This window comes from Apostichopus japonicus, chromosome 3 (genome assembly GCF_037975245.1).
Source record: "Apostichopus japonicus isolate 1M-3 chromosome 3, ASM3797524v1, whole genome shotgun sequence".
Classification (NCBI taxonomy): Eukaryota; Metazoa; Echinodermata; class Holothuroidea; order Aspidochirotida; family Stichopodidae; genus Apostichopus; species Apostichopus japonicus.
Window position 1 is genome coordinate 9,934,108 of NC_092563.1, and position 71,837 is coordinate 10,005,944.

Here is a 71,837-nt window from a genome sequence, read left to right on the forward strand (position 1 = left end):
TACACAGTACATATCAGTGTGCTGCAAATCGCTGAGGTCCCCCAGATGAGCTGTTTTCGAGGTTATGAAATGAAAAATTTTCATGTCTTAGAATGGTTTATCTACATTACTACAACACCATCCATGCACAACTTTCCGTAAATACGGCTTCAAACGCCAGAAATTCGCTGTCAAAGTATTCCCCAGAGACCTCTCGAGCTGCCACTCGTAAAAAAAAGCAAAGCTGCCCACCGCAGTTCATCTGACGTCATCAAAGGAACCATTTCAGCCAAAGCCGACTCCCCGCTATTTACCGATACGGCGTTACACAGTTTACTACATGTAACCACAACACTCTTCTCATCAATTGAAAATGTCTCTCCCGAATCTTCCGATTCAGAGGAAATCTCTCAGGACATTCGTAAGCTTTGACGAAAATTATTTTCTTGAGGAAGAAGAGGAGGAAATAGTTTTCGAGGGTGATGAAGATAATATCGGTGTTTTTCCCTATCAATTGAGCCCCTTGCAGAAGAATTGTAAAACGATCAGGTGGCCGAGACGCGTCGCTGCCGATCAAAGTCCCCGAGCAGAACGGTTGGACGACCCTGAACCGAAACTGGTCGGTTGAGCATAAACAAAACCACCGTTATTAAGACCATCATATGATTTAAATTATCTCGAATGTCGATGATCCTGCTACTTAACCTCGTAGCGAAGCTTCTAGAATTTTGTGTCTTACAGTGCAAGGAAAATGTGACATTCTGTACATTGCAACCCTATAGTACTAGTAGTGGTAACATGGGTCTAGACCTAACTAATAGACGTTGTATAACAGGCTAGCCAGTGTAATTGTATCATCCAACTGTTACGTAAAATCACAACACAACGCCAGTTTTACCAGAAAAGAAAACTTGCAGATCTAGTATTGATTGTTCTTAAACCAACTGGCTTTAAAATTTGTGCGAAATATTAGGTAACCATAAAAAAAATCGTCATTTGCTGTATCAAGGAGGCCTAGGCTATGGTCATAACAAGTAATTTGGCAACAGTATAGGCCTACAGGCACTCGTAACGTTGTGTATGTGTAGTGTTTTGAGCGAGTCGTGTTCAAATTCTTCGATTTTGTCATCTTTTGGAAAAGCTTGCAGTAGAAATCCGTCTTAACTTGTGGTGGAGCAACCTGATACCACATATCGGCTCGGCATTTTTAACATTTACGAGATAAATTTACGTAAAAACAAACTCCAAACACCAAATCTCAATTACTACGGAGCACTGCAACAGTGTAATGGTGTGTGTTCTCAGACGTTTAAGAATGTAAACATAGCGTCTCGGAAGTGAGCTGAGTTCCTCGACTGACGTCACGCCGCGTTACCGTAAATACAACAATTTTTAGAAAGTTTTTATTACCCTCGAATTTTTGATCGTTTATTCCTCGAGAATGCAAGCTTCGTTTGACACAAATTGGGTATCATTAGAAAGCTACGAGTGTACAGAATACGATGATAAAGAATTTTTTTTTCATTTCATAACCTCTTTAAGGTAAGTTAAAACTACAATACGGGACAAATGATGTCTCATGGACTAACAAATTCAGAAAAGTGTCATTATAAAATGGTCCCGTTTTTGACTGTATCATCTAACTTTCTAAATCTAAGTATGGTCGGCATAGGGTAGTTTTAAGTTACTGTAGTTAGCCTAGGTCAGGCCTAACACATATGGCAAAGACTAAGCTATGTACTCTGCTAGTCCAATCAAAACAACAGTACCTACTGTACTGTTTAGTTTGTAGTCAACTAGAACTTGAAGCTAATACTAGTACTACTATCTCAGCCTATACTATGCCACTCTACTATACTAGTATAGGCTATAGCAGCAGTACCAATTCCACAAAGTGAGCCCTACTTATGCAAAAAGTTGTGCCTACTTAGCAGAATAGGAGAAACTTGTTACTGAGTTAGGTTAAAAAAGTTACTATTAACTCATTGTATCAAAGTGGTGTATGCCACTTCAATTTCCACCCTGAATCATGATTTTGTCGCCAAAAAGGTAAGAAATGTTGGTATAGTAACTGCCATATAATCTTACTGATTTCATGTAGAAAAGTCTAAGCATACCAATAGACAGGCTTTTGAATACCTCTTGTGTTTACTAGCATTACAAAACAGCAATGTTCATCAATTAATACAGAATAAATATAAAAAAATAGTATAATGACCTGCTACGGTGTGACAAGCCAAAACATGTCAGTAATTAATTACCTTGGCAATACAGTCTTAACAAAAACAACTAACTTAGTAGAAGCCAAGGAATATAGTCAAGAATATATCTTTCTTCACAGTTTTCAGTGTGATTAAATGGTTTTCAATTGCAGATTTGTTTCATAAAAGTAAGAGGGCCTGACGTTTCGATCCTAGCAGGATATTCTTCAGAGGCTGAATTCAACCTCTGAAGAAGATCCTGCTACTGTAGGATCGAAACATCAGGCCCTCTTATTTTTACACATTCTCTTACACAGGCTCTTTAGTGGATAAACAGTTTACTAACAAGTTTGTCTTATTTAGATTTGTTTCATAAGTATTCAAGCAAAAGGAGCTAATATATGTGTATGATATCTACATTAATTCATGATAATGGTCATATTTGTCACAATAGCATTTTACAGCAGTACTAGTTAAAATTGATATTGTACAGGGTGATTGCAGCACCATTATTTTCTGTTGTCACCACAAGCAGACAATAGATACTTTGTTAGCTCAGTGGTTATCGCTGGTGCCTTTCAATCATAAGGTCCCGAGTTCAAGTCACTCCAAGATTAATGTATGTTGTCCAGTTACAGAGAAAAAATATGAATCTAAGAGACTGACTTCGGTCAGCTTGGGGATTAGATAAGCCAATGATGGCTTCTTCGCGAGTTCCTGCTTGCAGGAGGATCTAAAATACATACATACAATTATTTGATTCTAGGCAATAGTCTGCAACAGTTGATGGAAGTGTTGAGGAGTTATTCAAATTCACTGCTACTTGCCAACTAACCTTCTATTGAGGAAAGAAACACTAGGAGTTAACTTTGGGTCATCGATTGTAATATTTTCAGAAATACTCGGAAGTTGTGAAAACTGGTCAACGAAACTCCCACAGCAACAAAAGCTAAAAAAAAAGGAAAGGAAGAGAGTAATTAGTAATAACAACTCCAATTAACATCCGTTATGGTAGTCGTCAGTATATGAATGTGGTTTCTGGTGATTGTCTTTGTGGATCGTTGCTTGAAAACCTTAACTGTGCTTGAAAATATTGTGTTTGGTGTATGTCTAGCACAAACACTACGAAATAGACTGGCTTTGTTGTTGAACCCCCACTCCCAAAAATATGCAACCCCCAAATGGTTTGTTGACAACGAAAGTGTATTTGTTCTTTTGACTGAAATGTGAAGTAGAAAATTGATTTTTTTTTATATTTTAATATTGAGAACATATAGTGTACAGTAGCTATTGCTCAAATAATGCAAGTTTAGTTCCCTTTAGCTCTACAAACACTTGAATGGGGTGGGGGAGGAGGGGGGGGGGACTTTCATATATGTATTCTTAGAACAAAATTTATGTAGGTTGTAGTGTATAAAGACAGCATACATTCATAATCTAGTTTTTCTCTTTAGAACCCCATGCGTAGACCAAAAAAGGACAACTTTTCACACATTGTATGGTAAATAGCATTTCTGTATACTATCAAATAAAATAAAATTGAAGATTAACCAAAGCTTCTCTGAAAGTTTTTTCTTGGACTCTTAAGACTTGTGTGATTTGAATAATTTGAAGCCCTTAAAATTATCTTTCACTTCTTGTAATCATGAAGTCCTAATTTCCAATAATTAGCAGATTAAGCATTTCTTTCCCATCCAGACCTTTATTTTTTGTGTCTCCAGACTCCTGGTAACTCTTCTGGATTAAATGTTTTTTGTTTTTTTTAATAAATAATCTCATCCAGGCCTTCAATTCTCATCTAGATCACTTGTGACAAAGTCCCTTACCTTATCACTATCAGTGTAAACAATTAGCTAGGAATGTTTGTAATATTTAGCTACAAGTAGCTGCTCAGGAAAGGAGGTGGTGTGTACAACATGTGTATGTAGATATATACTGGGACTACTTGATAAGGGACTTTGTAAGTAAATTGTAACTTTTGGTAATTGTGTTTAATTTTTCATTGACTTCATGCAGTAGCCACTAGGTTATTCGGGTTAGGCCATTCCCACATGTCAGGGAGTTATATATGGTACTGTATTTCATTCCATTATTATCATTTGTTCATGTTACAGTTTGCACTAAATTAGTGGTCGTTCCTCTTTGGAGCTAATACACTATTTAATTTGCTTCTATTAATTAGGTGATATGCATTGTTCTGGTAAGTGCTCTACCTTTGAAGTTCACATTTAAGTGAAGACCCTATCCTTACGAAGCAAAGTTAGAACAAACGAACAAAGAGGGGTCAGTTTAGCTAAACTGTTGTGAGTGTGCTTTATACTGTATTAAAGCAAAATGTTGTGTCTCAGTGTGCTAACTGTATGAAAGCAAAATGTTTCCTTCTTCCTTCCAGTTTCCAGAATATGAAAATTGCTGCTCAGAAATATCATGCATCTCTAAATGGTGAGGCCCTAACACAGCAGACAATATACAGTAATTTGCCTCAAAGCATTTTATGAAATACAAGAAGTTGGCCGGGGACCAATCAGGATGAGTTTGAGACATACCAAGAAGACTACCAGGAGTATGTACGATGACCACACAGAGGTACATCCCACAGATGACAGAAGCGGATTCTTCGCACGAGGGAGGGACTTTGAGAGCAGATACGTAAATCATTCATATACTGAACAGGAGAAGGAGGTGCTTGCATCTTATGAGAGTGTCGACTATCTTCCACCTCATAGCCATGTCTACAGAAATTGGTTGAGACAGCAACCAGCAAGGTATGCTAAAAATTCATAAAGATGGGGTGTGAGATTAGTTCAAGGTTTGATTTCTAATTAAACTAATAAAGTCACATACAGATCATCAACTTCATGTATGAGTTTTAATGGTAGGCAGCTTGCGTTGATTGTCCTGTATCACACACTTAACATGTAACATAACATAACATTTAAACATAACATTTAAACAGAACATAACATGAGGATCAACAATTGTAAGAGAAGTGTGAATTTAGGTCCACTTCATTAAGAGAAAGGCTGCATTTTTATGTGTTCAAATTGAACAATATTGAACAAGTGTGTTAATCTCAAACCTGTTACCGTCTCTCCTAGTTCATGAATTCAGATGTATAAGTACGTGCAAAGTCTGGTGTCTAATATGCAGGGTTGACGATTTTTTATATATTTTTTCCCCCCCAAAAAAATGTTTTTTTTATTTTTATCAATTGGATTTTTTAAATTTTTCATATGTCTTTGATGAAAAAAAATGCAAGTGTCAAGGTAATTTAAATTTTGAGGCAGTTATGAGTCTCTAAATTATTACCATGAATGGTAGGAGCCCACAGGATGCATTATGCAATTTGGAGAAAGAAAATATCTTATGATTTTCCATATTTTTATTACACTTTTGTTTAAATACTGTATATGTAGCCCACCCACTAGATGTTCTAGAGTATACAACAAGTACATTCTTCTTGTTGAATACTATTTTCACTATCTTGTTACAAAACAGAATCAACTACTTACATAACAATAGGATGTCTGCTTGACTTCCTGTTCACTTTAAATTGAATCTTGCTCTCCATACAAAAATATTGACCTCACTGATACACATGCGCATACCTGCCACTTGGATGTATCTCATACAGTGTACATTTAGGTACAGGCTATTCTTCAGAAAATTGAACCACCATATGGTCTGGGCCACTCTAAGCTGAGAAACCGCCTTGGAACTCATAAGCTGCTCAGCTTGTGTTCTTATTTAAAGCCTTGAACATGAAGAAGGACTGTTAAACTTTAAAGTCTATTATTGACTGTACAATACACCTTCAAGTTTGCATTTCAGTGTTTACGTTTTAGTGGTAACGTTGACAATGGTTTTATACATGTCCTTTATGCCTTATTCCCTGGGGTACATCCACACACTCAAGTCTGGGTCTTACAGTATTTAAACTTTTAAAACAAACACATTTTAAGCTTTGTTTTTATTTTATAACTTTAGTTGGAAACACCCTTGGAGCCTTTAATTTACATTACAGTAACTTACAGTAGTGAAATCCCCCAAAAAATTGAATAGAAAGTTAAAAACATGAAAAAAGAAGGAAAAGTGATTTGAATCAGTGATTTAAAAAAAAAAATACTTAACTTAAATCGCGATGTAAATCACCGTGGTATTAATCAGCCAACCCTGGTAATATGACAGCATTGGATTCATCTAGAAATGATATGAAGCTACTGTAAGACATGGAGCTCTTCATCAGGTGATATCTTCCATGAATCATTCAGTTCAGATAGATATGATTGATATGATTGATAGATATTGATATTGATTGATCAGATAGATATATTTGACACCTACACAAGGAAGAATGAAACATGCCCAGTTTCAAATTGCATCGGTATGCATATATATGTTTCAATCTATGCTGCAGTATTAAATTGTCTTTCCCTTTCAGGTTGGACTGGGATCGATGGATGATGATGGGCTTCATTGGTTTTGCGATTGGTTTCATTGGTTTCCTTCTCCATCAACTGATTGATCTCATCTCAGAATTCAAATGGGAACTGGCACAGAAGCTCATAGATGTATGTATACAACACAATCTGCTATGTAATAGGTATAGTTTCATCTGACGTCACGAAGGACCAAGCACCACACAATCAGCTGTGTGAGAGGTATAGTTTCATCTGACGTCACGAAGGACCAAGCACCACACAATCAGCTGTGTGAGAGGTATAGTTTCATCTGACTTCACATGGGACCAAGCACAACACAATCAGCTGTGTAATAGGTATAGTTTCATCTGACTTCACATGGCACCAAGCACAACACAATCAGCTGTGTTATAGGTTGGTTTCATCTGACTTCACATGGGACCAAGCACAACATAATCAGCTGTGTAATAGGTATAGTTTCATCTGACTTCACATAGGACAAAGCACCACACAATAAGCTGTGTGATAGGTATAGTTTCATCTGACTTCACATGGCACCAATCACCACACAACCAGCTGTGTAAAAGGTATAGTTTCATCTGACATCAAATGGCACCAAGCACCATACAATCAGCTGTGTGAGAGGTATAGTTTCTTCTGACTTCACATGGGACCAAGCACCACACAATCAGCTGTGTGATAGGTATAGTTTCATCTGACTTCACATGGCACCAAGCAGCACACAATCAGCTGTGCAATAGGTATAGTTTCATCTGACTTCACATGGGACCAAGCACCACACAATCAGCTGTGCAATAGGTATAGTTTCATCTGACGTCAAATGGCACCAAGCACCACACAATCAGCTGTGTAATAGGTATAGTTTCTTCTGACTTCACATGGGACCAAGCACCACACAATAAGCTGTGTGATAGGTATAGTTTCATCTGACTTCACATGGCACCAAGCACAACACAATCAGTTGTGTGAGAGGTATAGTTTCATCTGACTTCACATGGGACCAAGCAGCACACAATCAGCTGTGTAATAGGTATAGTTTCATCTGACTTCACATGGGACCAAGCACAACTTAATCAGCTGTGTAAGAGGTATAGTTTCATCTGACTTCCACATGGGACCAAGCACAACAAATGCAAGCACTGTGTGTTATAGCCCAATAAAAGTCATAAACTGATTCACCAAGTTTATCATTGAAATCCTGTACATATTGGCTGATGCTCATGGTGTATATTGGTTGAAATACCTGGTTGATTGTTGGAAATGGCAAAAAGAAAGTGAGATGAAGGTGAAAAGATCTTTCATCTATTTCACCTGTTCACAGTGTGAATGCTGGTTTATAAACGTACTTGGTTTATTGGTTGCTACTCCCAGTTTATCAGCCAAAAATGTGGGTTGATCACTGGTAAACCAGGTCCATCAGTCAATAATACTTATTTTTTGCTTGATAAAATCCAGGTTCTATTGGTCAATACTCTTTGCTGATGGACTGCTAAGCAAAACTTGATTACAAAATTTATTTATTGCGCCTTTGGTTTTGCCGTAACTGTTGTGGAAAAGGGGTTGCCTTCACCTAATTATCTGACAAACTCAGAAGAGGCTATCATCCTCTGGATTTTAACTCACAAAATATTCACAGAATGCGCCTCCAAAATGTTATAGTACTATAAATATTCTATTGAAATTTTAAGTATATACGTATGTGTGTGCATTCAATAAATTGTTGATTTTCATTGGACAGGAAGACAGGATGGCAGTGGCATGGGTGTTTGTGACAGGATTTAGTCTGGCTCTAGTACTTATTGGAAGCAGTATGGTTGTGGTAAGTGTTTACAATATGTCACCAAGATGACCTTGGACTATATAGTACATACAAACCTGTAGGTTAAAGGTGACCTGTTTACACTCTCTCTCTTCAGAATGTACTTCAGATCCAGGTAGATCTACTGATATGCTCTAATGATGTAAAACCAGTGGTCACGCTTGAACCAAGGCCGTCATTGATTTGGAGAGCGTTTGCTCTTAAGCTTTGATTTTAGCCGAGGTATTCACTTAATCTTCTCTGCCAGGAGTCATGTGATCTCTGAGTGTTGTCTGGATATGGAGCTAGTTACAATAAAATAACTACTGGATATGAAGCTCTTTCTTGAGCTCAGAGCTTTGTGTTCGATTTGATATAGTGTAGACAGTTGCACCGTGTCAACGGTTATAAATGCCTCACGTGCAATTTTAATGTCAGGGTTACATACTATAACACCTATGTGCAATGGGTCACACATGAGGTATATAAATCCAGAAGTGTCCTTTGCCTAACCTCAACCGTATCCTCACAAATATTACACACTCTTTACCGTGCACCATGTTGTATGTATGTTTGTATGTATGTATGTATTTTAGATCCTCCTGCAAGCAGGAACTCGCGAAGAAGCCATCGATTTGGCTTATCAAAGCCACAAAGCTGACCGAAGTCAGTCTCTTAGATTCATATTTAACGTCCATCATTATGAATTGTCAACAACTCTGTAACTGGACAACACATTAATCTTGGAGTGATTCGAACTGGGACCTTATGATTGAAAGGCACTGGTGTTAACCACTGAGCTAACACTCCACTGTTTTCATAGTACTCTGTCTATCAGAAGTCTTGTACCATCAAAGGATGAAATTAAAGTATTATGCGCCTCTTCATCCTCCCTCATTGCAGTTTTTCCGCCCATCTGCTGCTGGATCGGGTCTTCCAGAGTTGATAGGGTATCTTAACGGTGCTTTGGTTCGACATATATTCAACATCAAGACCCTGGTTGTCAAGTTCTTTTCTTGTGCCTGTGCTGTAAGCAGTGGATTGCCAGTTGGTCCAGAGGGACCTATGATTCACATGGGGTAAGTAATACAATTCAATCTTGTTTATTGTTAGGACTGTTGAACTATCTATTTGAAGAGGTAGAATTAATTTCAAAGCCCTTAGATGGACAGAGATACATAAGGTCTACTCATACAAATCAAGATCCATAAAGAAAAAAAGGAACTAAAAAAGTTCTGTATTAATGTAATAGCTCATTGCTCTCATGCTGGAGCAAAGGAGAATGTCAATGAAATGCATGATTGATTTATCATTATAACCAGCCATGCATGTCACTTAACACTTAACTTAGGTAATAAATTACAAGAATCTTTTACATTACCAACTCAGCCCCATTCTTCAAACGGGAATATCCTTGTTTCAAAAACCAGAAACAAAATACTTGAATTCTACAATTATTAAGTGAAACATTTCCATAGTCTAGTTCGTTCCATTAATAATTAACTTGCTATGCCATAGAACTCTGTTTGCATTATAATAAGTCGACTTGGGTAGATAACCAGTTTGATTATATTCTACTTGATGATATGAAACTGATATTTCCTTAGAACATGATCAACATCAGTTTTTAATAAAGAAGAGTTATTGTGAACATTATCATGTTCAATAACCAGTTTGTAAAGTTGGTGAAGGTGACCAAGCAAAGAACTTAAAAGTTACACATCGCAGTATCTTTATATTTAAAAATTTCACTCTTATTGTTATCAATGATCGGGTGCTCAGACAAATTAGACTTATTATGAGTTTTGTATCAGTCACTAGTAATTGGGCTCATTCCATTCTCTGACTTATTATCAGGAAAGCACTAGATCAAAGTACCACAACTCTTCAACAGATATTGTAATTTAAATTCCTTTTTATGGATTGTGGGTCAATCAGCTATCAGCTATTTGTGAGATTTCATGAATTCAGTAAGAGAGAGTTAAATCAGCATTTTGCATCTCGGTGGCAATTTGACTAAATCTTATGGAGTATCTATTTATCTATATCAAAAGAGATAGCAGTTTATCAAACTCAGTGAAAGATAATGAGCGAGACATTAATTTAATTCTCAACATTTTGCCACCCAGATGCTTTCATATATATATATATCAATTGCAAAAAATGAAACTGTCAATGTGTTCCCTATATAGACATGACTGCACTAGCTCATGAATAACATTCTTGTGAAGTTTTAGTATTGCATAGTTAAGTATACAGGAAGAATTATCAAGATGAGCTGCTTAAAGGTAACTGTATGTGATTTAAATATTTGAATTCTTTACTTCCATCTCAGGTCCTTGGTTGGAGCAGGATTGAGCCAGTTTAAGTCTGTTACCTTGGGATTCTCACTTCCATTCTTTGAGAGGTTTCGGAATCCAGAGGACAGGTCAGTATATGAAATCATTAAAGGTTCATTCATGGCCATACCCTTACAATACTGTTTTATTGTATCTTCTAACAATGAATTACAATGAGGCACAGTGCATTGTTTGTTTATATTGTACTGTTCCATTTGGGAGATGTTATATGATATCTTGAGAATGGCTAATCTTGCTCTAGGGGCCAATAAAGAGAATTAAAATTCATTAAAGAATGATTTAGCATTTCTCTTCTAAAGTGAAACTGAGTAACCAGCTTGGTAGAAAAAAATTGAAATTGATTCTATGTAAGCAGCTTGCATCAGACTATTGTTAGAAAATTATGTATAACTCTTGCTATTCATTCTCAGGTAACAAACTCCAACACATCCAATTGTATGTATGAATCCTAAAAATCACGTCCATTCCCAAGTGAAACTTGCTGGGCTGTACAAGCATTGACTGTTCAATCTTGCTGGACTTTGACTGTTCAGTCTTGCTGGACTTCCAAGCATTGACTGTTCAATCTTGCTAGACTTGACAAGCTTTGACTGTTCAGTCTTGCTGGACTTTCAGGCATTGACTGGTCAGTCTTGCTGGACTTCCAAGCATTGACTGTTCAATCTTGCTGGACTTTGACTGTTCAGTCTTGCTGGACTTCCAAGCATTGACTGTTCAATCTTGCTGGACTTGACAAGCTTTGACTGTTCAGTCTTGCTGGACTTCCAGCCATCGTCTTTTCAGTCTTGCTGGACTTGACAGGCATTGACTGTTCAGTCTTGCTGGTCTTTACAAGCAGTGTAGAAGGGAATGCAAGCAGCATATTGTACTGTCTGTATTATTTTCAAACATTAGATATTTTGAATGATGCAGTATGCTAATGTTTGACATAAGGTCAGCAGTGAAGATTCTTTCTTTGCTTGCTTCAGACGTAATTTCATCTCCGCTGGTTCGGCGGCAGGAGTCGCCTCAGCATTTGGTGCTCCGGTGGGGGGCCTCCTTTTTGCCATGGAGGAAGTTTCTTCATTTTGGAGTATGAAGTTGTCATGGCAAGTCTTTTTCAGCTGTATGGTATCCACGGTGACCACTGATCTTTTCAACTCTGCCTTCAGCAGCTTTCGATACGACGGACAATTTGGTTTATTTAAGGCAGACAAGTACATATTATTTCAAGTAAGTGTCACCTGCTGACTGATATGTTCAGTACATGTGTGTGTATGTGATGGTTTGGCTTGTAAGTATTGGTATACAAATTCCCATAGAAAGAAGCTATCTAAGATGGTGAGTGGTCATATGATGTCAGCTGTTGTTAATGTACATGTTAACCGTGTTACTAAAATGATATCAAAAGACATTCTTTGTTGAACCTCATACTTGATGATCACGCTAATGTGATAGAGAGAGAAAGGAGTCTTCTTTCTTTTTTTTGTGGATATCAAATGTTAATTGAATGCAAATAGAATTGAAAATCTTACAACTTGTAAATTTATACAAAAACTCCATTTACAGTTTTGTTAAACTTCCTTTGGATTGTTTCTGCTATGTAACAACATTTGAAAGATTAGATCCTTAAAGACTTAAGTTTAGATCACAGTTGAACCTTTGAGTTGGTCAATATGAGAGATTATTGGTGGACAGGATCTGCTGTAGGAAATGTTGTAGGCAAAGACTGACCAGTAAGTGCCTGTTTACTGTATGTCTTCCACTTGTAGGTTCGCAAGGGTCTCGATGTCAACATTATCATGTTTATTCCCACCGTCATCATTGGAATGATTGGAGGCGTTCTAGGTGCTCTCTTTGTCTTTAGCAATCTTAAACTAGCTCGTGTCAGAAGAGCCCTCATTGCCAAATTTGAGAGTCCGTTGACGCAGAAACTGTTCCGTTTACTCGAACCCTGTGTCATTATTGTGAGTACCACTTCTTAGATACATTTTTAGATATGTCAGTAATTTGAGGCACTTCTCTGTTGTGTTTTTTGTGTCGATGGGCTACAACTTGATTTAAAACTTTGCCCAAACACAGAGCAAGAATAAACTGCCTTTAAGTTTGGTCAGAGTTCCACTAAGGTGCTCACACCAGTTAGTTTATTTTGAAATAAATTCTTTGTTTGATTGAAAACTAACAGTATTTGAAGTTTTCACTCACATGAGAGGTAGTACTTTGTATTATGTACTGTAACTCCTAAAACCTTACTACTGTATAAACACCATACTAAAATATAAATGGAAGAGCTTTTTAATATATATGATAAGAAACCTGTGTCAAAACTTGAAGCATTTTGTTGAATTTGTTAATTACAACTGAAGTTTGTGTCTGTAATTGCTCTATTTTGTTAACACAGATATCTGAACTGATAATCAGATCATTGTAGTATGAAGTGTTCAAAGACCTTGACTTGATTAGTTCTTCATCTTTAGGTGTTGGTGACCACTGGATCCATTTTCCTACCTGCTGCCTTTGACTGTAGCCCATACACATGTTACTATAGAGGGGAAACTGAAGCGTAAGTAATACTTAAAATTATATATTCAAAGATAATATATAAATATATATTATATATATTATATTATATATAATATTATACATTTTATTATATATATTTATATCATTACATATATTTTATGATATATATTTTATTATATATACTTTATGATATATATTTAATTATAATATTATATGATCTATTATCTATATATTATGTAATATATTATATATAATATATAGTATAATATATTCAAAGACTTCAATATTTTTTGTTACCTTCTGTTTAAATTGAAAGTATTTCATTTGATCTGTAGCTGGATACTACCTCTTTAAAGGACATTGTGTAAACACAAAATCTTAGGAAGCCTGTAACGAAACAAGGAATACATTACTAATAATTGCTTGTGAAGTCTCCCTAAACCATCTCACAATAAATAAAGAGCAAAAGAACCAAACAACAGGAGAGAAAGAAGTGTTTGATTCTGATTAGAATGTAATTATTTTTATCCATAGCTAGTTTGATAAACATTTTTTTGGTTAGATGTTCGGTTTTATAGTTAATTCCCATGACATTGTTTATATCAAATGTTTGTGTACTGCTATAGGTTCACGTAACAGTATTTATGAAATATTTCGCTATTATATAAATGTCAATTGCATTTATATATCCACGAACCAAAAGTTTTGGTTCTGTTCCTAGATATCTTTCCTCATTGTTTTGTTAGCCGTTTGCTTGAAGAAGATAGGATGTTTAATATAGATATCATTTTGGTCCCTAGAAAGTCAATTTGTATTAATTCTTGTTTTTCCTTGTTTTTTTCTTTCTTTCTCATCTTCAGGCCTGTAAACAAAGGTCTTAGCCCACAGTGTCTTGATTCCAATACAACAGCTTATACAGAAAAATCTGTAAGCTACTACACATGTCCACAGACCAATAGCGACTATAATAAAACTTTTAATCAAGGTAAATATATAGCTGAATGAATGAATTTTACAAAGTAGGAGTAAATGACATTACCATGGTAAAAGAGGAATAGACACTTCTTTAAAAAAAATATATAAAAAATCGATTTGAGGATGCCTTGAATTCAGACTGAATAGATAGCCTAGGGACATTTTATTTAAGTACAAATAGACAACAAGATGAAAGGTAACAGAAGAACATTGTCATAGTTACTTGATATCATTTATTGATCATGCCCTGTGACTAAAATATATGATACAGCATGAACCCTCTATTGGGCCAAAATTAACCACCTTGAAGCAACTGTATCTAGGATCAAGGAGAAGATATATCAAGGTGGGGATTTCAAACGGTAGCATGAAATAATTTTGTTCTCTCTGTGAGTGTCACATTATGAGTCATTGGAAAATGCATTTATAGAATTTGGGATGACCTAATGTACTGTAGTAAACTCCCCTAAACACTCTTTTGCTAATAACTTTGGTTATCCCTCTACATAAAGTTTCCTTGCTGTCTGTCCTATATATGTTGTATTCTTTGCTTTCCTTTGTCACACAGTTGCCACTCTCCTCTTTGTTACGGGGGAGGAAGCCATTCACCATCTCTTCTCCCGGGAGACTCATTGGGAGTTTACATACCTGCCTCTGTTTACTGTCCTCATCTTCTATTTCATCTTGGCCTGTTGGTCTTGTGGTCCATCCATCTCTGCTGGTCTTGTCGTGCCCATGTTGTGAGTATCCTCCCAATGTCTGTTAAGAGAATGCTGAACTACTGTCAACTCTACAGTGTGCTCACTTAATGCTCATATTGATACTGCGTACTTGCCATTGTCATACACCGGATGTTTATGTCATACTGATTCCATTTCTCCATGTGAATAGGGTTCAATTGATACATCAAGTACAATTGTTGATCCAGTTACTCCTACTGCTTGTGTGACATGTGCTGATAGGGCAATGAATTGATAAGTTAAAATCAGGCTTGATTCTATATAGATACCCTTGCCATTTTAGCTATGTGTTGTAGAAGAAGAGTTTGGTTTGAGAGCCATTACTGGTTGATGTATGCTTACCAATGGGTTACATTAATATGATTGCTGGTTGGGTAATGATTCGTTATTTTGTTGAATTGTTGAGCTATCCTCACAAGCCATTGCTGGTTGATTTATCCTAACTATTAGGGTTACATTAATATGATTGCTTGTTGGGTGATGTTTGGTTATCTAGTTGAATTGTTGAGCTATCCTCACTTATTGACTTACTTTTGAGAGCCATTGCTGGTTGATTTATGCTTACTATTGGGGTTACACTAATATGATCACTGGTTGGGTAATGTTTGGTTATTGAGTTGAATTGTTGACTTACTTTGGAGAGCCATTGCTGGTTGATTTATGCTTACCACCGGGTTACATTAATATGATTGCTTGTTGGGTGATGTTTGGTTATCTAGTTGAATTGTTGAGCTATCCTCACTTATTGACTTACTTTTAAGAGCCATTGCTGGTTGATTTATGCTTACCACTGGGGTTACATTGATATGCTTGCTGGTTGAGTGAAGTTTGGTTGTTGAGTTACTCTTGTTAATGGAATAATGCTTGACAGTTCAGTTGTGATTGGTATGTGAGTTACTGTACATGGATAGCTGTAGCTTTCTCTTACTGACTTACCTTACTCTGTTGTACAAGCATCACACCTACACAAAATTATGTGAGATAATTGCATAGTGAACTGACGCAAGTGTTACTTACTTTAATTTCAATTGACCACAAAGTAACCACTACAGTATCAACTTTGGATACACTTGTTCTATTTTGTAAGATTATTCTGACACACATTGTCTGTGAGTTAAGTTCCCAGTAGTGACCATGTGCTCTGCTCTTATCACCTTTCATCCTCTTTGTCTTATAGGTACATTGGTGCCTTATACGGTCGAATAATCGGTCTAACGATGGTATCCATGTTTGGTGTCAAAGATGTTGAACAGGATGAATATTGGGCGTGGATGGACCCTGGAGCATTTGCCCTCATCGGTGCAGCGTCCTTTTTCGGTGGAGTTTCACGGCTGACGATGTCCTTAACAGTCATTATGGTACGTAAGGTAGATTGCTGAATGGCCATGATAGCAAGTTTGTGTTTGCTCTGCAAGGTGAATTTAGGCAGTGGCCTAGATCTATCAAATATTAAAAGCTTCAGGTGTGTTACACACAAATATGCACTCCCTTTAACGTCTGCATAAGTTGAATATTTGACCAGTGCAGTGGAGTGTACTCCCTGTAAAAGATACCTCCAATACTAACCTGTGCAAAGGAATATACAGATTCATTTATTCCTCTTCGCTAATCAGTTAACATGTTGAAAGAAAGAAATTTTGAGCAAACTGATTTATTTAACTTGATTTGATGACTAGTGGTTGATGACTGTGTGGTTTCAGTAGGTACAACAACACCCATTTTAACAGTTTGCCATTGGTTAAGAATCATCTGCAGTTTCAAGCCTCCATTTTTTATAATGTTCTCCTCGTTATAAAACTTCTCCTGTCGTAAAAGAAATTGCTAATAATTTTCCTATCTTTGCTGCATCACTGGGCCAAAGCATGATAGCATTTCAATAAAGAACAAGAAAATCAAAGATGGAAACATTAGTAAAGAGGCGTAGATCGTGGCGTACAAATTCCTTCCAAGCTTTGCTCATGTTTATGTAGTAGTAGTGTATGAGATTTTACAAGTCTGCTGCCGCAGCTGTATTTTAATGCTATATGTTAATGCTTGATTTACATAAACTGATCCCATTATAATGAATCTGTGCTATTTTATGATCTGATTACTTTTGTGATGTTCACAGATGGAGATTACTAACGACGTACAGTTTCTGTTACCAATCATGGTAGCCATCATGACTGCTAAGTGGGTCGGCGATCTCTTCACTCACCCTCTGTACCATGCTCTGCTAGAAGTCAAATGTATTCCATTCTTAGACTCAGAACCAGTCATAATGCATGCCAAGAAAAAGTGAGTCCAAGTAACACCCTTGTTGTTACCTTTGTGGGAAAAGGTTGCCTTCTGAAAGGTGATCAGTATTGTTTTCAAGTAAAGTTCAGAGGTAAAACCTGGTCAACCAATGGGCAGAGTTTATGTCTTCATTTCTGCCTTCCTCAGAGCAGTTCTCCTCTGTGGACAATAGAATGTCAATTTTCACCCTACCTAATGTCACAGAATGAATTTGCATATCAGAATCCAAAAGGAAATACTTATTTGAGGTTTTCTAGCATTATGTAGCATGCTACCATTTAGCATTCAGTATTCATAAACTGTGAAGTTATTCATTACATTTGAAGTACTTCTGTTTATTGTACATATTTGTCGTAAATAACCATAATAATGATGGCTATGAGTCATCCTCCCCTCCCCCCCCCCCTGCATTTAGCCACAAAGTGTGTAGAATAAATCAAAATTAAACGATTTAACTATTTTTGGTTTCAGTATTACATGCATTGTTTGTTTCACATAATGATTAACAGAGACTACACTGTAGTCTTCTTCAGTGATTTGAAATAATTTAATAATTTACTTGTAAGACATGACAAGAGATATATTTGTCTTGTGTATTTTCTCAGTGTCAACTTGGAATTGTTTACGGCACGTCAAGCCATGGCGACTCCTCCTGTTATGGTGCACCCTCGAGAGAGTGTCCGTCGACTGTCCAATCTCCTGATACACACAAAGCACGGTGGATATCCAATGGTTCCAGGCAGTGATGCTCCAGAGAAGAAAGACAAATTCATGGGCATTATTACAAGGTACCGTACTTGATGATGCATTAATTGCTTTTGTTTCTATGATTTGTTTTAGTATCAAAGGTTGAAGGAAAGAAGTAACATCTCTGAAATTTTGATGACTAAACTTAACCTCAGTAGCTAATTTTAATTCAACATTAATGTCATTTCTGAGCAAGAAATTTGACTTAGTTGAATCTTTCGCAGTGGCTATCATCTGATGAAAGATATATCGAAATGTTTGTTTTAAAATTTCTGTCGTAGGCCTGGAAGGTTGTGATTTGTGATCACTGGCTGGCCAAAGTTTCATGGGATTTCAGTCAGGAGTCATCCACTATTTTCTTATCTGAAATGGCCCTCCAAAGTGTAAAAAAAGTAGCTGACATTGTGAAATGGATAGCCACCCGACGATGAAATGTCAGTTACAAATAACAAGGCATCAACAACTTGCATGTGATTGCTAATAGCATAAACATATTCTTAACAAATTATGATTATGATTATTATTCAATATTCAATTTGTTTATTCATTTATTTAAAGCTGATTAGCTAGTCATTGACTCTTTAACATGACTGTGGTATCACCACTGCTGGTGTCATCATTGCCTGACCTTAATCTTTTGATAAAAATATGTCTCAACAGAGATTTCACAGTCATGCTATCCACAAAACATTTTCTCTTACTTTTCTTCCTTGCCTTTGAAGAAGTGTCATGTATGTTCAAAGTCCCTACGTTGAAACATTATCTTAGTTTCTCAAGGTTTTTGTATTATCAATGGATCTGAGTTGTTATTTATCGAAAAAAATGGAAAGTTTGAAATTCTGTTACTTCAGGGATGTTTCTCAACACAATCACCTGTATCTGACTTGAAAACACACAGCACATGAGCTACAGAGAAATCACATATTTTTCTTTTCAGTTGTTCCTTTAATGAAGAAAACGAAATTTCTCTCAGAAAAATGATTGTTTGTGAGACATATAGTCATACTTTCATTTGAGTGTCAATCCAGCATTCAAAGGCGCAATTTTACTAATAATTACAAATATTTCAAAATGGAAGTATAACTTGTACATGATCATTTGCTTGATGACATCATGGGTCACTGACTATGATTCTATTGTAGTCTGTTACTAGTGAATCCCCTTTACTGTTTGGCATGGAATTGAAGGCTAACTTGAATCCAAACTCTATAGCCCACAGTTTTCATAATTGGTTTCTGCTGATTCACAGCAATGTACAGCCTATTCAAGTATGGCTCCCTGGTCCAACTTGTGACTTCTAAGAAGGTGAATTGCTCCCAAGATTTTGAGTTTTACAGTAGTCACTGTGTTATACGAAAGGGATGTTGTTTTGGTAGAGGGGTTATTATTTAGCACAATGAACTTTGCAAGGTTATTTTCTTCAGACACTTTTGGATGATTTGTTTAAACCAGCTTTGCTTATTTGTTTGCCAAAGTTTGGTTCTTGCTAGAAGCAAAGGAACCTTAAGCAGTCATGTTAGCGTGTGTGTGCGTCTGTGACACTTACTTGGCTCTGCGATTACTCAACAACAAAGTGATGGATATTACATATTTGCTGTGTAGATGTATTATAGTGAGACAGTGCACCGTATTGTTGTTGGCAGTGACCTTATGAATATTAATGAGGTTGTAGGGTCAAACGTAAAAATCTTTACATTGCAATAACTCTGCAACCTGAAGTCGGATTGTAGCCTAACTTGCTATGCAGTTGTTGGTTAATAGCTGGTACATGTAGGCCTAAATTGTTGGGACCATTTGAGCTCCAAAAAATGCCCGGACCATTTTTGGACCGGGTGGGTTCAGATTTTATTTCCACCTCAAATGAATATTTTGGGACACAATCATTGGGCCAAAAGTTGCGGGACCCAATATTTCTGGGACCATTTGGGCCCACATTTTGGGGGCTCAATTTTTGGGCAGCAAGTATATTTTTGAACCAGTTGGTATTGGCCAAATATGTTTGGGACCTTTTAGGTGCAAAATTTTATCAGGCCCAACATTATTGCTGAGGGGCCAAAATTTTAAAATTGCAACATCCCTACAACCTTAAAATCAGCTGGTACATGTTGGTCTAAATATTTCTTATAGAGTGACAGCTTTGGAACCTTCCCATTTGTGTGTAGTTGATACTATGCATTCAGTTTATCAACTGTGATATTGGGTGATGACATACAACACTTAATATTCCACATACAAAGGAACCATAGTACACGTTGGGCTCTTGTTCAAAACCTTTTGAGAAGTACTCAAATTTTCACGCCAGTTGATCAAACTAAGGTAGCCTTCTAGACGTTTTCATAAAAAAGAAATTTATTTGTAATGATTCCATTCAATTATAAACATTTCAAGGTTAAAACAGGTTTGCACACCATCAGCACACAAAATGTATATAATACCGTTCCCAAATTTTTCACATGTTCTCCCTACTTTGAAATAAACTTGGCCAATCCAGCTGGAAAAAAAAACAGCACTGTGAATGGATTTTCACCAGAGTCAGCTCAAAATGTAGTTATTAGCTTCAATATAGTTAAAATAATATAGAACTGTTAGCAAACTACTTATCCACTATAGAGCCTGTGTAATAGAATGTGTAAAAGTAAGTTAGCCTGACGTTTCGATCCTAGCAGGATCTTCTTCAAAGGCTAAATGACAAGTAACATAACAGAAGGGACAAAAAAATGCACAGAAGGGACTTCTGTGCATGTTTTTGTCAATATAGTTAGCAGTGAGAATGATGCTATTACCACATGTCAATATCACAATTAACCACATATTTTTAATATAATATATTGTAACTGGCTATCACTAGTGCAGTAATATTTGTACGAGAAGTCACTAAATTTCTCTCTCTTGCTTACTTTTCCAAAGCATTAACTTCTTGTTATTTATGAATTTAACATTAATATGGCCAAGAAGTGATTTCAGATACTTTTTTCTTATATTGCTCAGTCATAATGTTAATTTAGCCAGCAATTGGGAAATGGTCTTGTTCTAGTACTGATGCAGCATTCAAACTACTTGTAAAGCATTGAAACAGTAAATTGGCTGGTACTTGTGTATCTTTAAGTCATAACTTCAACGAGGAGTCTATTTGTTTTATATTATGCTTTATTTCATCTTAGAGTTGAGTTGGAGATACTGCTTCTAAATGAGCAACTTTTTGAAACAACAACAGAGGAACCTGATCATGAACCGGAAATTAACGCATTAGATTACCAAAAGGTAAGCCAAGTCCTGCCTTGTTGCCTCTAACACCAGACTCATCCAAGTTACAAGTGTAATGTTCAGGGTTTGGTTTACCCAGGAAGAAACTGGAAGAAACATGTTTTTTTCTGGAAGAAACTTGAGACTTGTTTTCTATAAATTGTAAGTAAAGCTGACACTGGGTAAAGAACAGTTTAACAATTAGGAAACATACATTCTTTAACAAATGAAGAACCCCACTGGGAAAATGTTAACTGGAAATTTGGTCTGTCTGTCAATGTTTTCAAATGATCTAAACACCAAGTACTTTCATCTGTATGTGAAATCACAATGGACAGTTTTACATTGTTATAGCTTCTTTGTCCTTGTCCAATTTTTGCAAGTTGTCAGTTTACACCCAGTCTTCTTATTTTACACCCTAAGAGTAAGTGATATTAAGGGTAGGCAGGCACAAAGCATCATTAGTTCAGTTCCTTAGATGGACGAAAAAATCTGTGGGAAGAAATATGATACTTATGACATCTAGACTAACATGTTTACATTGATTACAAATTTGTGAATGAAAAATGTTCTTGAATGTCGTCCAATGGTGCTCAGTTGCAGATGGACATGATTGGGATGAGTTGTTAGAATTTGTAAGACAATGGATTAACATTAACATTCAGGTCTGCACTGAGGAAGACAACAACATCAATTTGGCCTTAAAGGAGCAGTCCAGAGATTGAGCATAATTTAAGGCTGGTGATCTTGAAACCCAAAATAGCTACATAAACAATTACTTACCCTCAAATATTTTTTTTTCTTTTCATGGGCCATAACATATTAAAACTAAAGAGGAATGTGCAACCGTAACAGACTGCCTTCGGAAGTGTGAGTCATTATATAATGATAATGATATTAATTGAAATTTAACCGCACAAATGATTATTTTTCATCCTCTGTATTAAGAATTATTCCTCTTTTTCTCTCCTAGTTGCAACTGATTGAGAAAGTACAAGATGTGAACAGACTTGATGAGTTAATCGTATCTTACGCTGAGAACCCGATGTACGATAACATCTTCATCAATTTGGTGAGTAGAATTCTTCTAATAGGAGAGTCATCAAAAGTCGATTCAAAGTTCTCCCTTAACTACCCAGAAAGCGATTTTATTGTTCATCAGTAATGCTTGCTAATATGGTTTAAAACAGATTGGCAAAATTGGTCCAATAATGCATGCTTACTTTATAAACATTTTAATACAGTGCATGCCCACCCTTATAGCAGTTTACCTGGCTCTCATATTGTAAATATGAGTAAAACTAACAAATGGAAAGTGACTGGGAAATTATAAACAAACTTGAGAGAAGCAAAGAAATTGATGTTTGGCCGCAGCAGGGTGCAAACCAATGACCAGCTCAGGGTTACGATTCCTGCACTCTACCAACCAAGCTATCCAGCCCCTGAGTTGGTGGTGACCCCCATATTGGGAATCCTGGAGGTGCCAGTGATAAGTTTCATATTCTCAATGAAAATCAATTTGGTTTTCGCCCTGGCCACTCTACAGAACTTGCTTTGGTCAATGCAGTGGATAAAATTCATAGTGCTCTTGATTCGGGTGATAATTGTATTGGTGTTTTCTTAGACCTTTCCAAAGCATTCGATACCATCGATCATGGAATTCTTCTGAGGAAATTATCACATTACGGTATTAGAGGTCTAGCTCTTTCTCTCATTTCAAGTTATTTGTTTAACAGGCCACAGTATGTTTCTTTTTCTGGAATCAATTCTGATAATCGTTCAGTTAAGTGCGGAGTTCCTCATGGGTCTATATTAGGTCCACTTCTTTTTATAATTTACGTAAATGATATTTGCAACGTCTCTACAAATTGCTCGATTGTCCTTTTTGCTGATGACACTAATATTTTTTTCTCTGACAGCAATGTAGAAACTCTTAAAGTAACCATATGTAATGAATTAAATGCGTTTTATGATTGGTTTTCTGCTAACAAACTGTCTTTGAATATTGATAAAACAAATTATGTGGTATTTGGAAACTCCTCTAGAACATTAAATGCTGATTTATATATGCATGGTATTTGCCTTAAAAGAGTCGATAATATTAAATTTCTTGGTGTGTATATTGACTCTCAGCTCTCTTGGAAAGTCCATATCAATCATGTTTGTAAACAAGTTTCTAGAGGTGTAGGTATTTTATCTAAGTTAAAATATACTTTTCCAAGGAAAATTCTGAGATCTATTTACTAAGTATTATATTTCCTCATCTATCGTACTGCTCTTCAGTTTGGTCTGGTACCTTCAATACTAACCTTAATAAGCTTGTCATTCTCCAAAAACGGGCTGTGAGGCACATGACGTCTTCAGCGCCACGTGATAATACCAGTCATTTATTCTCCTCCTTGAACGTGCTCAAGTTCACTGATATCATTTCTTTAAATGTTCTTACGTTTACTTACCGTGCTATGAACAATCTGCTTCCAAATTCTTTTTCTACCTTTTATACAATTGGTCACTCTATTCACAATTATAATACTAGACAAGCTGGTCATTTGCGTGCTTCTTTTTGTCGTAATTCAAAGAGCATGCAAAGCCTCCGTTATCGTTCTATTTCTATGTGGAACAATCTTCATATTAACTTGAAATCTTATACTTCCGTGGTTTCGTTCAGAAAGCCTTTATTGATTGTATCCGTTGTAAGGGGTGGGAGTAGGTGGTGGTGGTTGGGGGGGGGGTAGTGTTATTTGTCTTGTGTTAAGGCCATCTGTTTTTTTTTGGAGGGGGGGGGTTTCTTCTTTTTTTTAGGTGTTAAGGTTTTCCATTTTCTTTGATGGGAGTACTCTATTCGATTAAGCCCACAAGGTTCCTTTCACATATTTACTTATTTGCAGTTATATTGTCTTGTTCACCTTGTATTACTATGTGTTAAAGCAATAAATTAAATCAAATTAAATCAAGCCACAGTACATTGTGTACTGTGGAAACAACTAGTTCAAGTGAATACAATTAGAAAGAGATAAGGAAAGGTACTGAAAGAGAAATTTGGCTCTTATGCATAAATTAAAGTAAAACTTAAACAATGATGGAAATTGGCAGGGAAAATAATAATGAAACTTGACACAGACCTTGGGATTACATACCTGATACCTGACCTAGCAATATCTGTTGGTAAGATGGGCATTACTATTAGTACATGTAACATCTTTAGTATGAAACAGCAGATTAAAGTATGCTTTATACAACTGTGGCCTGAGCTAGTAATATCTGTCGGTCAGATGGGCATTACTATTAGTACAGTGTTACATCTTTAGTATAAAACAGCAGATTAAAGTATGCTTTATACAACTGTGGCCTGAGCTAGTAATATCTGTTGGTCAGATGGGCATTACTATTAGTACAGTGTTTACATCTTTAGTATAAAACAGCTGATTAAAGTATGCTTTATACAACTGTGGCCTGAACTAGTAATATCTGTCGGTCAGATGGGCATTACTATTAGTACAGTGTTACATCTTTAGTATGAAACAGCTGATTAAAGTATGCTTTATACAACTGTGGCCTGAGCTAGTAATATCTGTCGGTCAGATGGGCATTACTATTAGTACAGTGTTACATCTTTAGTATAAAACAGCAGATGGGCCATTCTCTGGAAAATGAAACTGGCATGAAAAAATTAAAGTGTTCAGCAGGACCAAATGCTATACTTTTTGTTTTAGAGGGATTCCTCAAGTTTTCTGTTTCATATTTTTTTCATTAAGATTACAACCATAACATACTAATTTGCATAAATTTGCATTATTTTAAGTTGTAGCCAAAATTTGTAGTTTATAACTGTATATTTGTTTTTTCTACATGAGTATCTAGAAATAATATTTCAGTTATCAACTGTCACATGGAGGCAGTTATACATGGGTTCATTTATATCATTCCTAAAGCAGAGGTTTCTGATCTTAAATTCTTCGTTAATAATGGGTGCTAATTAGCATAACTTTGATGTCACACACGTGACCAAAATAACACAAAAGTTTTTGTAAAAAGTAACTGACGTGCCTTATGATGTCCACACTTGATATGCAACCGTTCTTGGTACAGACTGTTAGTTCTGCAAAATATCCAGTCAAATAATTATTCCTACGATTAATTAATAGCCTCTTATTAGTCGTCACACACGTGACCGATGGTCACGTGTGTGACATTTATCCATTGAAATGCAGAATGTCACACACATGACCAAAAAATGTCACACACGTGACCCTCCAAGTAATGGCAGTAAAACTGTTTTAAAGTAATTCCTATGGAATATCAACATCAGTGCTGTTCTTTGGTCATTACTAGAGTCACATTTGCACTGCAAAAATTGCATATTATGGACTGAAAATTCAGAATGTCACACACGTGACCCAACAATGTCACACACGTGACCGGATTTTTTTAGCTTATGTAGTATTATGCTAATTTTAAGAAGTGAAATATTTAGGTGAAATGTCTTGTTAGAATGGAAACACATTAAGGTAGAAACATGATAAATTAGGGTTATCCAGCCCTGTTAGAAACTGAGGAATTTGCCAATGTTTTTTTGTGCAAAAAAGCCAGTTTCATTTCACGTCACACATGTGACCGACCTTTATATGACCTCTGCCAGCACATGAATGTTCTGAATTTGGCTAAGCTATATGGTTTTGTGAAAGAGTCCCCTAGTGCATACTTAAGTACTACAATCAACCTAACTTTCTTTACCTAAAAGTAGTTACTTAGTGGTAAAGTGCAAATCTCCCCATTTTTCCGTCACACACGTGACCGAGAATGGCCCAGATTAAAGTATGCTTTATACAACTGTGGCCTGAGCTAGTAATATCTGTCGGTCAGATGGGCATTACTATTAGTACAGTGTTACATCTTTAGTATAAAACAGCAGATTAAAGTATGCTTTATACAACTGTGGCCTGAGCTAGTAATATCTGTCAGTCAGATGGGCATTACTATTAGTACAGTGTTACATCTTTAGTATAAAACAGCAGATTAAAGTATGCTTTATACAACTGTGGCCTGAGCTAGTAATATCTGTCGGTCAGATGGGCATTACTATTAGTACAGTGTTACATCTTTAGTATAAAACAGCAGATTAAAGTATGCTTTATACAACTGTGGCCTGAACTAGTAATATCTGTCGGTCAGATGGGCATCACTATTAGTACAGTGTTACATCTTTAGTATAAAACAGCAGATTAAAGTATGCTTTATACAACTGTGGCCTGAACTAGTAATATCTGTCGGTCAGATGGGCATCACTATTAGTACAGTGTTACATCTTTAGTATAAAACAGCAGATTAAAGTATGCTTTATACAACTGTGGCCTGAGCTAGTAATATCTGTCGGTCAGATGGGCATTACTATTAGTACAGTGTTACATCTTTAGTATAAAACAGCAGATTAAAGTATGCTTTATACAACTGTGGCCTGAGCTAGTAATATCTGTCGGTCAGATGGGCATTACTATTAGTACAGTGTTACATCTTTAGTATAAAACAGCAGATTAAAGTATGCTTTATACAACTGTGGCCTGAACTAGTAATATCTGTCGGTCAGATGGGCATTACTATTTGTACAGTGTTACATCTTTAGTATAAAACAGCAGATTAAAGTATGCTTTATACAACTGTGGCCTGAGCTAGTAATATCTGTCGGTCAGATGGGCATTACTATTAGTACAGTGTTACATCTTTAGTATAAAACAGCAGATTAAAGTATGCTTTATACAACTGTGGCCTGAGCTAGTAATATCTGTCGGTCAGATGGGCATTACTATTAGTACAGTGTTACATCTTTAGTATAAAACAGCAGATTAAAGTATGCTTTATACAACTGTGGCCTGAGCTAGTAATATCTGTCGGTCAGATGGGCATTACTATTAGTACAGTGTTACATCTTTAGTATAAAACAGCAGATTAAAGTATGCTTTATACAACTGTGGCCTGAACTAGTAATATCTGTCGGTCAGATGGGCATTACTATTAGTACAGTGTTACATCTTTAGTATAAAACAGCAGATTAAAGTATGCTTTATACAACTGTGGCCTGAGCTAGTAATATCTGTCGGTCAGATGGGCATTACTATTAGTACAGTGTTACATCTTTAGTATAAAACAGCAGATTAAAGTATGCTTTATACAACTGTGGCTATCCAACAAAATTTCATGTATACAGTTCATTGTTTGCCCTTGTAGCCATTTCAAAATATCACTTTCCTTTCATAGCTTTCTTACGTTTAAACTGCAACACAGACCTATGTTTGTTTGTTTTGTTTATTTTTGTCCTAGGGGCCATATGTGAACCACTCAGCTACGTCTATTCAAGAAAGCTTCTCTCTTCATCGGACATACATCATCTTCAGGACATTGGGCCTCCGGCATCTCACGGTACTCAACGGCCAGAATCAAGTGGTGGGAATTATTACCCGGAAGGACCTTATGGGCTTCCGTATGGAAGAGAAACTCGGCCCTCTCTTGGACCGGGGTGAGGGTAACGTGGATGATATCATCACACCACGATATGTTGAAATGTCACAGGTGAGCAAACTGTCACTTGAAGAATCCAATGGGGTCAGAGAAGTTGATGTCTAGTTGAAATTGTTTTGGTCGATATTATTCGAAGTATATAACACATACAGCAAGACATTGAAATAATGAATGTATAATGGACTCACATGGTAGCATTTACCTAATGAATTTTCTATTAACTTTGATGTTTTATATAAAGTTAAACTGAACATTTCTATTGAAAACTCTTCCCTTCCACTTTTTTGGGTTGTATCAGATGATTCCTGGTTACACTTTATGCAGGGTACTGTGACCTGACTGGCGCCCCCCCTCCCTCCCCCAGCACAGAAAGGGCTATATAGGGATCGCCACCAACTAAGAGCTGGTTAGCTCAATTGGTAGAGCACTCGGGTTTGTAACCCGGGTGACATTGGTTGGAATCCTGTTGTGGCCGTCAATTTCTTTATTCTATTCCCAACTATGATGTTTTATGCAGATTAACTCATTTTCTATATAACTTTTATACCACTATTTCCAAATTAATGCTCCTTCAAATGTCTTCTTTGATTTTATACCACCTTTGCATTGTGGATCAGTATTAAAGGTGTCAAGTATTTCACTGACCATCCTATATCATTTGTGAGACTGATGAGTAGTGGAAAAGAGGGTTTGGCAGAAAAACATTTCATGAAAAGTTCTTGTACAAAAATTATCTCATTTGTTTAACAGATGTGAAGAATAATGTTTAAGTAACAGCAAAAAGAACTGTTAAGAGAAACAAGAGTCCAAATATGAAGACACTTTTTATGTGTAAAGATGGTAGAATAATACTATAAATTTATTGAAAGGCATTGTACTAGAAAACATTAATAAAAATATATGAGTCACCTCATCTAAGAAATGAGACATTTGAAAAGGAACTATATAATTGCTGATTCCAAGTTTTTTTCTGCAACATCGTCAAATGTTCTGGAAATTATTAACAGGTGAGCCACGCAAAGTGGGTTGCCTCCTTACAGTAGACTACAGTACACTAAAATATACATGTTTAAAATATACATATATAAAATATACATATATAAAATATGCATGTATAAAATATACATATATAGTATGTCAAAGAATGTTTGTGAAGTAGTCTTGGAGTTAAATTTGCTGTGTTAATTTTGTAAGCATGAAATTCAATTATTTTTATTAATACTTCAATCAACAAGACATGTCCAGTATCTGTAAGCTACTGTATTTGTGACAGCAGAATATCAGGAATTTGCTTGGCGTTTTACAGAAACAATTACAGAGTGGTACAGAAAGTTTGATATCCTGTACAAGTCGTTTTGTGTTGCTCAGTGTGTGTCTCTCTTCTCGGTATTAATATTTTTTTGCAAGTATTCAAATCTTCAATTCAGGGAAACTGAATCACCAAATTAAATTTTGTCTTTCAAGTGGAGGTCAGTCATTGTATTCATTACTAATTATAAATATGTTTTCTGAATACTAGTTTATGTTAATTTAGTAAAGAAGAATTATTTTTCTCCTTGAGGTGTCGAGGGTATTCCAGTGTAGTTGCAATACTATGATGTAATGTTTTCTGAACAAAAGAAACATTAGTTTGAAAATTTAGGGTCCATATTTACCTTGTGTTCCAAACATTTTCTATTTTTGTTTTTCATTTATCTCATATATATGTATGCAACTTTGTTTATCAAGGTTTATCTTAAGTTTATGCCAACAGGGTACATTTAACTGCAATTAGGGCTAATGCAAATTGTTTTCACAAACTTAACAGTACTGGAAGTATTAAATCATTGGGATTGATTCAATCTAAATCTTAATCTTGTTATGAAGATGATTCGAATTCAGCAAGATAGAAAATAAAAATAGGGAAGAAAACAATAAAAAAATTAAATTCATCAACTTGCCATCATGACACAACAAGGAAGTGTCATGACACAATAGGAAAATGTCTATGTGTTAGCATATAGCTTACCCGCCACCCCACTCTCCCCAAATGTTTATATCATTTATTTAATTCATCTACTGATTTATGGTGCAATCTTTAATTACTTAAAATTTATGACCACCAAGTGTTTAATATGAGAATTTATATTTATTGATTGAAAATTTGTATTCTATTTTTCCAATTTTGAAATCATTTCTATTTTGTACTTTTTTGTTGTAATATTCTGCAGTTTATGTTGTAATTTATTAATGACCGAAAAACTAGGAGAAACAGTGTATTATTTCTACGTGAAAAAATAGGTAATATAAAACAATTTTAATTAATGAAATAACTAGCAACCTCATAATTTCATGTTATTCTTCGAAGCAATACTAAGCATTTTGTTTCTTAGAAATCATAAAGAAGTGAGTATTTTAGCGTTAATAGAAAACCTGTTCTTGCTTACAATGTTTCCATCTTTTACTCCCCCTGTTCATTAGCCAGTGACAGATGCCTTGTGTTAAATTTCAGGTGTCCCTATGTACAGTATTACTGCAGTAGGGAATCTTTAATATTACAGAGTCATTGTTATATTTCATGTTCTGAATAATAAGTTTCATTTTCAACATACCATTTGCTGAAGAATTAAATTCATGAAGTTTAGTCAACAGTTGAAAAATACTAAGGTTTTGAAAGTAAAAATTCTAATATAATCTGTGAGTGCTTGAATACTCCGATATTGTTGTTATGTGGCTCTTTTGAAATGAAACAAAAGTAGTGGCTCTTTTATTATCAGCTTTATACTTTCATTTGTGAAACAGTTTTAAGAAAGACAAAAACAATCGCTAAATCAGTGTTCTAATGAGAGTAATAAAGACAAAGGAAAGAACTTGTTACATAGAAAATCCTTTCAAAGGAAAATGACATTTGCAAAAGGAGTAGTTTTCGGTAGCAACAAGGATAGTTCAAGTAGCTATACAGAAACACATGGCTAGTGTGCATATAGTTTGAAGGACAGAATCATTTGTTGGAAGGGTGGGTGAGATGAGGGATGAGATATGGGCTGGTGAGATGAAGGATGAGATGGGCGGGTGAAATGAGGGGATTAGATAGGCGGGTGAGATGAGGGGATTAGATAGAAGGGTGAAATGAAGGATGAGATGGGTGGGTTAGATGAAGGATCAGATTGGTGGGTGAAATGAAGGATGAGATGGGTGGGTTGAATAAGGGGATTATATAGGTGGGTTAAATGAGGGGATTAGATGGGTGGGTGAGATGAAGGATGAGATGGGTGGGTGAGATGAAGGATGAGATGGGTGGGTGAGATGAAGTGTGCTATGGGTGGGTGAGATGGAGGATGAGATGGGTGGGTGAAATGAAGGATGTGCTGGGTGGGTGAGATGAAGGATGAGATGGGTGGGTGAGATGAAGTGTGATATGGGTGGGTGAGATGGGTGGGTGAGATGAAGGATGAGATGGGTGGGTGAGATGAAGGATGAGATGGGTGGGTGAAATGAAGGATGAGACGGGTGGGTGAGATGAAGTGTGAGATGGGTGGGTGAGATGAAGGATGAGATGGGTGGGTGAGATGAAGTGTGATATGGGTGGGTGAGATGAAGTGTGAGATGGGTGGGTGAGATGAAGGATGTGCTGGGTGGGTGAGATGAAGGATGAGATGGGTGGGTGAGATGAAGGATGAGATGGGTGGGTGAGATGAAGTGTGAGATGGGTGGGTGAGATGAAGGATGAGATGGGTGGGTGAGATGAAGTGTGCTATGGGTGGGTGAGATGAAGTGTGAGATGGGTGGGTGAGATGAAGGATGAGATGGGTGGGTGAAATGAAGGATGAGATGGGTGGGTGAAATGTGGGATGAGATGGGTGGACTTTTCAGTTGACTGTACTGCAGCCATTTGACAGCAAAGTTATACAATGAGAAAGTCATCAATATGATTTCTTTTCCTTACTATTGTACTTAAAGTAGAAAGTGCCATGTCTGCAATTACACATACAGCAATCTAGTATTAACTGTGCAATATATAGATTTGAAGTATCATGTGTCTATCCAGCCTGCAGGTAGCCAGCAGTACTGCGGAGTACTATACGGCAGTATAGTATAGAGCATTCTACAATTGTCATGTAGCATACAGTTTGCAGTACTGTTGAGTGTCATGCACGGTCTATCTGGTATATATTATAGAAAATTCTACAATTGTCATGTATTACACAGTTTGCAGTACTGTGGAGTGTCATGCACCTGCATTATAGAACATTCTAGAATTGTCATGTATCGTACAGTTTACACTACTGTGGAGTATCATGCACCTGTCTGGTATATAGTATAGAGCATTCTAGAATTGTCATGTATCGTACAGTTTACACTACTGTGGAGTATCATGCACCTGTCTGGTATATAGTATAGAGCATTTAGAATTGTCATGTATTATACAGTTTGCAGTACTGTGGAGTATCATGCACCTGTCTGGTATATAGTATATAGCATTCTAGAATTGTCATGTATCGTACAGTTTACACTACTGTGGAGTATCATGCACCTGTCTGGTATATAGTATAGAGCATTTAGAATTGTCATGTATCGAACAGTTTACACTACTGTGGAGTATCATGCACCTGTCTGGTATATAGTATATAGCATTCTAGAATTGTCATGTATCGTACAGTTTACACTACTGTGGAGTATCATGCACCTGTCTGGTATATAGTATAGAGCATTTAGAATTGTCATGTAGCATACAGTTTGCACTACTGTGGAGTATCATGCACCTGTCTGGTATATAGTATAGAGCATTCTAGAATTGTCATGTATCGTACAGTTTACACTACTGTGGAGTATCATGCACCTGTCTGGTATATAGTATAGAGCATTCTAGAATTGTCATGTATCGTACAGTTTACACTACTGTGGAGTATCATGCACCTGTCTGGTATATAGTATAGAGCATTTAGAATTGTCATGTATTATACAGTTTGCAGTACTGTGGAGTATCATGCACCTGTCTGGTATATAGTATATAGCATTCTAGAATTGTCATGTATCGTACAGTTTACACTACTGTGGAGTATCATGCACCTGTCTGGTATATAGTATAGAGCATTTAGAATTGTCATGTAGCATACAGTTTGCACTACTGTGGAGTATCTTGCACCTGTCTGGTATATAGTATAGAGCATTCTAGAATTGTCATGTATCGTACAGTTTACACTACTGTGGAGTATCATGCACCTGTCTGGTATATAGTATAGAGCATTTAGAATTGTCATGTAGCATACAGTTTGCAGTACTGTGGAGTATCATGCACCTGTCTGGTATATAGTATAGAGCATTCTAGAATTGTCATGTATCGTACAGTTTGCACTACTGTGGAGTATCATGCACCTGTCTGGTATATAGTATAGAGCATTCTAGAATTGTCATGTATCGTACAGTTTACACTACTGTGGAGTATCATGCACCTGTCTGGTATATAGTATAGAGCATTTAGAATTGTCATGTATTATACAGTTTGCAGTACTGTGGAGTATCATGCACCTGTCTGGTATATAGTATATAGCATTCTAGAATTGTCATGTATCGTACAGTTTACACTACTGTGGAGTATCATGCACCTGTCTGGTATATAGTATAGAGCATTTAGAATTGTCATGTATTATACAGTTTGCAGTACTGTGGAGTATCATGCACCTGTCTGGTATATAGTATATAGCATTCTAGAATTGTCATGTATCGTACAGTTTACACTACTGTGGAGTATCATGCACCTGTCTGGTATATAGTATATAGCATTCTAGAATTGTCATGTATCGTACAGTTTACACTACTGTGGAGTATCATGCACCTGTCTGGTATATAGTATAGAGCATTTAGAATTGTCATGTAGCATACAGTTTGCACTACTGTGGAGTATCTTGCACCTGTCTGGTATATAGTATATAGCATTCTAGAATTGTCATGTATCGAACAGTTTACACTACTGTGGAGTATCATGCACCTGTCTGGTATATAGTATATAGCATTCTAGAATTGTCATGTATCGTACAGTTTACAGTACTGAGGAGTATCATGCACCTGTCTGGTATATATTATAAAGCATTCTAGAATTGTCATGTATCGAACAGTTTACACTACTGTGGAGTATCATGCACCTGTCTGGTATATAGTATAGAGCATTTAGAATTGTCATGTATCGAACAGTTTACACTACTGTGGAGTATCATGCACCTGTCTGGTATATAGTATATAGCATTCTAGAATTGTCATGTATCGAACAGTTTACACTACTGTGGAGTATCATGCACCTGTCTGGTATATAGTATAGAGCATTCTAGAATTGTCATGTATTGTACAGTTTACACTACTGTGGAGTATCTTGCACCTGTCTGGTATATAGTATATAGCATTCTAGAATTGTCATGTATCGTACAGTTTACAGTACTGAGGAGTATCATGCACCTGTCTGGTATATAGTATATAGCATTCTAGAATTGTCATGTATCGAACAGTTTACACTACTGTGGAGTATCATGCACCTGTCTGGTATATAGTATATAGCATTCTAGAATTGTCATGTATCGTACAGTTTACAGTACTGAGGTGTATCATGCACCTGTCTGGTATATATTATAAAGCATTCTAGAATTGTCATGTATCGAACAGTTTACACTACTGTGGAGTATCATGCACCTGTCTGGTATATATTATAGAGCATTCTAGAATTGTCATGTATCGTACAGTTTACAGCACTGTGGAGTATCATGCACCTGTCTGGTATATATTATAGAACATTCTGCAATGGTCATGTTGGTTTCTGGAAAGGGTTATGAGAGTTTTATGAGGAGTTACCATCGTCAGAGAAATTCAGAGGAAAGTTAAGCAAACATTAACATAGAAAGTATTATTTATATGTATATTTAAATATTAATTATAAATTACAAATAATTGAACATATATTACAGAGAATTGAATCATTATTATGCGTCATACAGTTTGCAGTACTGTGGAGGTAGAAGTATACAATTAATTTGACTTGTGCTACTTCAGACAGGTATACAGCAAAAGTGAAACGAACATAAGGATAAAAAGAAAGATATATTTTATATATCATAATGACAAATAATTCAATAGTAAAGTTTGCATTTATATTCATATCCGATTACCAAGTATTGATGAGAATGAATAATCTTTGGTCATCAAGAAATGTTTGTTGTTTGTTATTTTTATTTTCTGATTTGTTTTTGTGTTGTGTATAAATTCAATAACTAGGATAATGATTGAGTCAGAAGAGAAGGGGTCTTGTTTCTTATATATGAAAGATTAAACATCCCTGTCTCCATTTTCCTTTTCTCTTCTCAGAATGCATCCCCTGCTGATGTGTTAATACAGTCAGAGCCCCAACTGCAGGCCTGGTAACACTAAATTCTCCTTCGAAAGCTAACCTTTCTCTAAAGCAAACTCCTTTATACTCTACCAAGGTTCCTAACAGTACTAAAAAATTCTCTATGTTTTCTACTTTTTTTTACTCTGAAATAATTAGAGAGAATAATTATTTACTGTTCACATCATGGTGGGTAATAGTTTTGAGGTTTATGAATTTTGGTTTCTCATAAAATATTTAAAAAGAAAAGAAAGAACTATGTTTCTATTGCATCTGTGAAGGAACAACTCTATTTTTGATGTAAGTTTTCTCTAGTTTATTGTCTACACTGAAGCACACATATCACCTTTCCTATTACATAACTTTTTAATATAATACCAGATAAGTTATTCCATAGAGGACTACCATGGTTTTGTTATCTTAGTAAAAATAGAACTAGTCTGAAAATTAACATGATGCTCGGTATTTCAGTTTGCCTATTTAACCCTCAGCTTTGATTTAAAATCTTTTGGTATTGCCTACATATGTGCTAGAACTCAAATCATGGTCACCAATGTTTACAACAGGTTACAGTAGTTCACTGCCATCCTCAATGAAGTTTCCATCATTGACACATGTTAGAGGCCATTTTAAACTTTCAGAATGTCTGGGGATAAGTGGAATATCTGGTCACAAAATGGAAGGCTTTTAACATCCTGGAAAGTACCTTAGCAAGTTAAAAATGGGCAGGGAGTACTGATAAAAGACTCAACATAACACAGGTGGTGCTAACATTGCCTCGCCATGTCATGCGTAGCTAGTTTATTTCAGGAAAAGTTCACATACCACTCCTCGGATACAGGGCCACAACCATGGCGGGGGGGGGGGGGTGTGTTAGCACCACAGAAACAAAATAAAGGTGTTTCATAATTGTTTCTACAATTGCAAAATATTACTGAAGAGACCCCCCTCTTGAAGACATCTTAGCCCCCTTCCCCCAGTGCAATAATGTTGGTTGTGCCCCTGCTTAAATATAAAAGGAGTTCCTTTGATGATGTTTAATTCTCTATTCTGATGCCAACTAACTACGCTGCTAAAGAAGTCTGCTATCTTTGCAGAATTCAAACGAAAAGAGAATCTATTTTAATATCTACAGTTATTCGTTAAATAAATATGTGTCACATGGTATCATTCTTTGTGAAATTATGGTAAATACATGTGTATATGGTCATTGATGAAAAGTTTCCATTCTCTTTTGGCTTTTGCAGATAATGTAATCTCTACTCCCTTTATAAGTTAACTCTAAATTTAGCTGACATAACCCACTTTCAGATGATTAGGAATGACTTTGTATCGACAACCTCCATGAAGGTTTCATTAGACAATTAGCATGAATACTCTCCATTCAACAGTGGAAGCATTGGGATCAACTAAATAGTACCGATTGACCACAGCCAAGCAAGCTCAAATATCATCTCCACCCCATCTGCCACCCCTCTTCCCTTCCCCTACCTCTTGAAAAGTGCATTTGTGACAATAAAATTTGAAATTCAAAATTTATTGAGCGAAATACTAGAGGCAAAAGGGACAACAACTACAGAAAAAATGCCACTCCTCCCGCACCCTCTTCAATTTCAAGTCTTGCTCTGACTAGTCACCAGTTTGTAGCACGGATGATCACTGGAATCAACGAATGTTTTGACACTTGCATTTTGCTGCTCATATTTAATGAAACCGTAATACGTATGATTATAATGAAGTGCCTTTCTACAGAATGGCATAACAGACACTTGTCGTTATTTCAGGTCTCGCACCACAATTAATTGTTCCGTTGACTTACACACTAAACTCGTCACTTTCAAGACCTGCTAAAGCCTAGATAGAAGTTTTCAACTGGAGTATCCTACCCACCACATGATAGCTGAGATCTTGGGCTATCATGGCACTTGCAAACTTCCGTATCATGGCTGTTTAGATTTTGAGCTAGAAGAGGAGCAAGTTTAGCATACGGAACCCCCACCCTTTCATCTGCTCGCTCGGAGTAATATCAACATTTAAACAAAGATTTTCTAAAATGGTTTATATCACCTGCGATCCTCCCTATTTTCACACCATCAGTACTTTAAATTATGCTCTTTCATATAAAGGCAGAACAAACGATGACAGTAACTGATAACATGATTAAACGAGCTTTACCTTAGGTACTTTTACCTCTTTTCTCTTACAATTATGGTTAACCTTTCGAGCGGATGAACAATAATCTAATTGTGGTGCGGTACCTTCAGGGGTACATTTACATGGGCAATTTTACCAACTACCTACTGACTGAGTACAACTACACCAAATAATATCGCAATCAATCAAACTCGAACCCATTCCTACTGTCCAGTGAAGGCTAACGGAACAAACAAATTATTCATGATTCCACTCGTGACACCAGATTTGTTTAATATTAGCATTAAACACGTCATTTAATTTAATCATTAATTTAAGTAGGAACAATTCAACTTCTTTAGCGCTTACTTCATTATTTGAAATGAAACTGAACAGTACAGCGAATTATCTATTCGTTGCTCTGCAATATCAACTCTTAATCTGGTTCACATGAGCTTAGCCTATATAATGTCCGTATGACTGCAATGTTCCTCAACTTGCTTCCTTAGGTGGAATCCGATGGTTGACCTTTGGCTATATAAAGCCCGATGTGGGTAAAAGATAAGACTGTGAATAATTTGTTAAACTATTGTGATAATCTAATATCTCGGAACTCCCTCATGTATTGTTGCGTTGTTTCTCCGAATCGGTTAACGATCGAACACCAACGGAAACATTAAAGGCAGGAACATTTAAAGGTGTGTCCCACAATGAAGGTAACTAAATAAATGCATGCATAGGTCTATGCCACCGCTCTACTTCTAGACTATATCATCAAAGCATCCGCCCTAATCCAGGGCTTCTTCCCTGCAACCTAATCTCCGCATGGTAACTAAACGACCGAGGCCATAAAGTATGAAAATATCTGGAATATATCAAAACTGAAGGCACCAGTCTTCACATTACGTATAACTATAGCGAAGGTGTCATAGTGGTAATAATCCTCCCCTTACATTATCCCTTCCTGCGCCCTCCATGTCCCTCCATTCGTCACTCCCATGGTAGTCTGTAACAGTGCTGGAGTCACATTTTGCCTCTTCGAGTTAAAATACCTTCTTGTTAATATATATTATTGAAATTTTCTACCTAAAACTAAAATGTGTAAACAACAATTGAGCCCATTATTGACACAATGGTTAAAACATTGCAGACAAGTTCAGCGCAATTATAGCTACAGTTTGTTTAGGCTTCCATGGTTCGATGAGTTGAAGGAAGTCCAAGGAAGTTTGATTGTTTCACGTTATTTTACTTTATTTCCATGCATTTAATAGATGCAATAAAATTATATGTGCCTGCACTGGACTACAGGATTGGGTAGAAACGGAAACCAATAATATACCTAACTGATTACTTTAGTTTCCGGTTGGGAATGGTTGTAAAGGACCATTCAGGCAGGAAACTTTAGACTGCAATAATATGACAAATTTGAAACAAATATACGATATAAATATATAAATATACGAATATCGTACGTTCTAAAGAAAACCGAAGGGACTCGTTTGATGAGTAGATGATGCATGGTTAAAAAACATATATGTTTATTAAACATATGTACCTAAAGTAAACCGAAGGGGTACCTAGATGTGAATATGGATAGTGAAATTTAATAAACGGTCCTAAAATATGTGACACAACTGCTGACAAATTAATTGGCGGTGCGAAGAGGGTGGGGGTTATGGGACATTCCCCAGTCATGACGTTTGCACACAACCCCACCCCCTCCCTCCCCAGTCGCCTATACGGTAACACAACAGTGACTCTTTACGTGGACCTTGACGTGATCCAATTTTCCTTCATTTGGGTACTATATTATGCTGCGACTATAATATGATTTCATAGCTGGTTATTACGTGCTTCATACTCATCATGTACCAGGCAGTTTAGATGCAAGGAAGGGAATGTGCAGAAACTCAGTCACCTACCTAGCTTTAATTGTTAAACTTTTGGATTTTACACGGCGCTGAGAGTTGAAGATACGACGAGTTCATTAACCGTCGTGCGATTCTTGACATCAAGTACAATGTCAAATCTCTGTGATGAGGGAAGACTGAGTACGTTTGTCACAGTGTTTATTTTCGACCCGTTCCGCTCTCTGCCCTGATGTTCTAGAAAATTTTACGTCGTCGAGACTTCTGCATGTGAAATAGATAATTTAATTCCATGCCGGCGTTTTTTCTGAAAGCCTGTACTATTACCCCCCCCCCCCACAATTCATGGCAAAGACATAGCAGGGAACCACATTTCCGCCCCCCCCCCAACAACAGTCATAGTTTGTCAGTGGTTCAGAATAGCTTTATAGCAAATTGCATGGTTCATCCGACAGCATTGGCAATGTGCTTTAATGGTATCCATGATAATACAAACAATGTGTTGAAGCTATGAACTACTTCTTATAGCACTGTAAAAAGCTTTACGAGGAAATTCCTGATGATGTATACTTTAATTTCGAGTTATATTATCCCAGTATCGGCTTTGAGGATATAAATCTCTGTGTTTTGACAATAGCATGTGATACACCACCAAATCATGAATGAAGGGTGTCACTGTGTAACTATGGCTAAAAGCAATTCCGCGACGACAGTACTTTCCAGTATAACGTCACACCTAATTGTCGAAGTAAGCAGCAATTCAGATACATGTTTCTAACATTGAACTTTATCGAGTATGCGTAAACATCATTTTCGAACTTGTGTTGGATCACTACTTTTGAGGGCATTCAGTTGAAACTCAAGGCATGTAGCCTATATTAAAATATTGCCAATCTATATAAACATGTCTGATTGCTCGCTGGATTGCGGTGCTCCACTTCCGCCCGCTCTCATGAATGGGCCTAGAATAATGAAACCATAGGCGTAGGAGGCGGGGGGAGTGGGGGGGGGCTGCAGTCCCCAACCCAAAATTTTTGTGAAAATTCGGGCAATATGCTGAGAATTTTTCGGCCACCTACTGAAAGAAAAAATAATTTGCAATTTGTTTTTCAATGGTTAAATTGATATTATTATTATCATTTATTATTTAACGACTTCCCCAATAATTCTAACCAATATGGAAGTGTAATAACACGGCAAATAATTGTATGTTATTGGCATGTGATTTAATAACCGATGCATGCCTATATGATATGCACATTAACATGTTGAACGATTTGAACGAATTTGATTATATTTTTCGGGCAAGTCGTAACAGTCCCCCCCCCCCCCCTCCCCAAATCAAATTCGGCTCCTACGCCTATGAATGAAACTGCCATGAAAGGATGATTTCACATCCATGTTTTCTATTGGCAATGAAATTCAACATTCTGCTATCGAAATTTGGTAAAAGTTGAAATTTGGACTAACATATTTTGTATGCAAATGTCCCTCCTGGGAAACCGTATACTTCCGTAACCATTTTGGGATGCAGTAGGCCTATATCGTAATTGTAGCCTACTGGGCCGATCACCGAGCATCACGAACCCTCTTATGTACACATCATGAGGGCGGATCTAGGTTCTTTATGAAAGATGGCTGCCTTGGTGTCTTTGTGGCCAACTTTCTTGCAGTTAGGTCGGAATGAGGGCCCCCCTCCCCCAATTTACAAAACAGACTTTTAAGCGTGAATTGGTATATTCTGAGACATATGTAGGTTGTAAATATATCTATAATAATGTCTATACACATTAGGTAAGGGCAATAGCTACTTCCGTTTTGTGGGTTGAAAGGGGGTGTAGTATTCTCCGTACCCCTCCCTTATTTCATTGTCTTACAATGAAAAGATTTTGATGAGAGTCACATCAAAATTGTTTTTGTACATCATGTCGATGAAATTTCTAAAAGTATTAGTTTCAATAACAAGGTGATTTCTTGAAATTGTATATACCATGGAATATGATCATTTCCTATAACCTTGTTTCACTGTATGAAAATGGTATACCGGTTCCGCTATACAGGTGTGAATCTACCTATGTTTCCTTCGCTTAGTGGCAGATAACTACTCCAATTCCACGAAATTGACTCCACAACAAGGGTTGGTTTATAACTTGACTCTTCCCTTTCATATCCAAGCTACTGTTTAATCTTAAGTATCCCTTTGAGTATATTTAGCTACCCAGCAGTGTTTGTGACGGAAAAGACCTGTACTCAATACAGCTACTTGATCCTTTCTATCACAGAGAGGTTTCCTGTCCAACATGTTTTCGTTGGTTTCTATTGATTGACAGTGTATTCTACCAAACAGTTTCACTTTATAGGCGGGACGACCGTCAAGTACTGAAATCGTCATATGTCGCATTAAATTGACATATGTCGGTTTCTCGTGCTCTCAGGGCCGTCTTAAGAGATCACCGGGCCCTGGGCCCGGCAATGGAGCGGGGCCCCTCAATCAAGTGAGTTGCGTGAAAAATTGACATCCTTGACAATCGCTCAAGCATAGACATGCCTGCATTTACCACCCCTCCCTTTGTCGCGCATACAGCATAAAACTTTAGCTGAATAACATACGTGATATATCTAAAAGCTGAAATACATTATAGAAGAGTAATCTTCCAGTTGCCCTCCGTCCTTTCCCTAACAATACTGGACTCACCGTTTGTAACACCCTTGTGTTGAGTCTTTCAACTGGGAGAACTAACGGAACTTGCGGCATTTCTTGATCGTAAACTGTGTATGATTGGCTGAAAGTCAATCTTTTTGAGGTGTTTGGAGGTGTTGTAAGCCTTCGGGGCATTGTATATTCCAGGGTTGCCAACTCAGATTCGAATATTTAATGTCAAACTCTCAAGTGTTTCACCAACTCTCGTCACAAGTTGTCAAGTATCGAATTCAATCAGGCATAATGGCCTATTCAATAAGTTTTCCTCCCAGATTAAGACATGGGGTTACTACGATTGCGGGGCCCTGACATCGCGGGGCCCTGGGCCAGGGCCCAGTGGGCCCATGCGTTAAGACGGCCCTGTGTGCTCTCATTGGACGACCAGTGTCACATGTTGTTTTCTAGCGCTCTGATTGAAAGAAATCTACATATTTCAAATTAAATTGACATATGTAAGTTTCTCGTGCTCTTATTGGACGATCATTGCCACATGTGATTTTATAGTGCTCTAATTTTTGCCCGTGTACTGGATTATGTTTCAGGAAACGAGTGGGTGATCAGGTAGCAACAGCTACTCAGTGATGCCATGTAATCTAGGGGCGTTACCAATATTCCGAGCGGTGTAAGGAATTGTAGGATCTTACGGGTTTCCTCATTTTGACAGTAAAATTGATACTAATATCAATCATGACAATGCTGAGGGAGCAGTTAGTAAATAAGACCATCTCTTCATATCAGTTTGAAATTGAATCTTAATTAATTAGCTAACAAGTGAAAAGAACGGATGTAAACACTATATATGAAACGGACTTGTTTATTTTATTTTATTTTATTTCATGCTACCAAGGGTAACTACAAGAACATAATCAAGCGGTATGCTTACTATAACGTAAATCCTACAACTGAAGTACATTTACCCATGACCTTGATTAAAACGTTTACAAGTATTTGTTATCGAATCGAGGGGAAGGTATCGGTTCAAGGGGACCCTACCCTACCCCACCCCTCCCTATCTATAGGAGTACTCCGGCAACTACGAAATAATGGTATAGATATCCATTGAATATCTTTGTAAATATCGATTCACATATTGGCGTACACTTCTCAATTGGTTATCACCTACTAGGTCAAAGTTCAAATAAACGTAATTTATTTCCGTTATTGCTGGGTATTGGTTACAGTCATCATTTCCGTTGTTCTTGATCATTTTAATACTATAAATGATCGAACTGCAATTTGTGAGAATCATCGCACTATAGATTTCCCGTTTTCCATTTAAACGACTTGGAAGAGATATTTACTAGATTAAAGGTCGTGGGAATTTGATAATTATTAAAGTATACTTTTGGTATATCTTTCTTTTCAGAATCTTCAGTGTGAGCTTAGAATCAACTCTTGACGTAGAATTCGAAAGAAAAATATTCTGTAGATAATGTTTGAAACCGAAATCACACAACTGTACATTAGTTTGACCGTGCTTGTGAATAAAACTTACTATTGGTTAAAATATGAAATTTCCTCGAAATGGCATATATCGGCGCATTACAAATGTTCAATTATTATTATTATTAGTAGTAGTAGTAGTATGAGCGTAAATGGTCCCTGTCCAATTCCCCTACAGGAAAGCATTAGGTAGCCTACCATAATTATGTAATGTACCACAAAACACCGTTCTTTAGACGACGAGGTTCGCTTAGGAGAATGCGAGTTAGCTGTTTGGGTTCACTAGTGAGTAGAACTTAGGCACCAACATAATTGTATCGTTATAGCTTAGAAAGTACCAAAGTTGACCACAGTCTATATAGGCGGTATTATCATAGACACATAGGCCCTTTATTTAATACAGTGTATATATTTATTAATCCTTATCAGGTTCTTCATACGGACTTGCGTCAAGTCACGCTTCTACGTATTCTTATGATACTGATTTGGTCAATGAACTCGATTCTGTGAGTTACAGATTCCCACACCCACTTATACAGCACCAGTAGCGTTTGTTCGGTTTAGGTTACAAGGAACTTAACCGCAGCAATAGATATTTGTAGGTCGCCTTAACAACAAATTTATGCATTTACAAAGGTGAAAAGGTCATGATATAGGGAACTGAGGAAGTAAACATGTTAAAGTCCTATTTATTTATCATCCAATCCTGTCGCTTAATTCCCCCCCCTCCTTTGTTTTTCTTTTGTTTTATTTGGTTGTCCACCTCACTTCACATTTACTTGGAGAAGCAAACAGGAGCTCGTTTGACACTATTATTGTATTAACCACTCTGCTAATATTGATCGTGATGAAACTGATTATACTATGATCGTGTTAGCAGCGAAATTCGGTAGAATTCGTCAGAATTATACTGTATTCTGAACTTGGTTGTTATCCTGGTAACTCTCAATAGTCAATCTTGTCACTGAGAAAGAAAACATTAATCTATAAGGTAAGGAACGTAGTATTGCACCCAGTTGGGACAAAGTTTTGTATTAGGTACTTTCATGGCACACATCAAAGCAATATCATGTATCTATCAGAAACAAAGGTTAGGAACTGTTCATACTGTCAGTACTGAGTGCTTTGAAGCATGATGTGAGAGGACAGTACAGAGTGGTATTCGCAGTGCAAAATTGTGTGATAGATCAATACTTTATTTTCTCCCTTGAGTCCTTTAACAATAGAAGTTTCCCATATTGCAACATATTATGTATACTGTTGTGGTATACTGTTGTTGTTTATTGTAATTATTGACGGACTGGCAGCCAAAGTATATCTTTACAATGGGAAACATGATTGCGAAGTTTTAGACAAACAGAGAAGAAAAGTAAATAATAAGCACCAGTGAACATGCCAGTTGTAAACTATGCAGCGGTTTACATATATCAATGAAGCGTAAAGTTACCTATATGACATTCATTGTTCCAGGTTCAAATAAGTGTTATTAAATTGGACGGAAGGATACAGGCAAAATTACTCCCGTGTAGGATTTCACGTGGTTTGCTACTTTTACCATAATGGAAGATTAAGCAATAAAAACAGAATTGTTTTGAAGTAAGGTTGATTGCTTAGCAAAATGGCTGACAGTTTTCTGAATCTTTCGGCGAAAACTACATCAACATAGCATTTTATATCGCAAAAATGTGACTCGTTTTCTTTCATGTGTTGTGATATTTGTAAATTCATTCGACAACAGCAGTATGGAAGATGTCATCAGGGCAAATCAGCTGAAATTTAATGACATAGCTTTTCTTTACAATATTTAATCGGTTTCCACAGAGGCCAAAAAATCTGTAAACAGACGCATTTTGATGGAATTTAAATAAAGAGAACATTGATAGCTATAAGCAAACATTATATATATATATATATATATATATATATATATATATATATCCTTATTCTTTATACTTCGAAAACTTCTGATAAATGCTATTCCAAGCCGCCCCATTTTCACATTGGTTCAAATCCACTGATTTAGCTAATTCCTGACCAATATTTCAACCTTCAGTTACACTTTTTTCTTTGACAGAAATACATATTACCAGATTATAATAATTTCGTTATTCGGTCAATGGATGTGATCATATAGTACAATAATGGTTAGACAGTCTAATTAATCCATGATCAGATGATTAAATTTCCCTTCAGTTACAGACCTAAATTTATAATGACATTCACACTGTTTCTTCACCGCTTCCCCTATACTGACACAGTTACTATCAATAACTCACACAAGGTCACTGTCATATGATACGTGAGTGATTTAATGTTCTAGTTGTTTTTGTGTCATGCATATGTCGTTATCCGGTGTTTTGGAATTAATCCACAGTCTTGTTAATGTCATCCCTTCGAATTTGTCCCAAACTGTCAATAATGCCTTAAATGTATTATCCTCTTTGATATTTTGATTGATATATTATATTATATTATATTTGATATCTTGTCCACTTAAATAGATGATCCACATTTTGAAGGGAAAAAAACGTGTATGTTGCAGTTTACTGAGTGACTGCGGAGTTTGTCTGACATGGTATAGCCTACTTTTGAAAATGACCATGCACTCTCATGTGAATTGCAATTTCTTCCGTGAATTTGAGACATTTAGAGGAAGTTATGCTTGATCGAGGCGAGATTATATTACGATATGTTACAACATGGAAATACAATCTATAGATATATGTCTTCAAGGCCTTATTTGTCATCTCCAATTCGCCTTTCACGTGACCCACTACGCCCATTGCAGATCAGTGTGCACACCGACGGTACATAGATTTGCATTACAAGTACTACACAGTTCTAGATGGATAACAAGAAAATATCTTTATTACCAACATGAGGACTTGTGATGTACCCTCAGTCACTCCTATACCAAACTATTCCGTCATGTAAGTTACGACTTGTGATGTACCCTCACTGCTTTAACACAATATACCGCCATCTCTTAAAACAGTCAGTGTTCATTGTCAACTTTCATGTTAGTAAACTGATAAGATCTAAACGAAAATCATGTCCTGACTCATTTCCTACTGAGGACAGATTTTGTGCAGAAATTTCATAAAAAGTTAACTATTTGAATGTATAGAAATTCCAGATGATTGTGACCATTTTCGACACCGTATTTCCTCTATTACGTAATAATAGTTAAGATAATAATCAATGAGTTCGATGGACTGATGATGCTAGTTTGTTCGGCCGGTGAACTCGGAGTAATCGACCAATGGAAGTTCGCTTTGATGATGAGAGGAACAACAATTGTAATTGGCGGTCTGCCTCACTTAATGCCGTTGAAAACATCCCGTAGCCTTTGACGTCATCAAACGTAAAAATCGGAACAATTTTATGAATCACTTTTCCTCAGTGATGTCTAGCAGTAACGACTAGGAGTTATTTAGGGTAGCAGCTTGTTTGTTTAAGTCGGTTTATCGGCGGAAGTTTGCTCGATTAGACGGTGCATTAACCACATAAGTCTCGAATCCCATAGTGATGGTAGGAGAATCAGACCTCAACGTTGCCGACAGAGTTCTTAAACAGGTCTGAGAGTAGATACTCCACATCCTAACGCACCTTACTGTTGACGAAATGTGGTTAAATATTTGGATCAGTTTTAGGACTTCTTTTCATGGAAATCATGTCAACGACCCGACTGCCTCAAGTTGGATGGTTATTTTCATCCTGTATCAACACGTTCAGAAATCAACGTTGTATCCTTTTGCTCTGTCTTTGTTTCTTTCTTCTTTTGGGGAAGGGAAGGGAAGGGAAGGGGAGAGGAAGGGATGGAGGGAGAGGGGAGGGGTGGGGAGGGGTGGGGAGGGGAGTGGAGAGAGTAGAAGGTTATAGGCTGCAGTAATATTTGGTTACGTTTCATTACAATAATGTCATCACCTCATACTCCCAGCCAACCTCTTGACGCAGTACGTCTGAATTGAACTAGTTTGTTCTCGTCTAAAATGACAGCTATGCAGTTGGATTATAATTAGTCTTACCTCTTAATACAGCCACCGTTAACCTATATTTTAATACATGATCACCCCTTCTTGGAGTGCGCTCTAACTATTACGGGGCTCATGGTATAAGCATTATAACTACATACCTTATAATACCTACAAAATATTAAGCCACTTCCTTAATGTTAAACATGTCGATGCGTTTAGTTGGTATTTGCATGTTTAAGAAAACGACAAGCTTATAAGGCAATTCCAAAGATTTGTAGCTTCGAAGAGGGTTTAGATACAATTCTTTTCGTAAAAATTATGACTATTAGACATTACATTAGAACTATTTCAGCGTTAAGGCTTCCTTAATTTTAGATTATTGAATTAAAAAAAAAACACCTTCGAAGCTGCTTTAAGGCAAAGATGCACGGATCCATTATTTACAAAAGGATGGGTCTAGCAAGGAGGCCGTTGAAACTTCCCCAGAAAAAAGGGCATATTTAGGCTAAAAATTCGGTCTATAATTAGATCTAAAATTAGGTCTAAACACAAGATTGTGCTAATAACTACTTTCAGTTTCCTTTACTGTGGGGTATAATAGGAGCGAGTGTACATCCCGATAGTACAATGGATCTTCGCCTGTATGGTATAGCAGAAGAGATACTTAATTTATGTTTTACCGGAAGTTGTGAGGTTTATGCCAATTTTGCTGAAATATTATCTGAACATATTTCGTACAAAGAGTTGTTTGCATTTCGACAAAGGAAAAAGGAAAAAGAGAAAAGAAAACTGATTTTGTTTTGTCATGTTGCACACAGTGCAGCAAACAGCCAGGCATTATTCATATATGTATTCTAACCCGTTCACGATATTACCTTTCTGTGGCACACTAAAGGTAGTGCCTTTCATCTTCCATGCATACGGTTGAACTTACGGTTAGGGCTAACCATGTGCCGTTGCTACACATTTGGAATTCACAGTTATGAAATTGTTGCATTACTCATAAGTCACCATCACTGTCCTTAATCCGCGTAAAAAAAAAATCCAAGTTTCCCTCCATAAAGACGTAATACACAAACGCTTTATTTTCGTTCAAGATGATGCATTTAACCTATAACCAATTAATGACAATAAAAATTTATGTTTGGTTTCATGTATCAATATATAGGCTATGCGTAGGAGTGAGGATGGCTATGTTAACAAGCCACCCCCCCCCTCACCTGCGACGTCTTTCTACGTCGGATGTGTCGGATTGAACCTGATTCTAGACAAAATACGAATAAGATTCACGGCTTTGATACGATTAGTTTATTCAGCCATTTTGTCGACAACAACTTTATGTGACCAGTTGTCAACTAGTATAACCTGCTAGGATCGATTAAGAATCAGGCGATAATAACATCATTAACGTAAATAATCGCGTAAGTCACCTTTCTACATATACCGGTATGACATGACTGTTCTTACCGGTGGAATTAATGGTTATGATATATTATGAGTATTAATTTGAGTTCATTTCATGATACTAACCATAGTGAGCATTTGAAATAAATAAATAAACGTGCAAAGTAAAAGTCTGGCAAATACTTTCTAATTCTGAAAATATACAGTAACCTTAAAATGAAAGCATAATTGCAAGTCGATATGAGAAGGCTAAAGCCCGATTAGAATTATAAAGGGGAAAATATATATACTTAAATTTCAAAACAGTCAGCGAAAAATTGTGTTTACATGCCTGTAGAATAACAAGGAAGAACATATACCGTAGACGATGGATTTTCAAGTACCTCTCGTTCTTCCTGAAAATAAAACGAAGGAAATTCAAACAAATGACCTAAACACGTCTAATGTTACAGCAGATATGCTAGAAAGTACGGTGAACTTGAAATGGGCTTAGATGATGATTTGTTTATGGTGGGAGGGGGGGGGGGGGGAGGGAGATGATATGTATCCCAGTAATTAGAGCGCTATTTAATCTTACATGGTGGCATGACTAAAAGGTGGGATTAGGAAATCCAGTTGCCCGGGCCCACGTGATCATAACAGCCGTATCCAACCTACCTTCCATCGAGAGTCGGGGAAATGTTAGTCATGCAGCCTGGGAAAAGAATTAGACATATATTTTGGGTGTACACCTCCTTTTCAACCACACAAAAAGGTCAAATGTATATATTTATCACAACCTGTATAGAGCTTAAGGTATAGTCTATCTTTGCTTCAGAATGCACCATTTGTTGTATATTTGTCCATAAAGCGTCAGCCCCTATACCTAAATGTGACCTCGCAACACAAGAGACCGTGCGCGCATGGGTTCGAACCCTGGCCGGCTATAATGTGTATTTTTCATCCAGGAGAATCGCATCCATGTTGTTCTGGATAGTAGTAACCGTGAAGCTACATTTACGTTAAGCGTTGACGTGGTTAGGCCACATGACATTGGAGCGTTGATGTGGTTAGGCTGTGAAGCTATATGGCAGTGAAGTTACATAACTTTAAGCCTGCCTTGAATATATACAGTGAAGCTACATTACTTTAAGCCTGCTTTAGATAATTACAGTGAAGCTACATAACTTTAAGCTAGTTGTGTGGACATCTACCTTGAAGCTACATTATACTGTAAGCCTGCTTTGTATGGATATCTACAGTGAAGCTATTTTGATTTAAGCATGCTTTTAGATATCTACCTTGAAAATATATAACTTTAAGTCTGCTATGGATATCTACCGTGAAGCTATATAACTTTAAGCCTGCTTTGGATACTTACAGTGAAGCTACATTACTCTAGGCCTGCTTTATATGGATATCTATACAGTGAAGCTACATTGATTAAGCATGCTTTAGATATCTACCTTGAAATTATATAACTTTAAGCCTGCTTTGGATATCTACCGTCAATTTACTTACTTTAAGCCTGTTTTAGATATCTACCGTCAATCTGCATTACTTTAAGCCTGTTTTAGATATCTACCGTCAATCTACATTACTTTAAACCTGCTTTAGATATCTACCGTCAATTTACATCACTTTAAGCCTGTTTTAGATATCTACCGTCAATCTACATTACTTTAAACCTGCTTTAGATATCTACCGTCAATTTACATCACTTTAAGCCTGTTTTAGATATCTACCGTCAATTTACATCACTTTAAGCCTGTTTTAGATATCTACCGTCAATCTACATTAGTTAACCCTGCTTTTGAGTATTCGATAGGTGTTATAAATGAAAGAAATCGGAGGAAATACATCTAAAGTGAAACTGATTATTAATTTTTTATGTTTCATAGTAACCAACCGTTAAACAAACTTGATACCGATTGATAGGCCTACCGATATATACCTGCTCTTTAAATTCATTAAGTTTAGGCTAAAATTAATTTATATTAAGTGGTTATTTTCTGTTTTCACAGTTTTTCGTTTTTATAGCGGTACAATCAATTTATTATTCTATCCTGTAAAACATATATTATCAATATAAGAGAAGCAACATAGCTTTTTTTGCGATATTCATTGTCGTTTCCATAGCATAACATGATAATTATCTCTGATATATACTACTTCAGCCCTATCAAAATACAGTGAATTGTCGAAACCTGGTTAACTCCTTCATATTCAGTTTCATTTTGATGAAACATTTTGGACACAATTATCAAGCCATGCATGATAACTACGGATCCCACCCCCCCCCCCCCCCAAATGAAATTAAACATCAGGTGTTTGATTTGTACGATATGAAATTGATACGGTTTGTCCGGAAATGAGATAGCAGTGATTAGCAGGCGGGTTGGTTGTCTTTCCTGGTATCTCATAAATATTGAACAACCAATAAAAACTTTCATTTCTATCTTTGCTTAAGAAAAGAAAACTTGGTAGTGACTTTGTGATTTCTTTGTTGTTGAGACGTTACAAATTCCAGGCTGTCGTTTTTTTTTCCCAACCTGCTAGGCTTCTGCTTGTGAACAGAAATGTTTGGCTCGAAATAAAGTATCGATGTTGCATATTGCTTAAACATAGAGCGTTTGTTCACTTTTGTAGTATTTCCATGGAGTGTATATTGTTTTTAGTCAGTGCCTGACTAAAAACAATATATATATATATATATATATATATATATATATATATATATATATATATTTTCATTTCCAACTCAGACAGACAATCGAAGTGTTTCACACACTGGCTTATCTATAATTGTACACTTGTAAAATACTAATTACACTGTGTGCAATGAAATTCATGTAACAGTGCCTGACTAAAAACAATAATAATAACTTCATGGCAAATGGCACTGACGTGCACATGACGTTAAAGTTTTGGGGCAGGCGAATCCCCCCGCCCCCCCCCACCCCGAATGATTTGATAGGGGATGAAATTTTAGGCGTTAGTGGATCGCAAGTAGGGTTTGGCTGCAGGTCGTTCAATGCGACTCCGATGTAGTCTAGAGTTTAGACGTCAAATCCGGGTGCATTTTGTAATATTATATTAGACTATAGTTGAGTTCTATAATTTAGGATATTTATAGCAGTGTTACCGGTTTTATTTTTCATAACTGGTCCTGTACGAGATTCGACTGTGTCATTGTTGCGAGTGCGGTAATGCCGGCGAAAATTCATCGCTATTGATAAATTTACTGTCCTTCATGAGTTCAAAAATTCATGTGCAATATTTAGACTGTGGTGGTTCCGGTCAAACATTAACTATGATACAAATCATGTGCATCTCACATCACTCATACAGGTCCATTTTTTGTCTGACCAACTTTTACCGTATATTTTAAGCTAGACGTTTAACCTTCTGTTGACCTATTCACTACAGAGTAGTGGGCTTTAATACCAGGAAGCTCAGCTGAGTCACAATGAGAATGGATTCTGTTTTGTTGTTTAAACTTTGAACAAAGAGGAAATCATTCAGATTTGAAGTGTTTTTATCAGTCATATTTGTCTTTCTCATTCATCTTAATATGTTGATCGACATCTAATGCCTAGTTTTGAGAAACCTCAAAGTTTTCTTCGTAAATCTCACCAGAACCATGGTGAAAGACTTGTATGAATATTTTGTTCATATGTTACTCAAAATTCACTACAAATTAAAATTCAGTCAAAGCTATGAATGATTTAATAATACCCGGTTTACCCCAAATTCGTGGAGCAGTTTACTAGTGGAGGGGGGGGGGGGGTGGGGCGGTAGTGAGAGTGAATAGGGAAAGGGGTAAAATTAGTTTGCTGATACACACACTCTTCAGTATGACGCCATTTCAAAAGAATTCCTCTGCTGTACTAAGCACATTGTTAGGATATTCTGACATATAAGATTATACAACATCCTGGGTTAGTGCTGTAATGGAGACACCAATAGAACACTCGTCCGACAAGGTCTTAACACATTTCATGTCGAGTCGGGTCTTATACAAGCCCCGAATCGATTCCCACAAATAATTCGAGTCCGTGGCATCGAATGAGTTCTGTTATGATTTGGTCTTCGGTGATCACTGGTTTTTCTCTTATCTGTGTTCTGCCTCTTCTCGTTATACATTACGAATATTTCTTTAGGTGGTAGGGAAAGTAAATATCGTCCCAATATAATAATTGTGTCCCACAGTAGTTACATGTGGCACACTGACTATTCTGAGTAAACGTCCACCTCCTAAGCCGACATGGTAGTCTCTAGAATACACACAGTATATGTTACCGGCAAGAGAGATCAGAGATATCAAATATATAGGCTACTATGTAAGTAGATGCAATCTATGTACAATATGCGTGTAAGTGGTACCCCGCGTGCACGAAGCCCATATCACCTCTTCATTAAACCGAAAGGAAAAGGGCATGCACTGTTTATATACTTCAGACTAAAATAATAACTGCCTGCTACTGTCCGGATTGAAAAAAAGGCGAATAAATTGTTTCAAGCTGTTTTGGTCAATTTTCGCTATTAAAATCCTAACATTGCAATAATGTATTAGCTTAGCTTGTCCCATTACAAAGAAACACAACGAAACTCATCAATTACTATTCAATACTTTCAATTTTTGTTTAGAATTAATGTTTAACAGTCATTGCAAATATATAGTCCATGCGATGAAATGTCAAGTGCTTAACGAGACCGTTTATTTGGTGAAAAATGTAGAAGGATCGATTATAGCTTTATTTACGGGAAATTCCTTTTGAGTAACAATCATTAAGTTTGGTTAATAGTGCTTAAAATTGGCGAACACACCCAAAACCAGCTGCATGAATTAAATAACGATTGAAGTTACGACAATCTCGTGGAAATGCTATGTTAACAAATTTAACACATTGTGAATTATATTAATATAGGCCTACCTGTACATTCCCGTTGCTGATAGTCTGACAAAATACATGTTATTATTCCCTTATGGACAGCGGCTAGTCCGGATGCTATTAAATAGGGAGATGCAGTATAGGGGGTATTTGAAGCCGACTCCTATGTATAGGGGGTGGGAGGGGGAGGGGAAGGGGAACGTTGCACACATAGTAGTGGTCCAATTTTTACCCGACTGAATGCAAGTCCTCTAACTGAATAGTTTGCCCTTCCCCCGACTTACGAGCGGAGGTGGGGGTCCACCCCGCCCCTTCCCTTTGCGCACGTCACTGCTAAAGGAGTGCGTCAATGTGGAACCAAACACAAAGATACTAAAAAATAAAATGCGCTATTCTGTTTTATCATGATTATCACAATTTGGTCACCTTGTTTGTATTTCTAACATTTCTTACAAAAAATATCAGAAGTGAGATTCATTTATTTCATGTCTCTATTTATTCCTCTTTGTTTTGCAAACACGTATAAACCCTTCCACTGTGAACGATCAGTCGGTTAAAGTGTTCTTTTCTTATATTTTGTTAAATACCAGGGTCAATTTAAAAGAACACAACTCATGGCAAATTGTGCAGGGTTTGTTATTTATTTGTATAACAAATGACTTTCCTCTTCAGCCAACTGTGTCGAGTCATCATTAGTACGATTGCTAACAGATAATTGCTCCCGTTGTTAAAATTGAAATTGCTTTCATCATGACATTTATCTTTACAATGAATTTGAACTAACAGCAAGTTTCTTTTATGTAGTAATGTACTCTCTTCGTGCGATTAAATCTTTAGCCGTGGGAAGAATCGAGGCAGTAATTGGTAGCTCAATTAATAGACAATAAAGATAATGATAGGAATGTATATTTTCTCATGCAATTAAAGCTCATATACAGCGTATATCAATGGCCATTAAAATTGTTTATACAAGACCTGTAAGTAATGTCCCAATTTACTGAACACTGATCTATATATAGGCTTATATTTAGGGATGAACGTTAGCGAAACATCTTCACGAGGCTTATGGCATGAACTGGGGGTATGAGGCGGGGGAGGAGGGGGAGGGTGGGGGTGTTATATATAGTACAACTTTGTACTCGTAACTGTAATCAATGCCATTTATATATGACGTACAGGAATGTGCAAAGAGACACGCTTTAACCAAGCAATCATTCCAGCGGGCCTTCCAACTAGACTTGTTCATTCCAATTCATGAACTATTACTATGTAGCTGTATGTAGCTGCTTCATGTTCATTTGGGCTATTCTTTATTATACTTCGAGGTTTGCTTGATAGGTTGCCTTAGAACGCAAAGCACACGTTTAACTGTAAGTCGTACACAATTAGAAAATGTGTTAGTGTGCCATGTGTCATTATTGACTAATTCTCTCTTTATATATACATTCTGTATATGATATAGTTGGTTCTCTAATGATATGTTTTATTCCCCGCAGATACACAAAGCTGCCCTCATCCTCATGAATTTATTCTCCAACAAAAGTTGCAGAGTAAATGGGCGATATAAATAAAACCGCCCTTTCTCTTCACATTGTGTAAGTGGATAAAGCTTGACGACACGTTTTTGGTTATCCTCATCAACATTCTCCTTTTCCAGGTAACTAGTTTACTGATGATTTAACACGATACAATCACTGAAATTCAATTGATCTCATCAAATCCGAAAGATTAAATTGAGAAACCAGGTTTTTCATATTTTTCAGATCGTGCGTAATGTCGTTTCCTGTTTTATGACAGTGTCAGCAAAAGACATAAAATATAACTCTTCTGTTAGTTGCAAAAGGTCAAAAACAATTTTATAACCCATTTCTAATTCTTTTTAACATTTTCAAGCACTATGAACTTATTAAAGACACCGTAGTACACAATGATTGAATTATGATGAATGGTAGCCTATATAAAGCATATACACTTTCATAGCCGAAATACCACTAGACAAAACCTATAGATATGTTATATCAATTATTAATTACATATCTTCGGGAGCACGTCACATGACCCTCCATGGTTTTTACGTTTTCTTACTGTTTAGCGAGATTTCCAGATTATGTCTTTTTCGATGGACCAGATGGCTAGAAGACGACACACCAAGATGCTGGTTGATTTAGTCCCTGATAATATTTTACCCAAATCAGAGTAAACCGAGTAACGTTAATTCTATTCTAGTCTGTATAAACACAGTGAAAACGATCCCGTGAAAAGGGCGCAAATTTATCGGATTCGGCATATAGAAACTTTCCCAGTTATAATGAGAATTCAATTTCGAACGAATCGTATTTTGCAAAGTTACGGTGACTTACTAGAGACCTAGGAAACAAAAAATGGTGTCCTCAAATCTCAAATTTTGACTTGTTAACTCAAAATTTAAATAAATGCATTTTCATAATATCACTGACGCACACTGTGCTAAACAAATTGCGTATCTTAACGCAATGCATGTGTCACGACAATGACATATGTAACAGCAATGTGTACATGCATGCATTGGGACAGTTATACAGTAGTTTTCTGACCAACGCGCACTGTCGTTACCCGTGATTGTGCATCAAGACTTAATGCAGGCCAAACTGCAGAGCTTCATCGATCGGTTTTAATAGCACCTCAACACTTTTAAATTTTGAGGTCCCCAATGATAGAATTAGAATTATATCAACAAATATTTTGACACACTTCCTTTGTTGTTCATCGATATCGTTCCCGAAAATACAGAGTTTATTAACCAGTTGTTTTATGAGAAAGTGGTTTGCTTAGCCGATCTATGAACTTCCTGCCAGCGTCGCTGGTGTCCACTCATCGCGCGTGTAGAATACTAAGACATTTACGCGTTGGAAAGTCACGATGCACAGACGACCTGTTTTCCGGGTATGCGCGGTGGAACTTTCAAATAGTTTTAAATAACTGTTAGGCGGAGTTCCCGAACACTTGTTGCTGACACTTTCACAGGTAACGGACTCCGACAGTCACTTTCAATGATTGCTTAATGCTATATGAATCTGTAGGAAGTTAAAGACATCAGAATATTCTGGCACAGTATAGTTGTCTGACATTTATCATTTAACGCCGAGCCAACTGAATAGTTTAATATGCCTCGATCATTTCTTGTGAAAAGTCAAGGATATCGTGATAAAGAGAAAAAACGTGGCCTTGGCATCGCTAAACTTGGTAAGTACGATAACGTGTTCGCATTATTCATTTCTGCAACTTGTTCTTAACAATCTATTATGATTTCGAGTTGGATGTTGTTTTAATATTACCAGCTACATTATAGCTAAGCTTTCCTCGATCAAGATGCACCGTGTTTTTTTTTTTTTGTGCCTTTATCGATTGATTCAAGCCTGCTCTTAATGTGTGCACGATCCTGATTTTGTCGTTATGTATTTTTCAGATTTTGTTAACAACTTCACTCCTTCCACTTTATGATAACATTAAACCACTCATAACCAATTAGTGCTAGACCTTTACAGCTTTCGCTCTCAGTCATTCTTGCGGAGTAAGCCTACATATATGTATATAGGCCTATACAGGCGATATAGGCCTAGGCCTAGTTAAACCTAACTTTACACATGAATAACTGACTTGGAATGACTAATAAACCTACATTCGGCTCGAACACAAGTAACTTCGTGTTCGTGAATTTTGTCTCACATCCTCGCATGAGTCCGTATTTAGGCTACGTCAGTGACGGTGAACACCGTAAATTTGCTTACAATCGACAGTTTTAGCCTTCAGCCTGTAAGTAAAGGAGTCATATCGTGAAATCTGAAGGGATGATAATAGTGCTGCGTTTAAAGGGGGTAAAATTGCTAAATTTGGCAATAAGTTTCTGACTTAATTAACGTTGTATCTTGGGTTATCTCTAGTTTAACTGCAGTAGGTAAGGCATCAGAAGAAATTCAGTTGATCAGATTAGCTCTTGTCACCGTCGTATCCTAATACTTAAAAAAATACGCATTCAATACCATTTGCAGATAGTTAATGCACCATTCTATTGCTCACAATTGTGTAAATACCGAGAGCTTCACAGGAGCTTCGCCCCACCAAGGCCCCTAAGGCGGGCCCCTGGGCCCCACGCCCGTCGGGGTGAGCGGTTTCAACCTGATGCCCCCCATGAATATGTTGCCCCCCCCCCCCCTCAGAAATGAAAGTCTAGTAACGCTCCTGCGTGCGATTGCAAAAGGAGTTACAATTTTAAAACTTTTGTAGTGAATGGCTTTTCCAAGGGTGACTGCATTTTGAAAGTAATTATTCGTGATATATATTTCCCTATAGAAAATTAAATAAAGAGTTATACAGCTATTTAAATGGCAACTAAGAAATCGCTGAGCAAGCTGAATGCACATTCAGTCTGATAAACATTTGTGCCACTTGGACCTGTCAAATCCGTAGTTTTATGTAGCTACAATATCCACCAACTTAAATTAAACGAAAATGCATTCAAAAGAGAATGAGTCATTTTGAGAAGTAGCAACATGTCCAAAGTAAAGTCACAAGAACAGAAGTATACAGGAAATATGTCTGAAATGAATTTTAAGCATTTGTGAGGATTAAGAACAGTCTCGTCATAGACATCTTCTGGAGGCAACCATAGAGAACGGTTTTATTAGGGAAATTCAGTATTTCAGGGAAAGTTCAGAAACGAAGGCTCTCTCTTTGGATGAGGCAGAAAAGAGAATAGGATTAGGACGAGGTGCGGGGGTGGGGAGAGGGGGGGTTACAAATTGGTACAATATTGAACAGAGTGTTAATAGAAACCCATCATCATGAAAGTCTTAATTTTTAAGTTTATAACTTTTTAAAGGAGACTGACTGAGTTTGGCGTCTTAGAGTTTGGTTTCTCATCGTCAGTGTCACTTAGTCATTAATGCATCCATTGTGTACAGAATTACGCTGCAATCTATGGTAATTGCTAATTCTTTGAGTTATCTAGGTATCTGTGTAGAGAGAATTTGTACACAGCTGAAAGGGAATGCTTAAACTTGCTTGAAAGTCGCATTCTCTAAATCAGATAACATTAGGCTGCAGAATGGTATTGTTCAAACCCATATCCTACACCTTTCCTTATATATAAGGTCGTCGATACTGTATGGCCAGGGGCATAGAGAAGCTACATTTTGGGGGTCATTAACTTATCAAACAAAAAAAGACACCATCATCGCAAACGTGTACATTAACCATTGCTTTCGTGGTACACCGTCGTTTACGGGTAAATTCCCACGTATAAACTGAAAGTAAAAGTTACTTGTAATCACGGCCATTCTACGTCCTGTTACCATTTCATTTCGAGACCTGGCCAGTAGGCTTTTCAATTGTTTATGTTTCTTACAGGAAAGAGCTCTCTATTGAGCAAGTGTATAGAACAGACTGCCTTTGAACAGGTCTCAAAGCCTACAGATGCTTCAAATGCTTACCTCGATTCATTTCGAAAATGTAACTAATAACTAATAACCGCTGTAGAGTAAACACTGTCTATCACAGGTGCTTATATAAAACCAAATTCCTTTGTATTTCTGTCGAGAGTGTCTTCAATATTCCCACGATAGAATTTTTGTTCTGTTTGCCAGGTAGAAATGAAAAGAAAGTTTACCCAATTTTCAAGAAACACTGAAACACATAAAGACGAAAAAATTCAGTTGTAACAACTGTGTCATATAAATATCGAGACACAAAAATTAATATGTCAAAGTCAGATTTATAATTTGTGAGAAAGTTGTGATAATTTGTGCTTGTAACTGTTTCGTGATGAGTCTTGATTAATTGATTGATTAATAAACTAAAATTAATTGATCGAGTCCGTTCCGTAATTCTCACCTGAAATATTTCAATACAGACAAACAACACAAATAGTGTAAACATTTTGTTAGGAATTCGTCTTTCGCTATACTAATTCGCCCAGAGACGAATAAACACTACATACCTCCTTGCAAAACTACGGAAGCGTAGAAGGGACATGGTGATGAAAGAGAAACAAACTCGTCAAAATGACAAAATTCAGAAAAATGACGTAATTCTGAAAATTGACACTTTGGCGAGATGCAACAAGTCGTCAAAATGACAAAATTCTGAAAATTGACGTTTAGCCGAGATACAACAAGTCGTCAAAATGACACAATTCTGAAAATTGACGTTTTGCCGAGATGCAACAAGTCGTCGAAATGACAAAATTCTGAAAATTGACGTTTTGCCGAGATACAATAACTCATCAAAATGACAAAAAGTTGTCGTTTTGACGATTTGTATCTCTGCAAAACGTCAATTTTCAGATTTATTTTTCATTTTGACGACTTGTTATATTTCGGCTAAACGTTAAAATTCAGATTTTATTCATTTTGACGACTTGTTGCATCTCGGCAAAACGTCAATTTTCAGAATTTTGTCATTTTGACGACTTGTTGCATCTCGGCAAATTAAATAATTTTGTCGTTTTGACGAGTTGTTAAACTCGGCAAAACGTCAATTTTCAGAATTTTGTCATTTTGACGACTTGTTGCATCTCGGCAAATTAAATAATTTTGTCGTTTTGACGAGTTGTTAAACTCGGCAAAACGTCATTTTTCAGAATTTTCTCATTTTGACGAGTTTGTTTCTCTTTCATCACCATGTCCCTTCTACGCTTCCGTACAAAACTCATGAAAGAAGCTGGAGAGTAACTGACATAAAAGAAGAGGAGTAGGGGGGGGGGGGGAGGGTAGGGCGGGGAGGAGATAATAATGGCTTTTCTGGGTAAAACACAAGTATTAAGGACATCTTTCGTAGCTACATATGCCCACCTGTTTCGATACCACAGCAGGATTCTGCAGCAAAAGTGAAATTGAAAGAGGATTTTGGGAGAAGCAACAAAATATAACGAACATGTTGTCGTAAAAATTTAAATATCGAAACCATTTTAAACGTACCTTTTTTTTACTTTTTGTTTTACGTTAACGGTGACTTAGCATTCGATTTAGTAGGAAATTTAACTTTTTTTTAATTTAACACTTAGTCAACAAGCTAAAGTACCATAATTGCACAGCTGTGTAAGTGATGTTTAACCCAGAAATTATCAAATAGGGAAAGCATAGATCAACTTTTTGTTAATTTTAATGTTCGTGTTGGTTTCACTTCTATATATTATATATATATATATATATATATATATATATATATATATATATATATATATATATATATATATATATATATATATATATTGAGCGCATTTTGCTATCGTTACGTTTAAATATTTTCTTTGATCAGCCCATATGTCAAAGAGTTTAGCGTTTATTAAATATTAAAACATGTTTGTCTGTTGTTGATGTTGTAATTTCCGTGCAATAAACTACACTCTTTTTTTTTTTAATTCTTCATGATAATTTGGTAACATGTTAAAAGTGTTAGATATTTTTATATTTTATTATTATTCTTTGATGAAGAATCTCCATGCATCTCCAGCCGCTTTTGTCGTAATAATAGAATACTTTAGCACTGTTTTAGTAGACGTAATGACGGGAAATATTTCAAATATCTTGTAACCAAATGTGTTTTCTCGTAAAATAGCTTTTTAGCTGTTATAATAGACATAATTTCACACGAGGTGTATAGTAAACTTGCCGATGTCACCAAAAAACACGGAAGAATTGCAACCAGATTAATGAACCGTAGCTGTTATTACCTATCTTATCTTCTAACTGTTTTGTATTTTCCTTTCTACCTTTCTGTGTTTAGTGTACGATCCAACACGAGCAGTGACGGTGGTGACTACATTGGCCAAACCAGAACCACGTCGACCGATCATCAACTACGTCCAATCTAGTATTAACCCTACCAGGTGGTACCAGTCATGGATTTCTACTCCCGCCATTTCAACATCATGTGAAGTAACAACACCCCCCTCTTACTCCTGCACTGAGACCAAAGATGTTGGATATTTGCGGAAGCCGTCTACTTCTCCTCCATTCTTCCGTCCGTTCTTACCCTTACCGGTGTCGTCTCGTTCTCCGCGCTTTGTCTCCGCTCCTCCTTCGGCGGCGGCCCGTCATTTGCAGATTAATTCCTCCTGTTTTTCCTCCAGTGATGAGGAGTCACGCTTATCTTCACCTGGATCTGACTGTGGAGAAACCTTTCAAGAAAAGAAAGCATTTGATAGGCGTTTGATTACCGGTAACTCCAGAAAATCCACACAGAAGCTGAAATGCCCTGGTTGTGGCAAAGAATATTGTACTGCAGGAGGCTTAAGTAAGCACCAGCAAACGCAATGCCGAGCGGGTCAAAACGGTCGGACCTTCCAGTGTAAGTACTGCTCGAAGGAATACACAGCTCTCGGTGCCTTGAAAATGCATCTGAGGACCCACACATTACCGTGTAAATGCACCATTTGTGGAAAGGCGTTTTCGAGACCATGGCTTCTCCAGGGGCACATCAGGACTCACACGGGTGAGAAACCTTTTTCTTGTCAGCACTGTCAGCGGGCGTTTGCAGACAGATCTAATCTTCGTGCACACCTACAGACACACTCCCATGTCAAACGGTACAGTTGCTCATTGTGCACTAGAACATTCTCCCGAATGTCCCTGCTAAATAAGCACACCAAATCCGGTTGTGACCGAATTAGAGTTAACCCACAGACTCCCTCTAATCCAATGAACGATCAGACGATGCTTGCTTGAATAACCAAGTGTGACTATCCACAGTTTGAATAAAGCGGGCGATATTTATATTCACTGTTTGTAGTCTCATTCCTGGATATTTTATAGTCAAATTCACGAACCTTTTTATTGTGGTTATCGTAACATAACAGATGAAGTAGATGGCCTCTTGAAATCTCTGGACATTGGGGCAATTCAGATTCGTATATATATCTATATATATATATATACATGCGTTGTATACTGACATCATTCTATAAATACGTTGTGGTTTGCATATATATTATAAATTAACACAGTAAGCCCCATAGAAGTTTTCCGATTCCACGCTGTCCATGGGTACTGTATATACTGATTACAAATACAAGACAAGGGATAAAGGATGAACCTCATGCAACCAATCAACATGATCGTTAGAATCACATGGTCACAATCCTGATGCAAGGGGATCGAGGTGGGGGGGGGGGTGAGGGGGAATATTCATGGAATAGTTTGAAGCTGACTCGAAATACTAATATTTTGTGTTTCGTGTTTAGGTTCTTATTGAAGTGTTTCTTCCAAAGGTATGTAGGCCTATACACATAGGTAGCTATGTGGTTTTCTCTCAAGGCTGTTCACGAGAAGTAGAAATTCAGTTCGTGGATTAATTATAAATTATTTTCTACCACTTTGACTTTGATATATATGTATCTTCTTATGCTCTATAAACTAAAATCAGTGGGGAGCTCGCAGACAATTATATGTTGTAAATATTGGCTGCCATGTATGCCGGGCGCTCATTATCTGCACTGTTAATTTTTTTTACACATAATTAACAATAATTGACGATAACATCATACACAACAGAGGTTAAACAACATATGTAAATATATCTACATAATCTAAATCTGAAGAATGTACTTAAATATTTGTAAGATGATTTCAAATGCACAAACTTTGTAAATTCAGATTTGCTGTTTGTATATTTCAATAAGTTCAAATAAAATGTTGTCCATTCTAAGAAAGAAGCTGTTCTCTCTTCTCTCTGCACAGCTCAGGTTATTGGGCTTTGTTTTATCAAGTGCATGTTAAGGCAGTGGACTTGTGATCTAAGCAAGCGCAACTCACACGTTGCACTTATCATTGTTTCTTCTTCCCAGCGCTTCACCCACCCCCCCCCCCTTCCTTCTCCCATCTCCTAGTCACACGTGCACCACTCCCTACTTAGTCCACACAAAGTGAGACAAATCTGTTTACAAATCGTTTATCTATTGCAACATACAGGTGAAGGTGTGAAAGTTAGAGGGCTTGATCTTTCGATCCTAGCACCTTCAACAACAGACTGAGGAGAAACAGACAAAATAAAAATGTAATATACAATGTAAACATTCTTAATTGGGAAATTTGGCAAGAGACTCTGTCCGCTAACTTTGTTTACTCCCCATGAACCAATTGCAACAACCTTTTATAGTATTCACGTCGTATTTTCTCTTTATGTGATTTTATTTATCTACTAGGCTAAGACCACATTTCTACGCAGGTCAGAGAAAAACATTGTTGAGGAGAAAGGGCGAGGCACAATTTCAATATCCCTACATTGAGCTGCAATGTGCATGGTTGGCCGTTGATAACGTGCTCTACTCTGCCGCCATACGGGGCCGCAGAAACCAATAAGTGTATGGCTGTGGGCCGATTTTCTTTTCGCATACCGAATTTAACCCACCGCCCACCCATTGAGTGGTATACCCATGAAGTATACAATATGCACTCATATTGTGAGTGATTATATGATTTCATGTGGGTGAAGAAGGGAAGGGAGCGGGGTGATTCCAAAGCGGAGTCGTCTCCTTGACCCCAGTATTCGATCATTCCCGCCCTTACCCCCTCCCCCCCCCTTCCTCGTCATCCTCCTAAAGACGCTCTAGTATACCTTGTAGGATGTACGGTACCATTATGAGCAGCTTTAACCTCTCTCACATGCATGCAGCCTCACCGTAAAGTCTCACAAGTCAGTCAGCACTGGTCTGCAATGCAGTAATGTGGCTCATTGGTGCAAGCATGGAGATTACCTCCATGGTGCAAGCAGGGAGTTGTTAACAACTCCCTGGTGCAAGTCACTTCCTTACAAGCAACTATCCTTACACGGGAAACACAGTTCGGTCATAGCACTGAGGGGGTCCCTTGTGTAACTACTGAATTATATGACTAAGAATACAGAAATCACAAGTTCTCAAACAGAAAGCCAAAGTCGTGCAGAAGTCATGCTAAGATAGAAAATGAAAGCACGATGGAATACAATGAAGGAGGAACCAGGTTGTTTTCTCACCACTGAATCAATATGATTTAACCACCGAGGTTTGTAATTATATAAATCAAAGTGATGTAGAGCGTGCCTTAAACTTTAAAGCGCCCAGCAGGGTTCGAGAATGTGATATTCGTGTGTTTTGTAAGTTAGTGTTGAATGGACAATAATCATAAAATACTACAATATAAACAGTGGCGTAACCAGAGGGACAGGGGAGGGGGACCCCCAGTCAAATGTCTTGTCCCCGCTCCCCTCCCGCTGCCCCTCCCAAAATGACATTGGTGGACCAAAAATGTTGGACGAAAAACACCAAATGCATTTGGCTCAGTTAAACCAGTTCGCGTTAGACGTTCAACCGTAATTGACCGGAATGCTCAAATATTTAGAGAATTAACGGCAAAATCGAGTGAATAAAAGTCAAAAACATTTTTTATTACGATTTCTGCCCCCTATACATAGGTAGCCTACAATTTGGTGGTGTGCATTCCTTTTCGATAGGGTGACCAACCATAATGTAGGCTACCGGTGTAGATAGCTTTTAATAGAGTGTGAGGGACAAAAGGTTTAGATATACCGCCATGCCTATGGCATCTATTTTTAGTCATAAATGGGAATGAGATATTCCAGTTTCCACACTTCTGAAACATTGGGTGAGATCTCTCCACGTTGTTCTCGAAATTCTCCCCGCTCATACTCCCCTTTCTATCTCTCTCTTTCATTTTTGGAGGGGGAGACCACCCCCCCCCATCGCCCCCCCCGGAAAGGCGATTGGTCCGTATAGTTAGTCCGATATTGTTAATTGGAAGCTGCAGCATCAAACATCGCCCGTGTGACCTCACACAGACTGATCAGTCAGAATAGGCCTAACCCAAATATTGATTCCAAGGACGACTTTACAGACTTAACCGATTAATGTAATAAAACCTATGTACTATGACTCTGGACAGACATTTGTGTAGTGGCTGAATGAATGAATGAAGCCTAGGTCGATGAAACTGAGCTTCATATACAAATTAATTTTAATCATAGTGATCGTAAATCTTAGACAATGAGTTATAGTTTGAACTGTACTGTTGAAAGAATAGTCCAGACCAACATGAGAATTTCAGACAAAACAATTGAAAGGACGATAAACTGGCCAATTGTCAAAATCACATTGCTATAGCAATTTTTATTTTTAAGTTCATCAAAATTATAAATATGATTCGGCAAATAAAGAAAAAAATTAACTAAGAAAAATGAATCATCAGATTGTAATAAAAAACATAGACTTTTGTATGTACTGTAAACAATATCAGGACAGAGCATACACAGAGCTTAGAGTATAGTGGCTTTCTCTACAATATATCAAGTTCATATTTTTAGTTGAACTATCCCTTCAACAATTTAGCGGATGAAACTCAAGAATAAACTGCTAGGTAAAGAAAGATCCAAAAGCAGTACCTTTACCATAGTAACAAGTGTTTGGGAATGGGGCATATTGCAAAGGTACCTAAAGTGACCGAAATGATGGCGAAGGTCCCCCCCCCCCCCCCCAATCCACACACACTCGAGCTATGCGCCCTTACTGACTTGCAGTTAAAAGAATACGTTGGATGTATTTTACCGGCTGTTTAAATTTATTTTTCTATTTAGAATCTTCATCCCTTGAATTACCATGCCGTAAATTTACTGCAAAGGAACAACAACAAAAGCAAAAACCTATAAATAGCAAACATCTCAACAACCTCAGATAACAAATGCAGTGTGTACTACTACTCAGTAACAGGTGCAATCTAAAATCGCAACCTCTTTTCAACTTATAGATCAGGGTTGTCCAACCTTTTGCAGAGGAGGGCCACATGGAATGATTATGATGAAGGAGGGGGCTGCATGAACCCTACGCTCAATTTTTCGCCCGAAGCCCAAGGCAACAAAATGTGAGCACTGCGCGCGGAGCACACTGATTTACTTTCCTTCCTGATAAAACAGATGAATAAAGTCCAGCCGCCCCCCCCCCCCCCCCCGCTGAGAGAGTCACACAAACTAACCTGTATGCAGTTTTTTGGACCCAGAAGGCTCGAATGATTGATTATATAGCTTCAAATTGTTATCAATAATTCTGCTCACTAAAATTTCGCACCGTAGAGCTTCTCTGGCGGGCCGGACGCAACCCTGCGGCGGGCCGGACTGTGGCCCGCGGGCCGTAGGTTGGACAACCCTGTTATAGATGTTAGAGAATAGTTGTTGAATGCTGCCACCACCCACTAGTTTCACTTGATACATCCATGTGCTTCCTTTCCAAGTCCATGTTCTAACCTACACTAGCACAAGAACACTATGCTCATTGGAAACTTAACTTAGGCTATTATAATATTATTCTCTGTACTTAGAATTTTATCAAAATGTATCTATTTTTGTAGTGCTTTTGTTTGTGAACAATTAATTGACAAATTTTAAAGTAAAACAAAGACGTTTTCAGCTGAAGTGATCTGAAGACCTCATCCATTCTGCTGTTGCCAGCAGAACAAATTTAAAAAATTCAAATCTTCGCAATACAAAATGCTATGAGGATGTGGTTTTCATGGTTCGAATCATTTCGTTCGAAACATTTTCAGCAATTTTGTTCAGCAATCAACTTTAGCCACCAGAAAATGATTTAACGGTCTTCAATGGTAGCATAAAGAGTAAAAGCGTCGTTTTTTAGTGAGAAAGCATTATAATATTTCTTCTGTATGCGCTGATTAATTACCGATACAGGAAGGACCTTTATCACAACTTCTCAGACATAGACCAAAGACTTCCATAACAATGAACACGGTAAATGAGCAGTGAAAAACTACAAAGGTCTATTATTAAAACTTTTACAATTTCAGCATAATGTTAGTAATTCAGAAAGTTATGTCCATAACAAGCAAATAACACCAAACGCTATTCAAATTTAACTTCAGTAGTTTTTTATGAAGCAGAAACGGCGATTTTTTTTTAATAATATGAAATAGCAGTATGCATGTTAACAATTTTAAAGGAAGGTTAAAGGATAGACAATTGGCATATATAGGGTGGGCTATATAGGGACTTTCGGCGATCTAAGGATTACAAGTCCGAGTCCTATCCAGATCATTACGCTGTGTTAACTAGGGCAAGAAAGACACTTATAATCTCCATTGCCTCTCTTCACCCATGTGTATAGCATGGGATCCTGCGAGGTAACTCGTAAAAATAGTTGCGTGCGTCGGTTTGTGGCTGCACCACGTGGGGAGTCCTCCACAAAAGACTTATATGTGGCGCTTTGAAGAGGCTCAACAGCGACTGTTTGAATTGTGCACACTTGAGTGTTTGAGTATAAGTTACCAATGACCAGGGCTTAATTAATACACTTTACACATAAGTAACTTCTTGATGCGGAGTGGAAGTTTTGAGCAACACAATTATTTTATGTTGAAAGTGGCGACTTACTTGAGTGTCCAGGCTCAGCGCCGTCCTGCCCAGGGGCGGCAAAAGAGGGCTTAATCTCAAGGGGCAGCTACATTTTGCTATCATGGGGCTAACCATACCTCAAAACCTTCCGACAAAAAAAATCCTGTGTGCACTGTTTTTTATTACATGTTACTTAATTTTTCAACAACAGGACATGTTTTAAAATACAAAGGACTGACGCATTTTGATTTTACAAAAATGGAAAAGGTTTCTTTGTACCAATAGGAACCAGAGGGCGTTGTGGTTAAGTGGTAAAGGCAGTGGACTTGTGATCTAAGGATCATACAGGTTCGAGCCCTGGCCAGATCATTGCGTTGTGTCCTTGGGCAAGGCGCTTTATCTCACTTGCCTCCCTTCACCCAGGTTTATAAATGGGGACCTGCGAGGTAACTTGTAAATATAGTTGCGTGCGCCGGTTTGTGGCTGCACCCTATGGGAAGTCCCCGGGGAGGCGGGGACACGTGGTTGTGGTACACTGTGGTGCCCCAGGAGAGATTGATTGAACTGTGCACACTTTGATGTGCAGGTGTGTCAAGTTACCAATGACCAGGGTTGTAATTTTGTAAGGTGCCATTGAATGTATGTTTATGTGCAATAATGAGCACCATATAAGTGTTATAATTGTTATTATTATTATTTCGTATTGATACAAATGGGCACTTTTAAGGGATTTCAGAAACCTGAGGGAGGTGTGCTATATCCTCCTCCTCCTCCGCCCTCCCCTCCCCTTCCCACCCCGTTCCTGCAATTAGTATGTGCAGCAGAATGGCCTAAACAACAATACAGTGTACATTTGTAAATGCTTTTTCACTTCATGTACGTAGAGACAGCTTTTGCCTGGTCCAGAGTGTTCTCAAAAAATATTCAGAAACGGAGAGCATTTCTGACTATCGGCACGTTAAGTTTGAACCTCGCATACCACAATAAATTGTCCTACTCCAGGCGCGTATCCAGGGGGGCGTTGGGGGCGCGCCCCCCGGGTAAGAAAAAGAGAGAGAAAAAAAAAAGAGAAGAAAAGAGGAAAAAAGAGGGGAAAAAAAGAGGAGGAGGAGAGGAAGGAAGGGAAAAGAAAAAGAAGAAAGCGAGAAAAGGAGAAAAGGAGGGAGTAGAAGATAAACGCCAAGACACCGGGAAGAGAAAGAGGAGCAGTGACATCATTACAGCGCTGATCCTTATTATATACACAGGGTAGCCAGTGACGGATCAAGGATTTCGGAAGGGGTGTGTGCCTCACCCTACCACTTACACCTACAACTCCATTTTTGACGTTTCCATTTTTCCTCTCTCACTCATGATCTATATACATACTGTATATGGTCTACCATAACGCGTGTGTGTTTATATACGCCTTAAACAATTGTAGAATTGTGCTATGAAACCAACTGTGGCTGGTCTCGAACTCGACCGCGTCTTCGGGGAACATGACGCAATGCGGGAAGGGGGCGACCGCCCCCCTTCAGCATATTTTATTATAATATTGCTAATAATTTGAAAATGGAAAGTACTTAGATCTATGCAACTTATAAGCCTGGGAAGTGTCATTTCCAGCGATCTGGGAGGCATTTTCGGCCAAAATTTGCTTGTTCGCTTCGCGCCAACATATAGTGGCGCTACGCTTAGATAATTTGCCTACATGCTTTGCCCATCCCTTGGCAAATTCCTCGCTACGCGCCTGTTCGAATTTGTAAAGCAAACAGCAGATATCACATCATATCAGTGAGCATGAAAATGGAGTTCCAGGATGAACAGACTTAAAACTGTTCGACTTGCCCGACAAAAACAACCTAAAATTTTCGCGCGCTCCGCGCGCGTTTAACATGTTAATGTCAATATCATATAAGCAAGCATCGCATGCCATCGTTTACCGTACGGTCCGTGAGAGTTGCGCAGTATACCACGGGATGCTAATGTAAACAACGAAATGTCTTATGTAGATAGAGAAAAATGCGAATTAGGGGCTGCAGCCCCCCCCCCCCGCCTTCTACGCCTATGTGTGTAGTGTTCGGTTAAGGAAATATCTGCTATATTTCATTTCCTTCAACCAAGTTTTATAATAGCCGTTATAAGAGATTTTAATATTTCTACACCAATAAATTAACTGTGTCTGAATTTTAGAAAATTTATGACTTTCATTTTTCATCACACTTCCCTCTACTCGTGCAATTTTTACCGGTCTGTTAGGGGTTGAGGGAGGTTTTTCTGTATTGGCTGTTCATAGATGAAAGTTTTTGCAACATTATGGATATGTTTTGAAGTGAGTTAATTCACGAGAATGTGAATTTTCAAATTCTGAACAAATAATGGGCTTAAAACCTTCAAAAGTGGGGCTGACGGATATTGTGGGCCACGACGTAGAATCACCTACAAAAGCAATGATCCATGCGATCAGGTCGAACATGATTTGTGACTGGTGACAATCTTCAAAAAGTTTATGGATGGGGAAAAAACTATTGGGAAATACTTGCTTCTCAGGCAAAAGTCTACATCTGGTTGGTCATTTTCAAGCCCGAAAAGTGCCATTTCCGGTGATCTTGGGGTATCAAAACCAGAAATTTTCTTGTACGCTGCGCGCCAACCGATGGTGGCGCTCCGCTTAGATAGTAATTCGCGCCCCCGGATTAGAAAATCCTGGATACGCGCCTGTACTCATTGTAGTCAGAGCCATATATGGCCTTGCCCGCACAGCGGACGTGTAGCGGACGTGTATTACTCCTACACCGGTAAGCTGCTACGAAGGTTATATAGAAGGTTATATATGGCTCCGACTGTTTTCAGAAATAGAGGGCGGACAATAGAAATGGTCATTATTGAGGGAAAAACATCTCTAAGAATTGGACTAACTCTTACGAACATGACAACATTAAAGCGAGAAATAAGATTCAAGAATACGAACGTACCCGACTGGGATGGGGGGGGGGGGGGGGCAACGGCAGTGGGGTAGATAGCAACCTATCAAAATGTGGGGGAGGGGAAGAAAGCCGGTGGCCAGTTTTGACTTTAGTTGATGCTACGTCGGTGTTCCAGACAGGACATAGAAAATTTCACTTGAAAAATTTATCTCAAAATATCTAAACTACTTATTATCTACAGGTGGCGCTTATTCACAGGGCAGCCCTATTTTCAAAATCGTCACAGTCCTGCGAATAAGGTGTGTCTGTGTACGTTATTCGCCGGGCTGCCCTGTGAATAATCACTTCGTTATCTAAAACATCGATCAAATTACACATACGTACGGGATAGAATGTGGGAATTTCATTTTCGACGTTACTGATGTGCGATCATGCAGAGATGCTTGCTTTTTAAATTTAGGCCTGTTCAAACTTTGAATGATTTTAGCAAGTGGTAAGTTTATGGCGATTGCTTTTGGTATCGTTTGTATTTTCAATTGCAAATTCTTAAAAAGGAGAAAAAGCAAAAGACAGAGTATTCTCTATCCCCTCCCCCACACCCGACAACGTCGTCCATGTCAGTGGCGTCGCCAAGGGGTGGCCTGGTGGGCACGTACCATCCCGAAAAAAATCGTGCCCCCGTGGTGCCCCCACCCAGATGCGATTTGTAGTGTTAAAAAAAAATCAATCAATCAACTTTTGTTTACAAAGGACGAAACGTATTATGTTCATCAGTAAAAATTCTTTCCACCGACCATCACAATAACCAGTTGTTTTCTCACTACAAGTTCAAAGTGAACCGCTAGTGCTAAAACTTCACTACTGCCCTGTATGCATTTAAATTTAAATTTCAACACTCTTATTTAAAAACATTATCAAAGCAAAAGGGTTAATTTCCATTTTTTGTATAACTTTTTTATCCGCCTCAATTCAAAACATAAATTTCGGACAGACTAAGCCCGAAAAGTCTTGAACATATATTTACTTCAAGTTGCAA

At 37.3% G+C, this 71,837-nt stretch overlaps 2 protein-coding genes across 3 annotated transcripts; both read left to right on the forward strand.

The window, feature by feature from the left end:
• Nucleotides 1-3,977: 3,977 nt before the first annotated feature.
• Nucleotides 3,978-36,348, forward strand: LOC139962749 (chloride channel protein C-like). Of its 2 annotated transcripts, none has more exons than XM_071963043.1 (18): nucleotides 3,978-4,140; nucleotides 4,573-4,945; nucleotides 6,622-6,751; nucleotides 8,361-8,441; nucleotides 9,324-9,499; nucleotides 10,756-10,848; nucleotides 11,749-11,992; nucleotides 12,532-12,726; nucleotides 13,237-13,322; nucleotides 14,143-14,267; nucleotides 14,826-14,997; nucleotides 16,175-16,355; nucleotides 17,108-17,274; nucleotides 17,880-18,062; nucleotides 21,183-21,282; nucleotides 22,238-22,336; nucleotides 27,580-27,828; nucleotides 35,107-36,348. In XM_071963043.1, the coding sequence occupies exons 2-18, from the start codon at nucleotides 4,710-4,712 to the stop codon at nucleotides 35,161-35,163; spliced, it is 2,574 nt and encodes an 857-aa protein (XP_071819144.1). In that variant the 5' UTR covers nucleotides 3,978-4,140; nucleotides 4,573-4,709; the 3' UTR covers nucleotides 35,164-36,348. The 2 variants fall into 2 exon arrangements, with proteins under 2 accessions (XP_071819144.1, XP_071819154.1); XM_071963053.1 differs by lacking the exon at nucleotides 3,978-4,140 and adding an exon at nucleotides 4,227-4,251.
• Nucleotides 36,349-56,437: 20,089 nt separating this feature from the next.
• On the forward strand, nucleotides 56,438-63,216 carry LOC139962758 (uncharacterized). Its single transcript, XM_071963067.1, has 2 exons — nucleotides 56,438-56,750; nucleotides 61,290-63,216. Exons 1-2 carry the CDS (start codon nucleotides 56,672-56,674, stop codon nucleotides 62,228-62,230), a joined length of 1,020 nt encoding a protein of 339 aa, XP_071819168.1. The 5' UTR covers nucleotides 56,438-56,671; the 3' UTR covers nucleotides 62,231-63,216.
• The last annotated feature ends 8,621 nt before the right edge of the window (nucleotides 63,217-71,837 follow it).

What these genes read in the sequence shown, in the direction of transcription:
- LOC139962749 (XM_071963043.1), top strand. Translation starts at nt 4,710, where the DNA reads ATGAGTTTGAGACATACCAAGAAGACTACCAGGAGTATGTACGATGAC. An exon ending in GGTCTTGTCGTGCCCATGTT is followed by an intron (nt 14,998 to 16,174) that starts GTGAGTATCCTC and finishes TTTGTCTTATAG; the next exon opens with GTACATTGGTGCCTTATACG. An exon ending in TGTCCTTAACAGTCATTATG is followed by an intron (nt 16,356 to 17,107) that starts GTACGTAAGGTA and finishes TGATGTTCACAG; the next exon opens with ATGGAGATTACTAACGACGT.
- LOC139962758 (XM_071963067.1), top strand. Translation starts at nt 56,672, where the DNA reads ATGCCTCGATCATTTCTTGTGAAAAGTCAAGGATATCGTGATAAAGAG. An exon ending in CCTTGGCATCGCTAAACTTG is followed by an intron (nt 56,751 to 61,289) that starts GTAAGTACGATA and finishes TTCTGTGTTTAG; the next exon opens with TGTACGATCCAACACGAGCA.